Source organism: Lithobates pipiens, unplaced genomic scaffold (genome assembly GCF_037356315.1).
Source record: "Lithobates pipiens isolate NorthernLeopardFrog02 unplaced genomic scaffold, aLitPip1_a1.2 Scaffold_3, whole genome shotgun sequence".
Taxonomy (NCBI): Eukaryota; Metazoa; Chordata; class Amphibia; order Anura; family Ranidae; genus Lithobates; species Lithobates pipiens.
Genome location: NW_027507790.1, coordinates 141,565,377 through 141,637,465, shown reverse-complemented (window position 1 = coordinate 141,637,465; position 72,089 = coordinate 141,565,377).

The following is a 72,089-nucleotide window of genomic DNA, read 5'->3' as shown; positions in this document are numbered from 1 at the left end:
CAAGTAGTGACAATTCAGCTGCTGTTATATACATGTTAACTGCTAGCCAGTTGTAGTTGTAGTTGTAATTGTATTCCTTTTTTTTTTTGCAAACACTGAAGCTTTTTACTCCAAATACCTATCCTGCACCATACTTCAGATTTGAAAAAAGAGATCTATTTACACTACCTTAATTATAAAATTATGTAATTTTCCACATTGGTACTGTAGGGTTAATGTCAATAAGTGTTGTTTTCCTGGAACACCTTTCATATGCAGGTCAGCAAACACACTGATTTTCATTAAGTATTACGCATGACAATACAGAGGTTTGATCTGCTTTTTGTTGTGCTGTGTTTCTTTGGACACAGCATGTCTTATTAAGGTGCACTTAAACTGCAGGCAAAGCAGGTCAAGTACATCTTTTTCTTGTCAAGTGCTGCATTTTCGATTGCAAAGCAGCTGCACTCATTTGAATGACAGTGTGTAACTAGAATGTCTGTTGATATAAACCCTAAAAGTAGATGTAAATCCTAACTAAATAGTATTTAATTTGCTAAGCAGTGTGTGTTATAAACATTATTTTTTCACTAAAATATTGTTTGCCCATTTTTCTTCCATCTCTGAGCTGTGTATCTTCTGCAACTTCTTGAAGCCACTTGCTGTATACATGCACCCTGTCAGTAGTTTCATGGGGGTATCCCAATGGGGATATTGGTGGACAGTGCCTGCAAAATTTGTGTTGTCACTCATGGTTGCCATCTGAAGTCTATTTGACAGTGTGACAACACAGAACTACAAATGGGAGACAGGGACATGGCTAAATAAGGAATTTCATTGCAATTTCATGGCAAAATTCCTGGGTATTGTCTATGCTTACTAAATATGAGATTTGTAGATATTGGGTTTAATACTCATAATTAAAAAAAAGCTCTGGATCATATTTTCACCTATTTCCATTAAAGTGGTTGTAAAGTCAGAAGGTCTTTTATCTTAATGCATTTGATGCATTTAGATAAAAAGCCTTCTGTATGCAGCAGCCCCTCTCGGCCCCCCTAACACTTACCTGAGCCCCGTCTCTGTCTAGCAATGTCCACGAGGGTCTCAGCCATCCAGGACTCTCCCTCCTGATTGGCTGCAACACAGCAGTGGCATCATTGGCACCTGCTGCTGTCAATCAAAATCAGTTAGCCAATCAGGAGAGAGAGGGGCTGGGGCCGAACCGCAGCTCTGTGCCTGAATGGACACATGGAGCTGCAGCTCGGCTTGGGTGCCCCCTTTGCAAGCTGCTTGCTGTGGGGGTACTCAACAGGAGGGAGAGGCCAGGAGAACACAAGAGGGACCCAAGAAGATGAGGATCTGGGCTGCTCTGGCCAAGTCCACTGCAACAGAGCAGGTAAGTATGAGATGTTTGTTATTTTTATAGGAAACAAAAAAAAGACTTTACAATCACTTTAACATTTTTAACATCACAATACAAGTCTGCCATAAAGTTAGGGCAGCATGAATTTTAAATACTTATGACATTTTAGCTATACAGTGTAAGTGAGAGGAAAATGTTTGATTTGTGTACCTGCACAGCAGGGATCTTGTTAGATCCTGCATACTCTTTAGTAGACACACCTGGCAGACATACTAGAGGTAAAAGTCCTCACCTAGTCTCTGAGACATACAGTAAGCGTGTACAGTATTTTAATCTTCAAAATTCTGGAAAGTTAATAACCCATAACACCTATACTATACAGTGTAGCATTCTAAAACTTTCTCAAAAGCATGGTTACACAGAGAGAAGATGGTAGACTCCAAATGGGCCAGCTTTATTGTAAAATAAGTGTTAGCAATGAATATTTGGTGGTATTGGTTCTGGTAGACATAAAGCATCAGAGTTTGCCTGTCCTTTCAGACCCAAATCCAATCACTGTCCAAATCTTGTCACCTTCACCCCTGTAGCATTTCCAAAATATGCTTAGCCATTGGGTTGTTTGCCTATTACTAGGAGATACTAGGCATTAGTTGTAACACAACACTCAGAACTCTTAGATCCTCCCAGGGGGCAGTCCCTCGGGCAACAACCCTCCAGTCTGCCAAACAGACCTGTTTTATTTTGCCTAGTGAAGGAGAGGGACCTAGGAACCCTGTGGGCCCATCGGTCCATGCTTTTTTATGCAGAAGCGTGGCTTTTTGCGCAAGATGAATGATCCTGTGATCTGCTATCAATAGCCAGCTGGATGACAGGCTGGATACCCTTATCCTTGTAGTCTCCCCAGTCCAGCCATCGAGCGTGTGCAGACCAGAGCTCCGCGCTTGGTCAGCCACAATGAAAAACTCGATGAGCTTTTATGCTCCGGGGCACACATATGACCGGGCTACTAATGTCTGTGTCGCAGTGGGCCGAGGCCAGCAGCCGACCTCTGATCAGTGAGTGGGTCTGTAATGGAATGTCTCCCAGCTCTTTAGGACTGGTAAGTACAGCTCTCCCTGCCTCGGTGGGGCTGAGCAGCTGGGCATTCCCTGGGAGGTCGATTCGGGGGTCCCTCACCTCCCTCTCTTCTCTCCATGTCCCTATTTTCCCTTCCCCTCTCCCTGGGGGGATGCTACATGTGGCTGCTGAGCAGTGTGTGTGTGTGTGTGCCTATACAGGGGCTCTCTGGTGGGCTCTAACCTGGGATGGGGGGCTGTGCTGCCTAGCAGTGTCCTGGGCCCTGTGTTTCATGCCCTTGGAAGGTGCCTGTGAGGGTTTGCTGATGTCTTGTACGGCGCTGTGTTCTCTGCCATCGTTTTTCTTTCTGTACCTCATGGAGCTGCTGGCGGCCATTTTAGGTGTGGGCGAGGGCAGCATGCCTTCCTGGGCTTCCGCGGCCATTTTCCTAGTGATTTCCTATTCAGGACACTGGCGGTCATTTTCTGGAAGCCTGAACACATTTTTTTTCAGTGTTATCTAGCAGCAGCATGGCTAATGTGCTCTCACAGCCATGTTCCCTGTGTTTTATGTCTTTGTACTGGATGCTGGGTGGCCATTTTATTGAAGCCTGAGCACATTTCAGAGCGGTTTGGCGCTAATTACAGCGGCTGCCACTGACACAGCTTTTGTTTCCTCTGCACCTGGGAGCACACAGGGACTACAGGCAATACACAGGGACAGCACAGAACTCCTCAGGGTGGTGAGTCTGGCCTGAGAGCCCCTCAGCCAGCGACTGCAAGGAGGGTGGGGCTGTCACTGTCATAAGTCCCCTTTGGGTGGCAGAAATGGTAGGGTCAGCATGGCTTCAGAAACTGGTGTTTCTTCCCCCGAAATCCAGGCAGTTGCAACGGGGTCACCTGTAGACTGCACAGTGCCCATGGACACCCTGACGGCAGTCATCAATCAGTTTGTTGCCAAGATGGAGGCGGTGCATGGGAAGAAAGGTACACTAAAGTGGCCCCGGCCCCCCCATCCTCTGGGGAGAGCTCTGACACAGACTCAGTCCTGCTGAGGCTGTTGACTGGCTGGTGTTTTGCAGGCGGCTGTATAGTTGCAATTGAATATGCAATATATATTTCCTTTTTTCCTGTTTTTTCAATAAAAACACAGTACTGTTAAGTTAATGCGCCGTTGCATTACTTTCGCAGTTTTTTGTGTGCGGTTTTTGGGTAATCACTCCTGATGAGGGTACCCTGGTTTTTGTGGTGTTTTTTTCATGCACTGTTGTTTTTTGTGGGTAAAGTTCCACTAGTTCCCACTTGCCATGGTGCATGAAGTTGCTATGCTGTTTTTCCCATCCCTCGTTTGGCACTGCTTGGGGACATCCCAATGGCTAAGAGAGGAGCTGATCCTCCTTTTTTCTCTTTACGTTATACTGCTTGTTGACGTACTGAGGTCTGTTTGGCAGACTGGAGGGTTGTTGCCCAAGGGACCACCCCCTGGGCAGAACTAAGAGTTCTGAGTGTTGTGTTACAACTAATGCCTAGTAATAGGGCAAACAACCCAATGGCTAAGAGAGGAGCTGTGTCGGATTTTACAGTGAGTACAAAAAATCCTAGTTTTTCTAAACCAAATAAACCACCAAGCTACTATTTCACTGCCTTGTTCACTCCCACTCCTCTTTGTCAAACACTCCAGCAGCCCAACAAGTAAAGTTCAAAACACTAACAACTTAAAAAGTCATCCACAACTCTGCCCCTAGCTGCAGTACATCACCAACCTTGTCTCAAATTATCATCTAAACTATCGTCTGTTCTTCTCAAGGCCTCCTGCTTCTAGTCACATTCTTCAATGCTCAACTCCAGGCCTTTTCTAAAGCTGCTCCCATCTTCTGGAACTCTCTACACCAATATGCCTGACTATCTTCTACTCTGTAGGCGATTCCTGAAAACCTTTTTTTTTCTTCATGGAAGCATATGCTGCCTCTGTCTATCACATTCTTGTCTTCACTGAATTGTATTGTAACTGTAATGTCACCCTTAATAATTGAAAATGCTGCAAACTGTTACAGAAACAGTTGTGCAAACTGTATGCTATGTGCAATAACAATACCAGAGGGGTCCCATCTATAGTATCTCACAAAAGTGAGTACACCCCTCATGTTTTTGTAAATATTTTATTATATCTTTTCATGTGACAGCACTGAAGAAATGACAGTTTTCTACAATGTAAAGTAGTGAGTGTACAGCTTGTCAGCTTGCCAGCAACTCTACCATTTCAACTTAGTATCCAACAATCTGAGCTGCATCATTTAGCTGGAGATAACCTATTGTTCATTATATGAGTGGAATGGTCGTGTTTGAAGTTTCCCTGGAGAGTCCATTCTTGTGAATTTATGTAAACTACACAAGCCTTTGTGATCCTTCGAATATACATTCGTTTGGATCCAATACATCTGGTAAGCCCACATCGTGAACGGTGGTGGGAATGTCACGTGGTGTATGCATGTTTCTCATGTCTAAGGAAGGTGGAATGTGACTTTGACCACACACGTGGGATTGGATCGTCTTACATAAGAGACTTTGCTGATCTGTTTGTTTCTTTTTACTTTTAGGATTTCTGGATTTTTGAATCACTTTATTTTTGCTTACACAATTGTATATGCACGAATTTTTGTTATTTCATTTCATGATTCTAAATGATTGTTTAATATAATTTTTATTCCTGGTTCCTGGTGTTTATATTGATGGGTGGCACATAAGGTTATGTCACTTAGTTCAGGTCTTTAGCGCTACACTTTTGTATTGAATTTACATGTTTTCACCTTGAAATATCCTTTTTGCCGTGTTTAGTAGCTTCCTTTTCTTATTTTTTGGATAGCGCAGTGTTTACTGTTTTTTATTTTGTAAGCGTGGTTATAAATCTCTGCTAATCGGTGTAAGATTGCATCTGCTTGCTGCATGATTTCTATAATTGTAGTAGTTGGCTGACAACTAATGTGATGGCCAATCTGATTACATGCAGATTAGTATTAATGTGTTAGTAGAGATTGCGGGTGGGTGTACTAGCTTTTAATTATATTACTTGATGTTCTTGTGGAAAACTGGAATCACCAACCAGCCATATTGGTAAAAGCAAGCAGTCATTTTATTTTCAAAAAAAGGTAAACAGAAAAAGGCTTATCCACAGCATAAAAAAAAAAAATAGTCCATCAATTTGGTACATAAATAAGGGGTTGGCTCACCGTCACTCACACTCATCCCTTAACAGGGTTTTTGAAAGTTCTTTTTTGCCTTAGCTGTCCGAAAAAGGAGGTCTCCACAGTTCAGCAGCCATAAGCTAGCCCACACTTCTTGCTTGGCTGTGTCCTGCTGCATACTACTTCACAAACAAGTGCCCACTTTCTCTTCCTCTAATGGACTCCCTGTAATCAGGGTTTTGAGATTTTCTCCCGCCCAAAGGTCTCTCTGAAGCTTTGAATTCTGGGTCCCAAATGAGGACCTACCAATTCAGAGGGTACTGGAAATCAGTACTGTCCTCTCTGGTCGGGCTACGTTGAAACCCCTCAGCCTGCATAGGTGAGAGCCCCTGAGTACTAACAATATTTCTTAAGCTCTCCCTTAAAGGAACCGCAACCCAAATAGTAGGTAAATATCCTGTACAGAACCCATCCTTCGCAACCTGAACAGTGGTTTAAAGTGATACTAAAGTCTTGTTTTTTTTTGGGGGGGGGGGGGGGGTTAAAAATAACACACATGTCATACTTACCTGCTCTGTATAATGGTTTTGCACAGAGCAACCCAGATCCTCCTCTTCTCAGGTCCCTCGCCAGCACTCCTGGCCCCTCAATTTCTGCCAAGTGCCTCGACAGCAAGCAGCCTGCTATGAGGGCGCCCGAGCTGAGCTGAGGCTCTTTGTGTCCATTCAGACACAGAGCTGCAGCTTGGCCTTGCCCGCTCACTCTCCTCATTGGCTGACTGACTTTGACAGCAGCAGGAGCCAATGAAGCTCGCTGCTGTATCTCAGCAAATCAGGAGGGAGAGTTCCAGAGATCCTAGTCTCTCGTGCAACATTGCTACATTGCTGTATGGAGATGGGGCTCAGGTAAGTATGGGGGGGGGGGGGCTGCTGCACACAGAAGGTTTTTCAATACATAGAATGCATTAAAATAAAATAAAATAATAAAAATAACAAACCTTCTGCCTTTAGAACCACTTTAACTAATCTTTATCTGCTAGTGAGAGCAGTGTGTATGAATGGTGAAAGCCTGCATGCTAGACTGCTTAAGGGTCCTTTCACACAGGACGGATCCATGATGATCTGCCCCGTGAACATACGCTTGCTCAGCGGGGATCACTCCTTGGATCCCCGCTGAGCTGGCGGATGACAGGACGGTCCCTGCATACTGTGCAGGGACTGCCCTGTCAGATCTCTGCTCTCCCCTATGGGGGGATCGGATGAACACAGACCATCTGTCCGTGTTCATCCGATCCACTCTGCAGATGGATAGGATTTTCCTATGTCTGCAGAATCAGACATAGCAGGGACAGATGATATCGGGTGTCAGCGGATATTCATCCGCTGTCACCCACTATCCCATAGGGATGCATGTATGTCCGTGTTTCATCCGAAAACGGATGGATGAAATACGGACATACTGTCTGAATGTGTGAAAGGGGCCTAAATGTAGAGTGTACTGACTGGAGGTGTCAGGAGCAAGTTTCCTCATATGCCTGTAAGTTGTGAGTGGTGGCACCATTGATTAGTATGCGTGCGTGTGTTGTTTACAGTTGTTTCCTATGTCCGGATTGTGGTATTTTTGGTTCTCATATTAATTTGCAGTGAGCTGGTCAATTTCTGAGGCTGACCTTGCACATCATCAGGCTTCACTTGTCCCTGCACCCTATGTAACCACAATCCATGACAACAAACTGATATAAGAATAATAAATTACAAATGTTCACACTGTATACTATAAAAAAATTACAGGTTTTATTTAAGGTGAAGGGTAGCAGTTGCTTCACTCATTGTGTAGTGTGCATTTCAAATTTATATATTGCAACAAATACAGTACATGCTCTAGGAATACACCTTATTATAACTAAATTTTTATTTCAATAAATATACAAAACATTGAAAATATGACACAATGTAAATATAAAAATAATATACGTCCTATTTGTCTGTTATTTGGAAAGAGCTCATGAATTGAAAGACTTACAATTTTGCATGATGGTATCTTGTATTTTTTTCAGCTACAAAACGATGTCATTGTGAATTCCTTTAGTTGATTCAGTGCTCTGTGGAGCCAGACCAGACGGTACGAACATGATAAATGTGCAGCTGAATTCTGTGCCATTCGTTTGCTTGGCAGTCACTGTCAAGGAGGTGGATAGACTTTACTTATCAGTGTCAAATCTTAAATATCTAATGCCTTTTTGATGTGCATTGTGTGTCCCATTAGCTGGTGTGTGTAGCAGTGCGGAAGATGTTTATGTCTGAGTGACACTTTATGCCACAAGAGTAGAGGCTGAAAAAAATGAATTTAAAAAACGTTTGATCATTTAACATCCGCAACTTTAGGCATCAAGCAATACATTACCTTCAGCAATCTCTACTCAAGTGTTAATTCTGAAGGGTATTATGTAATGTGTAAAGGAATGGGAAAGGAAACCGATGTGGCTGTCCAAAGGACCTTATTTAATTCTTTGTGTAATGTTCAGAACCAAAAATAGAAATAGGAAACATATTATATGTACATAACCCTATCACTAAAGCTTTAACATGTTTACATAATTTGAAAAGTCATTTTCAGTATTTTAAAATCTGCAACTTTTCATAAAGTAATACCTGGTGATCCTGCCATGAAGGATCCTTATTCTCCTTGTCGTAAAAAAAAAAAGTGTATTCCCCCATGCCAAAATGGCAAGCAGTAGACCATAACCATATATGATAAAATATACATCAGTTTATTTCAGCATCTTAAAATTGTTTTAAAATGTAAAAAAAGAAAAGAAAACAAAGCTGCATAAACATGTACATAGTAAAAAACGGCTTAATATTCACACATCTCAATGCTAGTTCACAAACGTTTAACCACTTCAGCCCCGGACCAATTGTCAGCCTAAGGACCAGAGGTCTTTTTACAATTTCGCACTGCACTGCTTTAACTGGTAATTGCGCAGTCATGCAATGTTGTACCCAAACGAAATTTGCGTCCTTTTCTTCCCACAAATAGAGCTTTCTTTTGATGGTATTTGATTGCCTCTGCAATTTTTATTTTTTGCGATATAAATGGGAAAAGACCGAAAATTTAGAGAAAAAAAGATATTTTCTACTTTTTGTTATAAGAAAAATCGAATAAACTCAATTTTAGTCATACATTTAGGGAAAAATTTATTCTCTCCCTCTCCCCCCTCTCCCCCTCTCCCTCTCTCCCTCTCTCCCTCTCCCCCCTCTCCCCCTCTCCCTCCCTCTCCCTCCCTCTCTCTCCCTCTCCCTCCCTCTCTCTCCCCCTCTCCCTCTCTCTCCCCCTCTCCCTCTCTCTCCCCCTCTCCCCCTCTCCCTCTCTCTCCCCCTCTCCCCCTCTTTTGATGGTATTTGATTGCCTCTGCGATTTTTATTTTTTAACGATATAAATGGAAAAAGACCGAAAATTTTGAAAAAAATTATATTTTCTACTTTTTGTTATAAGAAAAATCAAATAAACTCAATTTTAGTCATACATTTAGGCCAAAGTGTATTCAGCCACATGTCTTTAGTAAAAAAAATGTCAATAAGCGTATATTTATTGGTTTGCGCAAAAGTTTTATAGCGTCTACAAACTAGAGTACATTTTCTGGAATTTACACAGATTTTAATTTATGACTGCCTATCTCATTTCTTGAGGTGCTAAAATGGCAGGGCAGTACAACCCCCCCAAATGACCCCATTTTGGAAAGTAGACACCCCAAGGAAATTGCTGAGGGGCATGTTAAGCCCATTGAATTTTTTTTTTTGTCCCAAGTGATTGAATAATGACACACAAAAAAAAAAAAGGTTAACAAAAAGTTGTCACTAAATGATATATTGCTCACACATGCCATAGTTATATGTGGAATTGCACCCCAAAATATATTCTGCTGCTTCTCCTGAGTACGGGGATACCACATATGTGGGACTTTTTGGGAGTCTAGCCGCGTACGGCACCCCGAAAACCAATCACTGTCTTCAGGATTTCTATGGGGGCAAATTTAGATTTCACTCCTCACTACCTATCACAGTTTCGAAGGCCATAAAATGCCAAAATAACAAAAAAAAAAACCAAATGACCCCATTTTGGAAAGTAGACACCCCAAGGAAATTGTTGAGGGGCATGTGGAGCCCATTGAATATTTTTTTTTTGTCCCAAGTGATTGAATAATGACACAAAAAAAAAAGTTTACAAAAAGTTGTCACTAAATGATATATTGCTCACACATGCCATAGTTTCATGTGGAATTGCACCCCCAAAATATATTCTTCTGCTTCTCCTGAGTACGAGGATACCACATATGTGGGACTTTTTGGGAGTCTAGCTGCGTACGGCACCCCGAAAACCAATCACTGCCTTCCGTATTTCTAAGGATGCAAATTTTTGATTTCACTCCTCACTACCTATCACAGTTTCGAAGGCCAAAAAATGCCAAAATAGCACAAACCCCCCCCCCCAAATGACCCCCTTTTGGAAAGTAGACACCCCAAGCTATTTACTGAGAGGCATGCTGAGTCCATGAAATTTTATATTTTGCCACAAGTTGCAGGAATATTAAAATTTTTTTGCACAAAGTTGTCACTAAATGATATATTGCTCACACATGCTATGGGCATAAGTGAAATTACACCCCAAAATAAATTCTGCTGCTTCTCCTGAGTACGGGGATACCACATGTGGGGGACTTTTTGGGAGCCTAGCCACGTACAGGACCCCGAAAACCAAGCACTGCCTTCCGGATTTAAATATAAAACGCTACAAAAAAAAACTGTTAGCGATTGCAGGGATCAGGCCTGACTCTGCGAACGCTGCAGTTATGTGTTTAGTGTTTTGTAAGTGACAGTGATCGATCGATACTGCACTTGGGTGGGCTGGGCGGAGGGGCAAAACGCAGGTGCTAGCAGGTATCTGTTCGGATTCTATACCACTATGGGAGGTTTATGAGTTGCCCGTGGGTGTTAGCAGTACTGTCACTAACCTAGCGCTGCCTGGGGCGACGCAGACCCTGACCCTAAAACCTAATTGATATCATCCGCCGGGTGATCACGGGGTTAAACCTTTATTGGGTAATAAATGGTGGGTGCCCTGATGCTATAAAAAGCAAACTAACTAACCAGAGTCACCCGTAACACTTATACGGTGATCACTGGTGAAAGGGTTAACTAGGGGCAATCAGGGAGTTCACATTTTTATTAGGTAGTATATGGGGGTCCCTGGTGCTATATAAAAACCTGACGGGGAACCTAAATAACTAACTGACTAACCAGCGTCACCAGTGGCACTTATACGGTGATCGCTGGTGAAAGGGTTAACTAGGGGCAATCAGGGGGTTAAAACCATTATTGGGTAGTATATGGGGGTACCTAGCGCTATAAAAACCTGGCGGTGAACCTAAAAAAATAACTAGCTACCTAGCGACACTAGTGACACTAATGCAGCGATCAGAAAAATGATCGCTTAGTGACACTGGCAAAAGGGGGTGAAAGGGTTAACTAGGGGCAATCAGGGGGTTAAAACCATTATTGGGTAGTATATCGGGGTACCTAGTGCTATAAAAACCTGGCAGTGATCCTAAAAAAATAACTAGCTACTTAGCGGCCCCAGTGACACCAATGCAGCGATCAGAAAAACGATTGCTTAGTGACACTGGCAAAAGGGGTTGAAAGGGTTAACTCTAGGGGCAATCAGGAGGTTAAACCTTTATTGGGGGGTAGGGGGCTACCCTGGATCTAACACTAATTGCCCTGACAGTTTTTACTGTCACAACTGACACTATCAGTAAATAAAGGATCACTGCAATCAGTGACACTGTGACTGGGAGGGGGAGGGGGGCGGGGGGCGATGGGGGGGGTGATCGGGGGGGTTTGTGTGCCTATGTGTACCTACATGTCAATGTAGTGTTGGTGCACACTTACTTTCAGTGTTCTCCTCGTAGTCCGGTCAAAAAGACCGCCCCGAGGAGAATTACATCACTTCCTCCCTGCCTGTGTTTACTATACACAGCGGGGGGAAGCTTCTCATTCGCCAGGAGCGATCGAGAGGGGATGGCCAGAAACCAACGGCCATCCCCTCATCCCGGATCACTCCTGCAGCAAAACGGACCGCCGCATCCAGCGGGAGGGGGTTCGATCGGACCGCCCACCCGCTGGAAGACGAGCACATACATGTACGTGCTTGTGCCGACGTACATTGCCATGCGGCGGTCCTTAAGTGGTTAAGGTTTGGTGTCTCCATTCCACCCAATGCGTTTCAGGTCTCGGACCCTCCCTCAGGGCTTTATATTAGGAAGGAGATGTTTGTATTCAACAGTATTCACCTCAAGCAGTCAAGGTAGGGTATAGCCATTTACTATTGTGTAGAGGGTAAAACATTGTATCTGTCTGGGTAGGATAGGTCGGTATCAGTGGCACCGCCTCAGAGCCCAAAATCACCCTCACGGAGGTCCCTTATGCCCCAGGTCCTCAGACGTGCAGACATCAGAAAGTGGGTAGATGCTGTTGTTAGCAACAATCGTGGTTGATTGCTGATAGCTAAAAGGATGATATACTATTATTTAGCTTGTCCCAGATATAAATAAATAAATTCCTTCTATTGTGGCCACTGTATTTGCCAGCATGTCCTCCCAGGCTCTGCACCAAGGCTCTGTATAAATACAGTGGAACCTTGGATTACGAGCATAATGCGTTCCAGGAGAATGCTTGCAATCCAAAGCACTTGCATAGCAAAGTGAGTTTCCCTATATCAGTCAAAGGAAACTAAGATAATTAGTTCCGCATTGACTTCTATTGCATGCAATACCGCATGTGGCCAGATGTGGGGGGGGGGCGCCGGAGAGTCTTGGAAATACTCGGGGACAGCTCTGCTGAACTCAGAAAGCCTCGGAAACACTTGGGAACTGAGTATTTTCAAGTGATTCTGAGTATTTACGAATGGTTCCGAACCCTTCCAAGTGTTACCGGTGCCCCTGCATCTCTGCCCAAATTCAGTACTGCACACCCCATTAGCTTGAATTCTGCTCGTTTTGCGAGACAACACTCACAAACTGAGTCAAAATTTTAAAAAAAGTTGCTCGTCTTTCAAAACGCTCTTTAACTGTGTTACTTGTTAACCAATATTCCACTGTAAATGTAAATGTAAGGCTCGGTTCACACAGGGGCGGAACGACTTGCAGCGCCGCGACCTGCACACGATCAGCAGCGACTTGCAAAATGACTTCTGTATAGAAGTCAATGCAAGTCACCTGAAGTCGCCCCAAAGTAGTACAGGAACCTTTTTTCTAAGTCGGAGCGACTTGAGTCGCTCCTATTAGAACAGTTCCATAGTACAGAACGGAGCGCAACTTGTCAGGCGGCGAAGTCATCTGGACAAGTCGCCCCTGTGTGAACCGAGCCTTAATAGTGCAACATTTTTTTATTTTTTTTAAAACTTGCCTTTTGTTTATGATATGCAGCAAACTAAATGTCATTAGATCAGGGTTTATTTGCAGTAAAACCCAATTCTAGCTGTTTTTTTAAATATTTAATACATTAAAATCACAATTTTTGTATTTTAGAAGCTTTTTCTAAGCCTACCGATATGTACAATGGGAGCTGTAAATTAGGACCTATGCCATTGACAACATCATCACTGTGCTGTGCTTTGTGAATGGAAAAGCAGATGGAGGAGATGGATGCACATCACTAGAGCCCATGTCTCTCATAGACAATGGCCTGAAGCTAGAAGGGCAGGAGTATCAGTAGCTCTCTCTGGAGCCTACAGAGGGCTACTGAAGTAGAAAAATGTTTCAATGTGAATATTAAAAATTTACAAAAATATAAAAATAGCTGTGCTTGGAATTGGGCTTTAAGACATTCTTCTCTATTTCCTCAATAACTTCAATAGAAAGCCCATCTACAGCTTGATGAATCGTGGACAGGATTTTCTTAGACATGAATATACAGGGGACATGGTTCAGTAAGAAGAATTTAAAGAGGAGCTGCACCTAAAAAAAAAATATTAAAAGCCAGCAGCTACTAATATTGCAGCTGCTGACTTTTAATAATATCACACTTACCTGTCCCAGGTTCCAGCGATGTCGGCAGCAGATGACGAGCGATCGCTCGTCTCGCTGCAGCCACCGCCGCCATCCTATGTCAGGGAATCGGGAAGTGAAGCATGAGGGCTTCACTGCCCGGTTCCCTACTGCGCATGCGCGAGTCGCGCTGCGCTGGTTCCCCGCTGTGTCTCTGGGAACTGTGTGTTTCCCAGAACACAACGGGGGGGGGGGGGCGGAGCGATGCGGGGGTCTGCGGCGGTCTGGCCGGAAGTGGGTGCAGTTACCTGGATTATCCAGGTAACTGCACCCCCCTCCCCCCGAAAGGTGCCGATTGTGGCACCGGAGGGGGGGAGGGATAATACTAGCGGAACTTCCCCTTTAGGGTGAAGAACCGCTTTAAAGAGTGGCTGTGCACTGTCAGGCAGGCTATAAAGAGTGAAGATTGCCCATGAGCTATTTTTGAAAACTCTTGTTACTTTCCCTGTAGCTTCCATTTAACCACTTAAGCCCCGGACCATTTTGCTGGCAGAAGACCAGAGCACTTTTTGCGATTTGGCACTGCGTCGCTTCAACTGACAATTGCGCGGTCGTGCGACGTGGTTCCCAAACAAAATTGACGTCCTTTTTTTTCCCACAAATAGAGCTTTCTTTTGGTGGTATTTGATCACCCCTGTATATTTTATTTTTTACGCTATAAACAAAAAAAGAGACAATTTTGAGAAAAAAACACATTCTTTTTTTCATTTTGCTATAATAAATATCTCCCAAAAATATATATATAAAAAAAAATTTCCCCTCAGTTTAGGCCGATACGTATTCTTCTACATATTTTTGGTAAAAAAAAATAGCAATAACCGTTTATTGATTGTTTTGCGCAAAAGTTATAGCGTTTACAAAACTGTTTTCTTGGCATTTTTATTTTTTTTACTAGTAATGGCGGCGATCAGCGATTTTTATCATGACTGCGACATTAAGGAAGGAAGGAGCAGGAAGAAGGACTCGACCAGACCACGGCGCCGGGGGTGTTCCGGCTGAAAAAAAAAACAGCCAGGGCTCTTGCCGCCGTGGGATGGTGTCACTGGTGTCATCTGGCGGGTGTCAACTGACCTGGGTGCAGCGCGCACCACCATCGTAATGCCACTGACAACCCCCGTGTTTTAGCACCCGGGGCAGACCGTCTCCCCCCGCTCCTACTTGGTATGCCCCTGAGAGGACCTGCCTCACATCCTGTCCTCACTCCTCCACAGGGAAGCCGAGCGTTGATATTCTGATGTGGCGGCAGTGACGGGGGCGGAGCCTGATCAGTATTCACTCCATAAGATGCAGGGACATTTTCCCCTATTTTTTGGGGGCGGGGAAAGTGTGTCTTATGGTGCGAAAAATACGGTAAACCCTGATGGGTTTACTTCCTCTTTGTTTTCCTGCAAAGGTAAAGCATAATGGGCTACTATGCATCGCATAGTAGCCCATTGTGTGTCACTTACCTGACACAGGAGCCAGCGATGTCACCGCTGTCCCCTGTAATCTGGAGCGTCCATCTTCTTATGGGTATCGCTGCTTCGGTCACTCACAGCGCCGGAGCAGCGATGACGTCACTTCCGCGCATGGGAGCCGCCACTAACGGCATATCGCCGTTAGCAGCGGCATGCCGCTAACGGCGATAGTGCACCTGTGCGCCACTGTCTACAGCACATGCGCTGTGACAGACTTTTAGTAAATATTTCTTGAACCTACAGATAAGCCTTAATCTAGGCTTACCTGTAGGTCAAAGTGGTTTGTAAGGGTTTACAACCACTTTAAGCCCCGGACCATTTTGCAGCTAAAGGACCAGGCCCTTTTTTGCGATTCGGCACTGTGTCGCTTTAACTGACAATTGCGCGGTCATGCAACGTGGCTCCCAAACAAAATTTGCTTCCTTTTTTTCCCACAAATAGAGCTTTCTTTTGGTGGTATTTGATCACCTCTGCGTTTTTTGTTTTTTTTGCGCTATAAACAAAAATAAAGCGTAAATTTTGAAAAAAACACAATATTTTTTACTTTTTGCTATAATAAATATCCCCAAAAAATATATAACATTTTTTTTTTTCCTCAGTTTAGGCCGATATGTATTCTTCTACATATTTTTGGTAAAAAAAATCACAATAAGCGTTTATTGACTGGTTTGCGCAAAAGTTATAGCGTCTACAAAATAGGGGATAGTTTTATGGCATTTTTATTAATATTTTTTTTTTACTAGTAATGGCGGCGAATAGTGATTTTTATTGTGACTGCAACATTATGGCGGAAATATTGGACAACTTTGACACATTTTTGGGACCATTGGCATTAATCCAGCAATCAGTGCAATTAAAAATGCATTGATTACTGTAAAAATGTCACTGGCAGTGAAGGGGTTAACACCAGGGGGCAGTGTAGGGGTTAAGTGTGACCTAATGTGTGTTTTTTTACTGTAGGGGGCGTGGTTTGGCATGTGACATCACTGATCGTCTTTCCCTATGACAGGGAACAGACGATCAGTGATAGCCTCACTAGGAAGCATGGGGAGAGGTTTGTTTACACTTACCTCTCCCCGTTCTTCAGCTCTGTGACCCAATCGTGGGACACCGGCGGCGATCGGGTCCGCGGGTCCTGTGGCTACGGTCACAGAACTCGGCGGTGCACGCGTGATCCACGGCTGGGCTCTTAAAGGACAACATACCTGTACGTGCCATTCTGCTGATGTATTTCGGTGTGAGGCGGTCCTTAAGTGGTTAATATAAAACACCAGTTGCCTTTCACTAGAAACATTTGTTAGTTCAGTCCTGGAAATCTGCATCTGCTTTACTATTAATTTACATCAAAATATGGATTCCTGTAGCTAAATGCACCATTTTGGAACTACATTTCCCATGATGCTCAAGCACTCTGCAGTGTAGCTGAGCATCATGGGAAATGTAGTTCCAAAACATCTGGGGTGCCAAGGTTCGCCATCACTGATCTAGATGCATGACTGCTGTCTATGCGAGTGCTGTGTGCGCGAAGGTATGTACCCGTAGCTGGTTCTGGAAGTGGTGGACAGCACACAGGAATGACCTCATGCCCTACAGGAAGTTCCTTCTTTTGCAAATTTGCTTATTTGCAAATTAAGAAAATTATACATTTTTTTAACATGGGGTGGTATTTGTGTGGGTCCCTAAGCCCTTGTACACACGGTTGGACATTCCGACGGAAAATGTCCGATCGGACCGTGTTGTCGGATAATCCGACCGTGTGTGGGCTTCATCTGACTTTTTCCATCGGAATGTCTGACCAACAAAGTTTGAGAGCTGGATATAAAATTTTCCGACAACATGATCCGATTGGACTTTGTCCGATCGTTTGTAGAGAATTCCGATCGGACAAAGTGCCACGCATGCTCAGATCAAATTCCTAGACCAAAGCTGTTGGCTACTAGCCTGAACGTAGTCCAGTCGTAACTAAAAACGTCATCACGTTACGAACGATCGGATTTTCCGACAACTTTGTCCGACCGTGTGTATGCAACACCAGTTTCGGACAAAATCCGTCGGATTTTGTTGTCGGAATGTCCGACCGTGTGTACAAGGGCTAACACACATTCATACATATTAGAGCCAATTTAGACAGAATCTGATTTACCTACTAGCATGTTTTTAAAGTGTGGGAGGAAACCCACACTGGTGCAGGGAGAACATGCAAACTCCAGGCAGATGGTGTCACAGGCAGGATTTGAACCAGTGACCCTGTTTACTGCTAGGTGAAAGTGTTAACTGCTAAGCTGCCAAAATATATATCTATAGATGTAGGTTCTTGTGTCCACCAGCAGAGAGAAGTTGGGTAGATACCACTCTCCCAATTCTGGAGGCATAATCATGGTCTAGCACAGGGGTCTTCAAACTATGGCCCCCCCAGTTGTTCGGGAACTACAATCAGGGCCGGACTGGCCTACCGGGATACCGGGAGATTTCCCGGTAGGCCGCCTGCCCTGGGGGCGTTTTTAGTTGCGGCTGCATTTCTCTCCTCTCTACTGCGGATCACAGCGCTGGCTGGCAGTTCGCTCTGTAACATGGCCCCACCCCCTCAGACCGGCTCGTGTGATAGTAGATAGAATCAACTTTCTGCCTATCACATGAGCCGGTCTGAGGGGGCGGGGCCATGTTACAGAGCGGCTGCCAAACACAGAGCCACTGACAGCCAGCTCTGTGATCCATAGGAGGAGATGCTGCAGGTACAGCCCGCCCTGTGTGCCACATTGCCTGGATAGGAGGATCGGCGGGGGGGGGGGGGGCTGCAGGGGGCCCCCCTGCCGATTCTCCTATCCAACTTATTTTACTGTCCCCAGTTCACCTTGTGCTTCCTGCCCCCCTGCTCTCCTCTCCCACCACACTCTCCTGCCCCCCCAGTGCTCTCCTCCCCCACCACACTCTCCTGCCCCCCACAGTTCTCTGCTCCCCTGTTCTTGCTGCCCCTCCCCAACTCTCCAGCTCTCCCCATCCTTCAATAGCCACCATCCCAGTGCTCTCCCTCTGTTCCCCCCAGTGCTCTCCCCTCCCCCAAATGCTCTCCCCCCCAGTGCTCTCCCCCCTGCCCCCCCCAGTGCTCTCCCCCATTGCTCTCCACTCCTCCCATTGCTCCCCCCCCCCAGTGCTCTCCCCCCGTTCTTCCCCCCAGTGATCTCCCCCGTTGCTCTCCACTCCTCCCAGTGCTCTCCCCCCTGTTCTCCCCCCGTGCTCTCCACTCCCGCCAGTGCTCTCCACTTCCCCCAGTGTACTTCCCCCCGCCCCCCCAGTGCTCTCCCCTCCCCCCAATGCTCTCCCCACAGTGCTCTCCCCCATTCTTCCCCCCCAGTGATCTCCTCCTATTCTCCCCCCAGTGCTCTCCCCCCTGTTCTACCTCCCAGTGCCCTCCCCCCTTTTCTCCCCCCCAGGGCTCTGCACTCCCCCCAGTGCTCTTCCCTCCCTGTTCTCCCCCCAGTGCTCTCCTACCTGTTGTTCTTTCCCCCCCAGTGCTCCCCACTCCCCCAGTGCTCCCCCCTGTTCTCCCTCCAGTGCTCTTTCCACCAGTGCTCTCCCCCCAAGTGCTCCACTCCCGCCAGTGCTCTCCCCCCCTGTTCTACCCCCCAGTGCCCCCCCTGTTCCCCCCCCAGCGCTCTGCACTCTCCCCCCTGTTCTTCCCCCCAGTTGTCTCCTCCTGTTCTCCCCCCCCAGTGCTCTCCACTGGCCCCAGTGCTCTCCCCCCCGTTCTCCCCCCGTTCTCCCCCCCCAGTGCTCTCCACTCCCCCAGTGCTCTCCCCCTGTTCTTTCCCCCCCAGTGCTCTCCTCCCGTTCTCCTCCCCAGTGCTCTCCCCCCCCCAATGCTCTCCCCCCTGTTCTTCCCCCCCCAGTGCTCTCCACTCCCCCCTAGTGCTCTCCTCTCCCCCCAGTGCTCTCCTCTCCCCCCAGTGCTCTCCACTCCCCCCAGTGCTCTCCACTCCCCCCAGTGCTCTCCCCCTGTTCTTCCCCCCAGTGCCCCCCCTGTTCCCCCCAGCGCTCTGCACTCTCCCTCCTGTTCTCCCCCCCCCCCAGTTGTCTCCCCCTGTTCTTTCCCCCCCAGGCTCTCCACTCGCCCCAGTGCTCTCCCCCCCTGTTCTTCCCCCCCAGTGCTCTCCACTCCCCCAGTGCTCTCCTCCCGTGCTCTCAGCCTACCATGCTCTCCACCCCTGTTTTTTTTGGCCCCCCAAGTGCTCTCAAGTTCCCCCCCCCAGCGCTCTCTGCTCCCCACCCCTGTGATCTCCACTCCCCCCTGCTCTTTGAGGACGGCTGAAGATGCAGGTGGCCAGGGACCACTCCATCTCACAGCAAACAGATCCTCTGGAAGGAGCACCGTCCCCATCCAAAACGAGAACAGACCCTGCCTGCTGCTGGCCATGATGGATATCCTGTTGGCATGCAAGGTACTGTACCGTGCATCAACAACACACCTTCCCAAAGACAGGGACTGCAGACTGGGGCATGGGGCACGGGGCACAGGAGGGGCTGCATTGGTGGGCACAGTGAGGCCGCATTGGTGGGCACAGTGAGGCCGCATTGGTGGGCACAGTGAGGCTGCATTTGATGGGCACTGCTGAGGCTGCATTGAGCTCTTGAATCATATCTGCAGTCTCTGACCATTTCCTGTATCATGTCTGCAGTCTGAGGGAGTCTGGAATTTGAATATATATATATATATATATATATATATATATATATATATATATATATATATATATATATAAAGCCCTATGTGATTTCATATCTATATGTAATACTCTTCCTCAAATGTGCTTTAAAATGTATGGTTTTCCCTTTCGTGAACAAGTAAATAATGACGTTATGCTGTTAGGCTGGTATAATAATGCTGTGGGGCTGGTATGAAATTTTTTCCAGGGCTGGTTTTTATTCCCAGTTCGGTCCTGACTACAATTCCCATCATGCCTAGTCATGTCTGTGAATGTTAGAGTTTTACAATGCTTCATGGGATGTGTAGTTCTGCAACAGCTGGAGAGCCGTAGTTTGAAGATTCCTGATCCCTCTAGCATGAAAAAAAGGTGTTTTTTTAATGTGCCTTGTATAATGCCCAAGAAATATCCTAAGTAAAATACAAGTGGGTCATGGCACATCTACATTCCAAATTTGGCACAGAAGATGGTTATGCAGTATGAAATCTGATTGGCCAATCTCTGTACAACTCACTATTATAGCAAAATAGGTAATAGGAAGACGCACTTGAATAATGCATTCAAATTATAGGAAATCAAACAGCCTCTTGCACTAAATCAATTTTTTTTAAGAGCTAACTGACTGCAGTGTGTGGTCTCCTTCAACCCCCCCTGGTGGTATTTCCGAGTCTGGCTCGGTGTGGAATTTCAGTACCATTAGCGGTAACCCCCGAGCCGGACTTGGGATCGTATTGCAAGATACAGGGAGAGGTACTTACCTTGTCCCCTGGATCCTGCGAGGTCCTCCCCGCTGTGTGTGTGAGCTGTCCTCCGCTCGATTCACACAGTGCCCGAGTGCTGCTGAGCTCCGTTCCCTGCGACGTTGAGACGCATGGGAGCGGAGATCGGTGCCAAATTTAAAAAAGTAAAAACATACAATACACATACAGTACTGTAATCTTACAGATTACAGTACTGTATAAAAAAAAAAATACACACCCCCTTTGTCCCTAGTGGTTTGTCCAGTGCCCTGCATGTAGTTTTATATTATAAATACAGCTTTTTCTGCCTGGAATTTGGAGATTGTCCATAACAACCAAAAATTGTCCCTTCATGTCAAAAGTGGTTATAGACCAGCTAGAAAACAGCGATAATAAATTATAATCATCAAACACTAAATCTAATGACAGAGACAATTCTGCAACTGAGCAGATTTCAGTGTTTTTGATTTGATTACATTATTGAATATTTATTATTATTATTATATTATTCATTGTTATAATTATTTATAGTTATTTATTATATTGTAATTTATGATTTTGTGTTTCAAACTACTATCATACCCGGGATGAGTTATTCCTAAAAATTGCAGGCCTACAATATAAAACACCAAATTTCCATGCAAAATAGTGGTACCGCTTTTAGCACCTAAAATCAGAAATAATCATACTGCCAGGGAGGTTAAAGATCAAGATCTCAAATAGTAATTTATTGGGTTTAGAAACACTTCTCTGTTGCTTGTAATGTATTGAAAGATTTGGGTAAAAATAGAAAAAAACACGTCAAAAGATATATTAGAAGTGATAGAAATGAGATTAGCATTAAAAGGGTTAATTAACTAAGAACACCTACTAATTACCTAACAAGACACATCCAATGAGATGAAATTAACCAATTGTTATTATCAATGAGAAAACCGTAGTTACCCTAGCGACAGTTGCAGTTTACATATTTATTACCGTTTTGCGTTTCAAAGTGCGCCGGTTCGTGCGTTTGGTTAATAACTTTTCCGGTTCACCAATTAAGTTCACAAACTGGCGCAACGCATTCGTCTTAGTAAATCACCCCCTAGAGCTGCTTCTTTCTGTACTCCTAGCTTTTTGGCACTTTGGATCCTCAAGAGAAAATCAGCTTCATTATCTGATCTCTTCTATTATTAATTCCTATTCTCTCATTTCATTCCTCCTCTATTACAGATCAAAGAGCAGAAAATGACATAAAGTCTAAATAAGACTATCACCGATATGTTTTTCAAACATAGCATTCAACAATATTGAATGCTATTCATCACATTTATTACAGAAGTAGTTCTATGCCTGACTTTCTGTTAGATGATTCTAAATATAACATGTTACCTTTATTGTTAAATTTTATTGAGCACCCAATAGTTTGGCTCACATTTGTCATCTTTCAAGTCTATATATAATGACCATGGCACATTTATAATTCTGAGAACGGAATTAGTAAAAGGAGAACTTTAATTTACAGCTTTATCGCTCACTTGAGTATGAAAGTGTAATACGGCAATAGATCAAGATATTTCTGGTTGCCTAGTCTTCGAGTCGAGAGCTTTTGAAACATATTAGACTGAGCAAAATTGCACACTGCCAAAATGGTACAGTTAATTAGTGTCCTTAATATATTAGCAGCTTAATTAAATGTGTAATCTGATTTCAATGAATCACACTGTCATATTTTATCAAGTTTAACTCAAATGCAGCCATTCATGGAATGTTTTATTGCTTTTTTGTCAAAGACGAGAATATGGCTATCATTGAAGGCTTTTCATCTTAAAGGGTAAATACACTTTTGTAACTCCTATCTGCCCTCTTTCGTGTTTTTTCTTGCTCTCATCAAATTATAAAATGTCAATACAGATCTATGACGCAGACAAACTTTACCTCTCATTGCCAGGGCATTAGCAAAATGATAACCACATAGCTTTTTGACAAAACACATATGCATTGGCCAGACATAGAGAATAATGAGCATCTACGGTGCATATAGCCACTATTTTCATAGGCATGTGTGATTAGTTACAAAGTCACTGGAATGCTGAAAAATATACAGTAAATATTGCTTGGACCAGCCAGACCATAGCAGTCAAAACTGTTAAAATATTACTAAACGCAGGACCCTGCATTCACTATATCTGGTCTTCCACAGTACACGGAACATAGAAATGCAATAGTTTTAGTAAATATAAACTGCTAAATACCTTTTTCTCATCAGCAGTATATAGCAGTCTTGTAACTTCTATCAGAGTCTGGTTAAACCTTGTAGGAGGAGTTTTCATTCTACTCTGGCTGTCCCATGAGGCTGCATGACCCCTGACCCTCTGACTGGACAGTGCTAATCACATGCACCTTCCCAAGAGAAAAACTCTCTAGCAATACACACCAAACGGAGCATGTGCAGCTTGTCCCCTAGCCTCTGTTCTATCAGCAGATAGATTGGGGACAGTAGAAGAGGAGGACCAGAGAAGCCAGGATCAAACAGCCTTTTTTTACACAATGTAGAGGAGTAACCCCTTAGATTTCAAAGTGAGTATAACCAGCATGCTTTACTGCATATACAGACTCGTTTACTGTCATGGGTTTAGTAACATTTTAATCTGCATTCAAGTTCTATACTGATATTTAACAATGAGATGAGTAAAGTTAGGGGGTGAGGTATGTCTTATTTAAACACTTTTAAAGTGTATTTCTCCTTTTTGCAATCAGATACACAGGGGGTTATTTACAAAAGGCAAATCCACTTTGTACTGCAAGTGCAAACTACAAGTGCTAAGTGCACTTGAAATTCCACTGAAAGTGCACTTGGAAGCAAAGTTGCTGTAGATCCGAGAGGGACATGCAAGGAAAATATAAAACAGTATTTTAGCTTGCACATGATTTCAGATCTATCCCTCAGATTTACAGCGACTGCACTTCCATGTGCACTTTCAATGCAATTTCAAGTGCACTTTGCACTTGTAGTTTGCACTTGTAGTGCAAAGGAGATTTGTCTTTAGTAAATAACCCCCAGAGTGTTCAAATCTAGTTCTACCTGGTAAGTAAGATCTGCCTGCACAGTACAGACAGGTTTAGGGCCCACCCCCTCATAAACAAAGAGAATTTTGCTACTTTCACACTGAAGCGATTTACAGGCATTTTTTCTCTAAAAATAGCACCTGAAAAGTGCCTGTAAACTGCTTCTTCTGCACCCCCAGTGTGAAAGCCAAGTGCTTTCACAGTAGGGCGATGTGCTTGCAGGACGGGAAAAAAAGGCCTGCAAGCAGCATCTTTGGGGCGATGCAGGAGCAGTGTATACACCACTCCTAAACGACCCCTGCCATTGAAATCAATGTGCAGTGCCGCCAAAGCACTTTGGCAGCGGTTCATTTTGGGCGCTTTTAACCCTTTCCTTGGCTGCTAGCGGCTGAAAAGTGCTGCAATATCAGTGGTAAAACTAGCAGCACTTTACCACTAACACCCCCCTACCCCAGTGTGAAAGTAGCCTTAGTAGGATTTTATGTTGCTGGAGTTTCCAGTAAAGAGCGTTTTAAAAAGGTAAACTGAAATTTTTTAAATATAAGTTATGCTATGTGAAACAGAACATGTACCAAATATAACAGGTGTTATGAGAATGAGAGGTTCAGCTGGTAGAATGTATCCAGTAATTCATCTTGTATGTCTGTGTAGAAGAAGTGAGGAATAACTTACCTGTATTATACACTTCTTTGCTTGTTAACAATTAAGGTAGAACCCCCCCTTTCACCTAGTATACAAGAAAAAGAACCGCTGCATAAAGATGAGGCTGATTGGAGTATCTTGCATAGTGCTAGCCCCAGCTCGTCTCCGGGGAAACCTGGAAAGAAGAAAGACATGGCTGCACATCCAGAACTTCTGATTGCCTTTTATTTTGCTTCACAAAGATAACACCAAAGACACCAAACTGTGGTCATGTAGACGCGTTTCACACATATATCTTGTGCTTAATCATTACCGTAAGCAAAAGATGTATGTGTGAAACGCGTTTACGTGACCACAGTTTGGTGTCTTTGGTGTTATCTGTGTGACGCAAAATAAAAGGCAATCGGAAGTTCTGGATGTGCAGCCATTTCTTTCTTCCTGCCCCCTTTAACCTATATTGTGAAAGAAAAGAAAGTAAAGGAGCGCCCGGTATCCAGTAAAGGTAAGTATATTTGTATTTTATCTGAAGTTTCAGCAGTAAAAATAGGCTGTGTTTCAAGGGACTAAGGACTCCCCCTTCATCAGGGCTGTTTAGAAAAGTGTGATAAAAAACAAGAATAAAAGCATATATATATATATATACTTGAAAATGGAGGGTCACAATCAGAGAGAATCGCTTCCTAAATGCTATGCACAGGTTATGTATAAAAAAGATATATGTACATGTACAGTGGGGCAAAAAAGTATTTAGTCAGCCACCAATTATGCAAGTTCTCCCACTTAAAAACATGACAGAGGCCTGTAATTGTCATCATGGGAATACCTCAACTACGAGAGACAAAATGTGGAAACAAATCCAGACAATCACATTGTCTGATTTTTGAAAGAATTTATTTGAAAATTATGGTGGAAAATAAGTATTTTGTCAATATCAAAAGTTCACCTCAATACTTTTTTATATGTCCTTTGTTGGCAATGGCAGAGGTCAAACGTTTTCTGTAAGTCTTCACAAGGTTGTCACACACTGTTGCTGGTATGTTGGCTCATTCCTCCATGCAGATCTCCTCTAGAGCAGTGATGTTTTGGGGTTGTCGCTGAGCAACACAGACTTTCAACTCCCTCCAAAGGTTTTCTATGGGGTTGAGATCTGGAGACTGGCTAGGACACTCCAGGACCTTGAAATGCTTCTTAAGAAGCCACTACTTTGTTGCCTGGGTGGTGTGTTTGGGATCATTGTCATGCTGAAAGACCCAGCCACATTTTATCTTCAATGCTCTTGCTGATGGGAGGAGGTTTGCACTCAAAATCTCACGATACATGGATATTATTCTGAGTTGATTCTTCACATCAAGCTGCTTGCCTATTGCAGATTCAGTCTTCCCAGCCTGGTGCAGGTCTACAAATTTGTTTCTGGTGTCCTTCAATAGCTCTTTGGCCTTCTCCATAGTGGAGTTTGGAGTGTGACTGAGGTTGTGGAGAACAGAGGAGCCTCTTAAAGAAGAAGATACAGGTCTGTGAGAGCCAGAAGTCTTGCTGTAAGGTGACCAAATACTTATTTTGCACCATAATTTACAAATAAATTCTTTAAAAAATCGGACAATGTGATTGTCTGGATTTGTTTCCACATTTTGTGTCTCATAGTTGAGGTATACCTATGATAACAATTACAGGCCTCTCTCATCTTTTTAAGTGGGAGAACTTGCACAGTTGGTGGCTGACTAAATACTTTTTTGCCCCACTGTATGTACATTATAAAGGTATTTATTACTTGTACTGAAGATATACTTACATGTACATTCTAAGTTTTTTTTTATAGTTTTCATATAAGTACGGTAAGGTCCACCCCAAACCAAGTGAACTTTAAGGAAACCTGGATGGGACATGGAAACTATCATTCCCGACATCTAAAAATATTAGGTACTTGGTTTATAATGACTTCAATACTTATGTGTCCCTAATCCACAACAGACATGTACATCATGTTCTGATTATGTGCCAACTTTACCTGCTATATGCTTATTTCAGGCATGTGACCAAAAGTGACCAAAATGATTGAAGTTAGAAGCAGCCAAGTGAGTAGCATTTTTCAGCAATGGCAGCCTACATATTTCTCCCAGTACAAGTGCACTTTAAAGGGATTTATTTAAAGCATAACTAAAGGCAAAACTTTTTTGTTTTGTTTTGGATTGGAGTGCAAAGGGATTAGAATGCTTGTCATTTTTCATTGATGTCTTTGCCCCTGTTAGGGCAATTCACCCTCTTTATTTGTCCTGTTTAGCATTATCATTGAAAGTAAAAGATAATCCCAAATTTTGGGTTGTCCCCAGAAAAGTAATAGAGAGGAAATCTTCTAAGGGCTAAGGGACAAGAAGTGAAAGGAAATCTCCAAAATGGGACACAAAAACTGTGAGACAATATTTGGCTATAGTTTTAGAAAATTCTCTTTGCCCTTCTTAAAAAAATTGGAAAGTTGTCATTGTGAATACTAGAAAAGTAGGTCACTTTTTTGGCTCTTGACACTTGCACTTGCTTATCTTTACGCCTTCATATAAGCAGGAATAATCACTGGAAGACAACCGCAGCAGTGCCCTCGTGGGGTCACTACGTGGTCTAGCCTCCACACATTTCACCCTGCTGGTCAGACATCCATTTTGGCACACTTTCCCAGACAATGAACAGTCTCTTGCTTGTTTTTGTTGCTTTTATTAGGGAATTAAACTTGGATGGGCAAAAAGGACATGGAATGCCCAGATAATTAATACTTATCAATGAAATCAATGTTGGTTGAGTCTAAATTTGACAGTCTCTTCCTCTGCACATCTCCTCCAGGCCACTACTTGAGATCACTTGCTTCACTTCACTGTCCAAATCTAGGTTCATGTCACCATTAGCATATGGCTAGGCCTCACTCTAAGACCCCTTTTATACTGAGGCACTTTACAGGCGTTGTAGAGCTAAAAATAGCATCTGCAAAGTGCCTGTAAAGCGCCTCTCCTTTCACTCCAATATGAAAGCCAGAGGCTTTCACACTGAAGCGGTGTGCTGACAAGACGCTCAAAAAAGTCCTGCTAGCAGCTTCTTTGAGGCACTGTAGGAGCGGTGTATACACCGCTCCTAAAGAACCCCTGACCATTGAAATCAATGGGCAGCGCCACTGAAGTGCTTTCAACCCTTTTTTGGCTGTTAGCGGGGGTTAAAAACACCCCACTAGCAGGTGAAAAGCGATGCAAAAACGATGGTAAAGTGCCGGTAAAAATAGCGATGCTTTACCGTCGACGCCTGCCGCTGCTAAGTGTGAAAGTGCCCTTAGTCCTGACATTTTCCTAATAGCCCTTTACAGGCAGGGGTTTGCAGTCCCCTTTGTGGTAACAACCATTCATGTTGAGAAGAATAAACGTGCTAACTGGCACTTGGTGGACTACTGATCCCAGCATGTACAATGCAAATCCTGCCAGCCCTTGTGGCTGCAATGACTTGACTCCAAAAAAAAACCCACAGTCTCTCCTTCTGGCTCCACATCCAAATCCTGGCATGTCTCTCCCAAAGCTTCACAATGTGCTGCTCAGTCACCAAACCTGGTATGGATCCCTCCTGAATGTTTTGCCTTGCAGTGCTCCCAACTGTCCTCTTCCTGCTCCTGTTCCAGGACACCTCTCAATGACCTTGTAGAGAGAGGCTCCCTCCCAGCTCCCCAGCTCCAGTCCCGCCCAAGTCCCGTCCAGCCCAAGAGCTGAAACACATGTCAGTCACCTGCTGCTACACTAAACCACTCCCCTGCCCCCAGATCAAAACAAACAGGCCTAGCTCATAGCATAGGCCTGACTAAATTTACCTGGCTGACAGTACAAAACAAACCCACTACTCTAGCACCTACCTACCTAGGGTAGAGGGTGCTACACAACATTATTTAATACAGTTTAAATCATTCTCTGCTTAGTCTTTTATACAACTAAGGCCGCGTACACACGGGCGGATTGTCTGGCCAACTAAGTTCGTCAGACAATCCGCCAGACAGTCCGTTCAAAATTTGCATGAACGGACTTGACCACACACGATGAGCAGACAGTCCGCTGAAAGCGTGCGCGATGACGTGTACAGCACGTACGACGGGACTAGAAAAACTACGTCCTATACACTGCAATGCAACCTTCGGCCGTGTAAATCCTTTCTGAGCATGCGCCATACTTAGTTCGTCTAACTTGCCTACACACGAGCGGACTGTCCGCTGAAACCAAGTTTGGACGGACAAAATTTCGGAAATTCCGTTAGACTTTGTTCGTCAGACAGTCCGCTGAAAAAGTCCGCTGAAGCCCACACACGAGTGGATTTTCCGCTGAAACACGGTTCAGCGGACTAAGTTGGACAGACAATCCGCCCATGTGTACGCGGTTGCAGCACCTCATTGAACAGTGCAACTTGTGCTAGACTAAATAATGATGAGCCTGCCAATAAATATGACTATTTGGTGAAAACATGTTGTTGTTATCTACTTTATCCTTTTTTGAAAGTCAGGGACAGTGCAAAACTTTTTATTTTTTTGTATCATGTAATTATCAAAAATAGGTGTGAAACATAGATAAGGCCCATTGGATGATCATTTCCTAATTATGCATAGTTGCCAACTGTCCCGAATTTCCCAGGACATTCCCGGGATTAGGACATTTGTCCCAAATTAATTTTGTCCTGGTTTGTCCCTGGAAATTGAATTTCCTGTTTTTTTGCCGCCGGCCGCTAGAGGTCCGCCATTTTTAAGAAGACCAGAAGTTGGTCTTCAATAGAGTACCTGTGGCGCCACCCACCCCCGCTGCCAGTGTGTGTGTGTGTAAAGTGCAGTGGGCGGTGCCACAGTTAAATGTCTCTGCGCGGCAACGGCGGCATGTCAGGGGCCAGTCTGTCACTGTGGATGTCAGGTGGGGGCCAGTCGGATGTCGGGGGCCAGTGGTATGATAATGTCAGGGGGCCAGTCTGTCACTGTGTGGATGTTGGGGGCCAGTCTGTGAATGTGGGGGCCAGTGGTATGTTGGGGGCCAGTCTGTGGATGCCGGGGGCCAGTCTTTGGATGTGGGGGCCAGTCTGTGGATGTCGGGGGCCAGTCTGTGGATGTGGGGGGCCAGTCTGTGGATGTGGGGGCTAGTCTGTGGATGTGGGGGCCAGTCTGTGGATGTCGGGGGCCAGTCTGTGGATGTGGGGGCCAGTCTGTGGATGTCGGGGGCCAGTCTGTGGATGTCGGGGGCCAGTCTGTGGATGTCGGGGGCCAGTCTGTGGATGTCGGGGGCCAGTCTGTGGATGTGGGGGCCAGTGGTATGTCGGGGGCCAGTCTGTGGATGTCGGGGGCCAGTCTGTGGATGTGGAAGCCAGTGGTGTGTCGGGGGCCAGTCTGTGGATGTCGGGGGCCAGTTTGTGAATGTGGGGGCCAGTCTTTGGATGTGGGGGCCAGTCTTTGGATGTCGTGGGCCACTCTGTGGATGTGGGGGGCCAGTCTGTGGATGTGGGAGCCAGTCTGTGGATGTCGGGGGCCAGTCTGTGGTATGTCGGGGGCCAGTCTGTGGGATGTCGGGAGCCAGTCTGGAGATGTGGGGGCCAGTCTGTGGAGTATGTGGGGGCCGGTCTGTGCAGGATGTGGGGGGGCGGTCTGTGGATGTGTTGGGGGGGCGGTCTGTGGATGTCAGAGGGGCACCAGATGTAAGGAGGGGCTCCGCTGATGTACACAGATGTGAGGAAGGTACCTCTGATGGGGCACCCGATGTAAGGACAGACTCCGCTTGGGACACCTGATGGCATCTAGTGGCAGGCAACGTGGCTAGTGACGCGCTCATGGCTCCCACTGATTCTGCATTATGGTGAGTTGAATGATTTCATTTCATATTACAATGTAACAATAGAAATAATGCGCTTCAATCATCCTGACACCATAACAATCATGGCACTGGGATGATTGAAGCGCCAACACCAGGTATTTGGAGTATCTTCATCGGCTGATTCTCAAACTCTGGAAAACACATATTGCTATTGTGGTGTAGGATCGGGGGGCTGCTCTCCCTCCTTTCCCTCTCCCCCCCCTCCTTTCCCTCTCCATCCCGCATTCATCTCAGACTCTAACCACACCCTTTGAGCCACGCCCCATGCAAGCCACGCCCACAGTTTAGCGTAAACCACGCCCATATTTTGTGCGCCACATTTTTACCTTTTCCTATGCCACACCTATAAACGCATGCCCCGCCCCCTAATTATACCACGACTCTGCCAAAAAAGTGTCCCAAATTTTTTTTTTACAATGTTGGCAACTATGATTATGCTCAACTAAATATGCACTTATCCTTAAAATGTAGACATGTGCAGAGTAAAATATTTCGTTTCGGAATTTCGTTTTTGTCCGACAAATTAATTTATTTTGTTACTCCCGAAATTCGTTTTTATTTATTTCGTTTTTCGTTCAAAAATTGCATTCGCCCGAAAATCCACATGAATTACGGTCGAATCTGTCTTTGAAGGCTTATGGTGTCTGTCAAATGTATAAAGAGGATTCGACGGAGCTAGTATATAGCATACTTCGTGTGAACTTTAGAACCCTATTAAAGTCTATGGGACTCCAACGTTCAAAATCTAAAGTACTAATTTTAAAGGCTAATATGCAAGTTACTGTCCTAAAAAGTGTTTGAGGACCTGGGTCCTGCCCCAGGGGACATGTATCAATGCAAAAAAAAGTTTTAAAAACTGACGTTTTTTCGGGAGCAGTGATTTTAATAATGATTAAAGTGAAACAATAAAAGTGTAATATTCCTTTAAATTTCGTGGGGGGGTGTCTATAGTATGCCTGCGAAGGGGCGCATGTTTCTGGTGCTTAGAACTGTCCCTGCACAAAGTGTCATTCATGCAGGAAAAAAAGTCCTTTAAAATCACTCGCAGCTATTATGAATTGTCGGCTCCGTAATACAGAGAACACTCATTGAAAGTCATTGATGAAAAAAAAAAAAATAATAATATTTAAAAAAAAGCGTGGGGGTCCCCCAAATTCAATTACCAGGCCCTTCAGGTCTGGTATGGATATTAAGGGGAACCCCGCGTCAAATTTAAATTTTTTTTTACATGGGGGTCCCCCTAAAAATCCACACCAGACCCTTTATCTGAGCACGCAACCTGGCAGGCCGCAGGAAAAGAGGGGGGACGAGAGAGCGGCCCCCCCTCCCTCCTGAACTGTACCAGGCCACATGCCCTCAACATTGGGAGGATGCTTTGGGGGTCTGTGACCCCTCAAAGCACCTTGTCCCCATGTTGAATGGAGAAGGACCTCATCCCCACAACCGTGGCCGGTGGTTGTGGGGGTCTGCGGGCGGGGGGCTTATCAGAATCTGGAAGCCCCCTTTAACAAGGGGACCGCCAGATCCTGCCCCCCCCCTGTTTGAAATGGTAAGGGGGTACAAAAGTACCCCTGCCATTTCACAAAGAAAGTGTAAAAAATAGTTAAATAAGACAAACACACTTTTGAAAAATTCCTTTATTAAAAAAATAAAAAATAAAAAAAAGATTCCAGCGGTGGTAATCCAGCGATGGACGATCATCTCTCCGGGGTCCAGCGATGGCTCATCTGAATGAGCGCAGCGAATCCATCCATCTTCTGTCTCCACTGAGGAGACACTGCGGGATCCCGGCGGCCTGACGTTTGTTATATGCGGAGGGCGGGGCCACCCGTCACTTGACCCCGCCCCCTCTGACGCAAGGGGAAACCCGGGTTTCCCCGTGACGTATGGGTGACGGAAACCTGCCTGTGTTACATCAGAGGGGTGCGGGGTCACCCATACGTCACGGGGAAACCCGGGTTTCCCCTTGCGTCAGAGGGGGCGGGGTCTGGTGACGGGTGGCCCCGCCCTCCGCATATAATAAACGTCAGGCCGCCGGAATCCCCGCAGTGTCTCCTCCGTGGAGACAGAAGATGGTAATTGAATTTGGAGGACCCCCACGCTTTTTTTTAAATGTATTTATTTATTTATTTATTTATTATCAATGACTTTCAATGAGTGTTCTCTGTATTACGGAGCCGACAATTCCTAATAGCTGCGAGTGATTTTAAAGGACTTTTTTCCTGCATAAATGACACTTTGTGCAGGGACAGTTCTAAGCACCAGAAACATGCGCCCTTTCACAGGCATACTATAGACACCCCCCCCCCCCCCCCCGTACGAAATTTAAAGGAATATTACACTTTTATTGTTTCACTTTAATCATTATTAACATCACTACTCCCGAAAAAACTTCAGTTTTTAAAACTTTTTTTGTATTGATCCATGTCCCCTGGGGCAGGACCCGGGTCCCCAAACACTTTTTAGGACAGTAACTTGCAGAATCTTTTCTCTCTGTCAAATCTTTTTTTCTCTGTCGAATATTTTCTCTATATAATCTTGGACTAATAGAGGTAAGGTTAGGCACATTCGACCACAGGTTCTATAGACACAGATTGTTATTGTCAGAGTCAAGTCGAATCTCCTATTCTATATCGAACTGTTGTAACAACTAAAACGAAAATAAAGCATTTATTTATGTCGGATCTTTAGTTTTTCAGATTCTGTGCTTTCGTTATCGTTTGTCAAAGCGAAAACGAAAATACCTGAAATTCAGACGAAAATGCATTCGGACGAAAACGAATGCACATGTCTATTAAAATGTTGTTGACTTTGAGCATACTAGGTACACTGAAAAAACCTTAAAGAAGTATGTAGCTTGCCCCATTTCTCTTTCCCTGTTTTCCCTCCCCACTGGCCCTCTTGCCAACAATTTGAGCCTGTCAAAATGACAGCTGGGACTTACATTAGACTGCAACAACAGCTGTAGCCGGTGCTACAGTATATAACATGGGGCTTTTAAAAGAAGCTCAACTGAGAAATGCTGTACAGTGTAAAATAATTGTTACTTTGTATTCGCTCTGTTTTAATCATATACAAATCAAAGAAACTACTTTTAGGCCCCTTTCACATGGGCTGTTTGATCACGTCCGCCTGTCAGTTTTTCATGTGGACCTGATTGGACCCTCCATTCACTCCTATAGTGCAGCCAATGTTGGCTGTGACAAGTCTGCTGACACCTGTCGCTATCCAAACTGATCCTGTCCACAAAATTCAGATGGATGGCGGTCCTATTTTCCATCTGTCTGGCGGAACAGAAAGGCGGTCCATTTTCACCCGATCTCCCCATCTCTAAAGGAGAGTGGGACTTTGTCCATCTCTGCTCTGAACAGTGAGCAAAGATGGACCTGTCATCTGCCTGCTCGGCCGGGATCAGCAGAGCGATCCCCCACAGAGCAAGCGGAGTTTGTCCAACAGGGGGGCGCCCATGTGAAAGGAACTTTACCTGTACCTTTTTTAACCCTCAGTTAACCCTAATCAGTCCTATTAACTCCTTCCTCTCCTCCTCTCCTTAGCAATTATTTTCTGTGGTATGTTTTATTTTTATTTTTTTATTCATTAGGCTACATGCCCACGGATGTTTTAAAAAACGAGCTGCAAAGCTAGCATTGACGCCAAGAATAAAGCTGTGATTTTATGTTGCGTTTTACAATGCCCATTTAGCCACGCTAGCTTTCAGCTGCGTTTCTCTGTCTCTATTCAAAATCAATGGTTCCCTATGGGAGCCCATTGATTTGAATAGAAGTCGCACCAGAAGTCAGATCAAGATGACCTGACTTGCGGTGCTGAGAATCTTGAAGGGGAACCCCCGACAAAATTGCATGAGGTTCCCCCCAAGATACATACCAGACCCTTATCTGAGCACGCAGGCTGGCATGTCAGGAAAGGGGGGGAGAGCAAGCGCCCCCCAACTCCTGGACCATACCAGGCCAAACGCTCTCAACATGGGGGGATGGTGCTTTGGGGCGGAGGGGTCCCCTGCTCCCCCCACCCCAAAGCATCTTGTCCCCATGTTGATGCTCGGATAAGGGTATGGTATGGATCTGGAAGGTCCCCCAATTCTCAGCACACAAGTCGCACCGCAAGTTGGATCATCTTGATCTGACTTTTGGTGCGACTTCTATTCAAATCAATGGGCTCCCATAGGGAACCATTGTTTTTGAATAGAGACAGAGAAACGCTGGATGAGGCATAAGGCTGTTTATACAGCGTAAAGCCTTGTTAAATCACGTTTAACACCTTTTACAGGCGTCTGGCGTTTTTACAGCTCTAGTGCTGGAGCCTCAGTGCGCACTGGTCCTGGGTTTTTTTTTGGAGCTTAAAAACGCCTATGCCACTTGCAGCTCAAAAACACCATGGTGGGCATGAGGTCATAGGCTAACATGGAGAGGCGTTTTTAAGCTGCAAAAAACGTTCAAAAAAGTGACTGTAAAAACATCCGTGGGCACGAGGCCTTAATATTTACACTTTCTTTAGCTTTCATTCATTTTGCTCATGTTGTTAGTGCTGCATAAACAAGGTGTCTCTGCTTTCTAAGGAGAAGTAATGGAAATAGCAGCATTTTAGCACAGTAGATTTAAATGGACTACTAGATAATGCATGTTTTCAATGTGTTTTTAAATTTTTAAATTCAGAATTTGGAGTGGATAGGCTTAAAGTGTTTATTACCCCACTGTCTGTGAGCCGAAAATAGCGAGCGGCGCCGAAAAATAGTGAGCGCCGACGAAAAAGACTGAGCGCCCAGACTGGGCGGGACTGCAAGCGGAGCTGAGCCGAGTACACAGTACAGTCGGCTCGATCTTTTTCGGCAGCGCTCGCTCCGGAAACAGCAGGGAGGCGGGACGGAGTCGGCTCTGTCTTTTTCGTCGGTGCTTGGTATTTTTTGGCGGCGCTCGCTGGGACTGTCACGGCGGCAGGAAATTTAAACGTGGGCAAGGCTGCAAATGGCGCTGGGCAAGCTGCAAATGGTGCTGGGCAAGCTGCAAATGGCGCTGGGCAAGCTGCAAATGACACTGGCAAGCTGCAAATGACAGTGGGTAAGGCTGCAAACGGCGCTGGGCAAGCTGCAAATGATGCTGGGCAAGCTGCAAATGACACTGATCATTCTGCAATGATGGACAAGCCTGCAGATGCACACTGATAAGGCTGCATTTAAATGTAAGTTTTTTTTTCCTTAAACTTCCCTCCTAAAACTTTTTTCCTGAAAATGCCCTCCTAAACTTGGGGTGCGTGTTATACGCCGATAAATATGGTATTTATCATTTTTTTTATATCTTTAAAAAAATGTTTTGCATTTTATTTCTATTTTAAACTGGATGAGTTGTTTTACAAGGTGATCTTTTACAACCACTTCAACAGTCAATGTCCGACCTCACGGATTCCATGCAAAATTTGTTCAAGAATTTAAGATCCAAAATGGGGCAAATGTCCGCATTCTGTTTTGAGACCGTGAATAGTAAAAGCCTTTCAACTTTTCTTCTGCAGGGATTGGAATTACCACTCCCTGTGCCTGAAGTTATTTTAGGGAAGCCAACAAGTCTCCCTGACTTTAAAGTGAAGCTGGCAGATGGGAGGTTAGGAATTAAGGAAGGGGAAGGGATAGAAATCCTATTTTGTAGCCCCTGAGGTTTGGGATGTCTCTGTTTTAGACTGACGCAAATGCCTCCTGAGAGTGGGGGTGTCCCATTTCAAAGGCTTTTGGGTCGGCTTGGACAATAATGGGCTGCAAGGCTTGCAACAAAAGGATGGACTGTTCTTAGACTTAAGAGGATTTTCACCACAGGCACATGCGCGGTAGCTCCCAAGATGGACGCGCAAGCTAGGAACTCCGCACTGCCCCTACCATCCGACCATCCCAGCACTGAATTGCGAACCACATGATGCCCGCCATCAGCAGCATCTAGAGGGGGGGGGTCCCCCAGGCACAATTACATGCCTGGAGGTTTGGTTTACCGCAACCTGGGACCCCAATTCTCCTCAGCGAAGGACCGAGCAAATCCCAAGATGGCAGCCGCAGCCCAGACATGAGATTCCAGCATTGATGTATTTACAGAACACTCTCCTACTCCCCCCTGACTTCAAAAAGTCCCCCCCTGACCAAACACCATCTTCTGCATCTACAGAATCACCAGCTTCTCTCTCTACCCCTGGGGACATAGGCCCAGACTACCCCTTCGATGCTGGGGGCCTGTTCCTGAAGCTTTCAGAGCTCCTAGACAGGGGTCTGGCACAAGCAGCCAACAAAATTACCAGTGACATTCATGCTGACTTCTAGAATCTGGGCTCTAGAATTAAAACAATCAAACACAAATTGGACAGTCTCCAGAGCCAACTAAACTACCGCCAGGGGAGGGCTGGGCCAGGGGGCAGGGATGCAATTGCCCCCTGGGCTGCTCTGATATGTGGTGGCAAAGGCTGCTGTGTCGTCAGCTCAAAGCCCAGCCCCTCCCTACTCCACACCATTGGCTGGCAGAGACTGGACCTGCTCTCTGCTCAATCTGAGCAGTTGGCTGGAATCCAGTGAGGCTCCTGGGAGGCTGGGACCATCCAATTAAGTGAGCTCCTCCTCTCTCCTCCTCTCTGCAGGCAAAGAGTTTTTTTCTAGCAGCCTGTGCCAGTACCTTGCCCTCCTAGGGCTAGGTGGTATGATGAGGGCTCTCACTGACATGCTGCAGTTTGGCTGCAGTGCTGGTGTACTGGCAGTCATCCTGCATGTTGCCCCTGGGACATAGAGGATGCACATTTTTACTGCATGTTCTGAAAGTGCACAAAACGTCCTGCATGCTGCATGTTTGGTGCACTTTCAGAACATGCAGCAACAATGAGTAACCTAAAAGAAGTCTGAGGGGGTGTGACACCCGCCAGTACACCCGCACTGCAGCCAAACCGCAGCACACCAGTGTGAGCCTACATGCTTGTATTCACTTGCAGCAGCCACTGCCACTCCTCTGAAAAGTGATCCATGCTCAGGTCACTTTTCAGAGGCATTTGACAGGCAGTGAATAGTTGATATCACATTTCATCCCTGCCTGCTTTAACCCCCCCTAAATGCCAATCCCTGCAGGTAATGACACAGTTCACTTTGAACTCCACCTTATTTCCATTACTCTCTGTAGGTATTAGATGTGGTCTCACCTTTTTGTTTGCACATCTAATACCAAAGGGTACTTTCAGACTGGGGCGATGTGGGCGGTAGTGTTACAGCGCTGCTCGTTTTAGTGGCGCTTTATCATTGTTTTAGTGGCGCCAGCGGGGCACTTTTAACCCCCACTAGTGGCCAAAGAAAGTGTTAAAAAGGGCCGTGTTGCATTCATTTCAATAGGCTGGGCACCTCTCCCAAACCACCCCAATAATGCTGCTTGCTGGACTTTTCAGAATGTCCTTCAAGCGCACCACCCCAGTGGGAAACCTGGGGTGGCATAAGAAGCGCTTTACAGGTGCTATTTTTTTAGCACTAAAACGCCTGTACAGCGCCTTCAGTGTTAAAGGACCCTAAAGAGAGTTCTGGAAATAAGGTGGAGTTCAAAAAGAATTTCTACACCTAAGTGGAGCCCCCCTTTCAGAATATTTGAGGATATTATTAAACCCAGAGACTGGTAGACTTAGGCCACAATAGACAGATTGAAATTCTGCCGGTTCAGCAGACATTTCAATCTATCTCTGTGCAGACTGGTTGTACAGAATTTGACTCCATCAACTGACAGTACAACCAGCGTGTCTTTATGTTTTTTAGCGATCAGTGCTGGCTGCTATAGCTGCCAGCAGTGATCACTGTATTCTGATGGCTTGGAAACTTTCACCTCAGAGCACACACCGACACACGGCTCTTACGGAAGCTTGGTAATTCAAGTTCTGGGCTTCCCTAACATTACAGCCCTGTGGGGCTGTGACCAAGTCTGGGCAAGAGCTGGGATATGACATTACTTACCTCATATCCCTGCCACTCCTAAACCTGCTCCACTGCAGCACCAGGACCACAATGCCCTTAATCTGGCCTGTGCTCTGGCATGCGCCTGCATGTGCATTTCTTACTATCTGCAATTGAGACAGGATGAACCTGCACCCTGGTGAATCTGGTGTTCATGCCGGGGAGACAGCAGGACTTGCGTGTTTAGCCCGCTGCGCTCACTGTGACTCTCAGCTACTCTGCTTGCTTGGCTTGCCCAGTGGTGTGGTGCTCACTCACCAGAGAAGCTCCGGACTCCACAGGTAATGCTTAGTGTGGTCGCAGTGACAGCACAGTCTTTAGTCTTCATCTTCCTGCAGCCTCATTGGTCTGTGTACTGGGTGTGGGGAAGGGGCCAGCTCTTTTTCTCAGTCTCTCTGGGGGCAATCATGCAGTCTCTTTCTAAGAGACTGCTCCATTCTCTCAAAGACTGCTCCACTTCACACTGCCTGTACAGAGACTGACTGCTTCACAGTGCCTGCACAGAAAGTGCTCTCTCTGTGCAGGCAGTGTGAAGCGAGGTCTGTGCAGGCAGTGTGAAGCGGGGTCTCTCTCTGTGGAGGCAGTGTGAAGCGGGGTCTCTCTCTGTGGAGGCAGTGTGAAGCAGGGTCTCTCTCTGTGCAGGCAGTGTGAAGCAGTCTCTCTCTGTGCAGGCAGTGTCAAGCAGTCTCTCTCTCTTTGGGGCAATGTGGAGCAGTCTCCCTCTCTCTCTGTACAGGGAATGTGGTGTAGATGGGTGGTGAGCTGATTCAGTGGTTCAATGGGCCACTTGACTGGACTTGCCCCCCAGGCCTAAGGCTGCCAGCCCTCCCCTGACTACCGCGCACCTTCAAGTTGTACAAGAGCAGCTGGAAGCTGCCCTGTCCAGGATCAATGACTTTGAAAACTGATCGAGGAGGGATAACTTTAGGATCAGAAGCCTATTACAGATATACTTGAGATGGTACAGGACCTCATCAAAATTCTGATCTCCTCTATTCCCCCTCACAAATTAGAGTTGGATTAAGCTCACAGATTTCTAGATCCCCTCAGGAAAGATGGTTCCCCGAGAGATGTGGTTGTTAAACCCCACTTTTATGGGGTCAATAAAGAAATCATGAAAAATCACGCCAACAAGCGCGACTGGAGTTCAGAGGTCATGCAATACAGACCTTTGCCGACATCTCCCCAACTACAAGTCAACAGCGCAGAGCCTTGAAACCTCTTCTGATGATCCTCACCCAAAAGGACGTGGAAGTTTACCCTTAGGGCCGGTTCACACAGGGGGCGATGCGAGGCGACACCGACTTGACTCGCCGCCACCGGCCGCGACCTCAGCGGCGACTTGCAAATTACTTCTGTATAGAAGTCAATGCAAGTCGCCCCGAGGTCGCCCAAAAGTAGTACAGGAACCTTTTTTCTGAGTCGGAACGACTCGAGTCGCTCCTCTCAGAATGGTTCCATTGTACAGAACGGGGGCGACTTGTCAGATCGCGGCGAGGCAAGTCGTGTCGCCTCGCATCGCCCCCAGTGTGAACCGGCCCTTAAGGGAAAAGCCCACTCATTCTCTAGCTTCCAAAAGAGGGAACCGATTATACTAAACCTGAAACTCATAACTCAGGACTCTTCAAACTTGCAATCAGGGACTTCCAAGAGGCCTACCCCTATGAGCCCCATCTCTCCAATGTGGAAGACAGCCAAAACCTAGCATGTGAAGGACAACGTACCCCCTTGAGCCCGACAATGTGATCTTCTTGTTTCTCATCCGCTCCCTTGTTTCCCCAGGGCACTGGGAGGGGGGCACTGTCCCCTTTGGACATGACTCTTAGGTCGTTCTCATGGATCCCACCATCCCCCCCTTGGGGAGGTATCCGATACCCCTGCTAACTTTGTTAGACCTCACCGTTGGAAGGTTTATAGGCTACCCATTACCTACCTTTAGTCTGATTACAGTATTTTAGGGTTGACGTCTACTGTTTATGGTTTGAAATGTATGTTCCATCTTTGGCTGAGGGGCCCTTCAAGCAATCCCCTACCTTACATCGGATCAAACACTTCAGTTAGCTTCGTGGTGTTTCCCCCAACCCTAGTTCTCATGAAGTATCTTAAATGGTACCCCATGTTATCCCATACCATCCTCTCCACTTCCCTACTCCCCTTCTCATTCCCTCCCTGCCATGGTCCATTCCCCCCATCCTTAGGATTTATCCCTGAGAGACAGGGCCCAGACCAGGTGAGAAGAGCAATTGACTTAATATCAATTCTACAGTCAGGGTGGTATGATGACCCCTGCCAAGAAGATCTGCCCCTCTCACTTTACCTGCAGAAGGCCTTTGACTCATTCTCTTGGCCTTACCTGTTTGTAGTGCTGCAACGCTGGGGGATTGGTAGGAACTTCATGGGGCTCTTGGAGACCCTTTACTCAAGCCCAGAAGCCAGGATCAGACTGCAAAGCTATTACTCGGATCCCATCAAGATCACCAGCGGCACTCGCCAAAGCTGCCCCCTTTCACTATTGATATTTGTGATAGGGTTCGAAACATTGGCGATAGCCATCCAAGCCTATCCAGATAGCAGGGGTGTTCACTGTGGTCAAACAGTACATAAATGTGTGCTATTCACGGACGACCTTCTACTCTTTATCACTTCCCCAATAATGTCACTCGCCAATGTGTGCAAACTCCTAGACAACTTTGCAAAAGCATCAGGCCTACACGTCAACCTCTTGAAGTCCCAAGCGTTGAATGTCTCCCTACAACCCTTGGCACAGTTAAAACACTCCTTTAGGTTTGAATGGAGTGACTCAACTATTTGTTAACTATGGATAAACCTTTCCCCCAAGATTTAATGCCTATACCAGGCCAACTACCTGCCCATGTACCGCAAAGTGGAGTCAGACCTCCAGACCTGGGCGCAGTACAAGTTATCCTGGGTGGGTAAAATTAACTCAGTCAGGATGATTTTGCTCCCCAGATTGCTATACCTTTTTCGATCTCTCCCGATTCCGATCAGAAGAGATCATATCAAATCTTTTCAGGGGAAAATAACCAAATTCATTTGGGGTAAGGCAGGTTATAGATTCTCCCAACGCATCCTCTCCAGTCCCAAATTTCAGGGCGGCATGGGTCTCCCCAACCTCACTTGGTATTACTAAGCTGCTAGGCTGGCTCAACTTTCCACAATCTATTCTAGACTAGAGAAACCAGACTGGACTCACAGGAGATACAGGCAGTCCAGACATACACTCTGGACTTCCTTCTCTGGTGCCCCCCTAAAAATAGACCCTCTGTTATGTCCCCTACCTTGTCCCACTCAATATCCCTATGGGATACTAGGAGAAATCTGCCTTCCTTGGTCTCAGAAATTCATCCTTTGGCTCACATCTTCCATAACCCACAATTCAGCCCAGGCATGGACATTAAAGCTTTTCAATGGTGTTTCGATAAGAGAATGTACCGTATTGGACAGTACTTCTCCTGCACAGGCCCACTCTCCTTTCAGCATTGCAAGAACAGATTGGATCTTCTGGATTCCAAAAAATTCGGATATCACCAAATTTTCTATTTTTTATCCTCACTTTGAAAAAATAAGCCTAATCCCCCAAACTTTGCGGATTATGAGCGTTTGGTTTGGTTTGGCCAGGGGACTGGGCAAAGAGGTGACATATCTCTGATCTACTCACTTGCTAGGCACACCACTAAGTTCCCATACATGGAAACACAGGAAAAAGATTTACCAGACAGTTGGGATTTAGATGCATGGCATAAATTCTTATCTCTTCAAAGGTATAGTTAATACCACACTGATAAAAGCCAACATAAAGGTTATCACCAGTTGATACCTGGTCCCTACCAGGATAGCTGTCATCTTCCCTTCCTCCTCACCCTTATGCTTTAGGGACTGTCACATGATAGGCACGATGGCTCACGTATGGTGGGAATGAATGAAAATCAGGGGCTACTGGAATAAATTGTTCAACATCATTTGCAAAGTAACTGGTTTCTCAGTCCCACAATCCCCATCTATAGCTCTACTAAATGTCCCCCTACCGAAAATCCCCAAACATTCCCAAAAATGTATACTCTTTATCCTACTGGAAGCAAAGATCACTATAGCTAAAGCTTGGAAGCAACCTAGGTCTCCATTGTCGCAACCAAAAAAAAGATATCTTGGAAAAAATAGTCAGCTCTAGCCTAGAAACAACTAAACAATTTAAATGGACATGGTAACCGTGGACCCAATATGTAGTGATTTCCCTAATTCTGGCATCCAACTCTTTGTAAGCTGGAGGAGACGTCCTGAACTCTGTAATTCATAGATCTAGTGCATCTTTCTTCTTCCTTCTTCTCTTCTCTTTTGCATCCCTTTCTTTCTTCTTTTCTCTGTTACTTTCCTACTCACAATACTACTGTAGCACTTACCCCCGAAGGAGCGGCTGAATTTTTCTGGCCTTACCGATTACCTCCACCAGCTCGTACTCGTTGTCCTTGTCTAGGGGTTCCCAGGTTTGATAACCCAGTAATTGTAGAGGCCAACACTTGAATTCCTTGTTAGGATTTTTTTTGCATAAAACAGTTGAACAAACTCAGTCTCTAAGTTGGGAATGGAGGGTATCAGGATAAAGTTTAGCTCAGGTGCTCGGAACTGCTGACTTCAATAAAAGTCTCTCTCCGTACATAATCCAGGGAATAGCCACTCGCAACTGGACTCTTTAACTGTTGGATAAATCCTTGAGCTTGGATTTAGCAACCAACAGGTAATTCTAGCTTTGCAAAGTCTCTCACACAGACTTGGTTGAAGAATTTAGTTGTAACCAGAAAGATAGAAGTAGGAACTTCTCTTACTGTACCAGAATCTTTCATCTGGTCCGGCGATACCATAAGAAATGTGGATTCAATCAATGTCCATGGCAGCTCAGCTTCCAGGTTCTTACTGAGCAGCCACCTCGGACTAGCCAGTTCCGAGGATCAGAAATGGATGGATCCGCACCCCAGGCCATGAGGGCCCCCGGGGTCTGGTCAGGAAGACCAGGACCACGGAGTCAGCAACAACTTCTGGACCGGAACCCAGAACCACGTGACTTCAGCACCTTAAGTACCCTCTCTCAGAATACAAAGCGAGACAAACTCCCACTGATTGGCTCTGAGAGAGAGATTGGTACCTAATGCATCCAACCAGACTGTGTTCTAAGGCCTCTCACAGGTGCTAACCCCACCCATGATCAGGCAGAACCGTAATACAGCCCAGCCAAACTGATGCCAAGCACAATTTAGCACGATTAACCCCAAAACTCAACTACAGTTTTGGGCAAAAACTAAATTTGCAAACATAGCGCGTACTCATTAGGATTACCGGCGCTAGACTACCATACAGTATTGAGGTTATTTTGATAGTGGGGAGCCTTCATCAATCAGACTCCTCCAGTCTCCACTGAACTCGAGCAGTTCTAAGCTTGAGGTCATGACACGCAGGCTTCTGTTGCCCATCTACAGACTACAGTGAAGTATTAAGTAGTAGATCTGGGGTACTGTTGACAGTGGCTGCTGGAGAAATTATCTCTTATATTTTTGATCAATGGAAATGGTGAGTGTTTTACCCCTACATTGGTGGTCAGCGGTGAAGTGCCCCTTTACAATGGCAGTAAGTTGAGAAGTGCCCATTACATTGGTGGTCAGTGCTGACGTTCTCTTACATTGATGCTTAGCAGGTAAGTGCCATCTTATAGAGAAGCCGGATAATGCAGATACCTGTAAATCACTTCCCCCAGCACCGCCTGCAAGTAGCCCGAGTGTCCCTTGATCTGGGTTATTGAGCAGGAGATGGTAGCCATCATTTCTGACTGCAAAAAAAGCTGCAGAGAAAGAAATACATGATATTTTGAACTTGATTTTCAATATTATGTAGCTCTTTCCTATAAACCGATTCTGCATATTCAGTGAATTCGTCAGTACAATTGAGGTCATATGAGTTGAGTTATATGGACAGGCTCACTCATTTCAGAAAACTGTATAGGATTTATATAACCATAATAGATTATAATGTTCTTTTCTATGTAGAAAAGTTTAATTAGCAGTGGCAAAGGAACAGGAGCCATAGGAAACCCAGCTACAACTGGGCCTCTGCCCCACTTTTTACAAGTAACATGGTTGGAAGTCAGATTTCTCTAATTAGTGATGACATCCTGAGTACCCACACAGCAGATTAATTTATTGCATATGCACATTTGCAGCTGTCGAGTCGATGTTGGAGCGGGCACATCTTGGCAGCCATCATACTGCAATAGGCCAGATCTGTTTCCTAGAGTATTCGCCAGCATGACTGTTGCCAAAATATCTTGCTGTAAACTCACTGTTTTATCAATTGCAGAATGTGATCTGGGGATTGAGGCTGTATGTAAAAGTGGGTTGTATGGTTGCTGTGTGTGGGGGATTATGTAGAGGTGGGGGGGTGGTAGAATATGGGTGTTGAGTGTGTGACCATTGGTACTTATAGGTTGTGAGTGTTGAGCTGCCGGGGATTATGGGGTATCCAGAGAGGGGTATATGAAACTTCTGGCTCATTTTTTTTACTGGGGTCCTCTGTCTAGGAATCTCTAATTACTTTGATGATGTTATATCCTGCACCTCACAAAAAATTATTTGCAGTAACAGCTGTGAAGGTTACTGCTTAAGCCATATTTTATTTCTGCAGCACACATCAGATGGCACAGTTCTACACAGTAATAACAAATTAACGTAAATCACATAATGGAAATATTATTGCAATGAAAGCCTGATTAAAAGTCATGACCCAAATCTACTCAGACAATTATCCTTCTAAAACTGTAATTTTATGTGAGTCAAACTTACATCTGCTGATTTAGCTTTAAATAATGAAGCCATTGCATACTGCTAGTCTACACATACTGAACATTTTATATATAACTGACAGTAGTGGAAAAATTATGGGAAAGGAAATGAATTCTCATTCTAACAGAGAAAAAATATGATAGTATATATACACTATATTACCAAAAGTATTAGGGCACCCAAGACACACACGAACATTAATGGCATCCCAGTCTTAAGCCTCATACACACAATCAGATTTTCTAACAGGAAATGTTGGATGTCAGGCTGTTGGTGGAAAATCTGACCGTTTCTATGCTCCATCTGACTTTTTTTGTCTGACTTTCCACCAACAAATGTTGGCTAGCATTTCTTCAAATTTTCCACCAACAAATGTGTGTTGTCGGATTTTCCGATCGTGTGTTGTGTACAATAGTCCAAAGTACAAACATGTGGTGGTGATACTGATGGAGTTATTGGATAACACATTTAATAACACATTTTCAAAGGCTTTTTTTTTTCTAGTGATATCAAGAATAATATTATTATTTTTTTTGTTTTTTATGTTGTGCAAGTTACCACAACACCATTATCCCCTAGTGTATAAGATCAAAGATACAACTATGTTGGTGTCCCTTGTCAATTTTACATTGTATTTTTTAAAATGTAACTGCCTACTCCCAAACTGTCATTTGACTAAAACACATTGCCAAGTATTATTCTCCACAATTTTTTTATTGTGCATAAAAAAATAAAAAAATAAAATTTAGACATGCTATTTGCCACTAGAACTTAACCAAAAAGTGCATTCTATGCATCCAAAAATATAGAAAATATACCAAATCAAATCATTATTCAACCAAACAAAAAAATGGCAAAGCAATAACTCCAAGGACAATAATAAATAACACGTTATCTCCTCTGATTCCACAACATGTCTGGTTGATTAACGGCCGTTCAGAAATGAACTGAAAAGCACGAAATGAAAAGTGCGAAAAGAAAAGCACAAATCAACACTCACCAAACTTCTACTAACATGAAATTAGCAGAAGGAGCCCAAAGGGTGGCGCTACAGAGCTGAAAAACCACATAGTACGTCTAGTGCATCACTGCGTTCGTAATTGTTGGCCAGCATTTGTGTAACCGTGTGTATGCAAGACAAGTTTAAGACAACGCCCTTCGGACAAAATTCCAGTTTTGTTGGCCGAAAGTCCCATTGTGTGTATGAGGCATAAGTCTGTAGGACTTCAGTATTGAGCTGGCCCACCCTTTGCAGCTATAATGGTTTCAACTCTCTGGGAAGGCTATCCACAAGGTTTAGGAGTGTGTCTATGGGAATGTTTGACCATTCTTTCAGAAGTGTATTTGTGAGGTCAGGTGTTCTATCTGGTTGAGGTAATGACTCTGGGCAGACCAGTCAAGTTCCTCCACCCCAAACTCACTCATCCATGTCTTTATGGATCTTGCTTTGTACACTGGTGCACAGTTATGTTGGAACAGGAAGAGGCCATCCCCAAACTGTTCCCACACAGTTGGGAGCATGAAATTGTCCAAAATGTCTTAGTACGCCTTAAGAGTTCCCTTCACTGCAAACAAGGGGCCAAGTCCAACCCCAGAAAAACAACCCCACACCATAATCCCCCTTCACAAAATTATTTGGACCCATGTACAAAGTCCTGACCTCAACCTGATAGAACACCTTTGGGATGAATTAGAGCGGAGACTGCGAGCCAGGCATTCTTGTCCACATCAGTGCCTGACCTCACAAATACACTTCTGGAAGAGTGGTCAAGCATTCCATAGACACACTCCTAAACCTTGTGGACAGCCTTCCCAGAAGAATTGAAGCCAGTGCTGGTTGGTGCTCAAAATTTTTGGGGGAGGCGCAAACAAACTGAAGTTGGTTTAAAAAATGTGTCCGATGTGTCTGTCATAATGTCGCAGTCCCGATAAAAATCACCACCATTACTAGTAAAAAAATAAATAAAAATAAAAATGTCATAAATCTATCCCCTATTTTGAAGCTATAACTTTTGCGCAGTATCAATATATTTTAATAACCAAAAATATCGGCCTAAAATGAGGAAAAAATTTACTTTTTAAAAAATAAATAAATGGGGATATTTATTATAGCAAAAAGTCCAAAATATTGTGGGTTTTTTTTTCAAAATTGTTGCTCTTTTTTGTTTATAGCACAAAAAATAAAAACCGCAGAGATGATAAAATACCACCAAAAGAAATCTCTATTTGTGGGGAAAAAAAGGACGTCAATTTTATTTGTGTACTGCGTCACACGACCACTCAATTGTCAGTTAAAGCGACGCAGTGCCGTATTGCAAAAAATGGCCTTGTATAAAATATCCAGTTCTTTTTTTCTCTAGTAAATTTGGGCCGCACCTTGCTATTTAATATTTGCTTGCTACTGGACAATTTTGCACTGTTGTATCACCTATAGTCTATTCATTTTTAGTGAATGTTTGGTTAAAATTGGTCAGTGGCAGGACAGCGAGAATAGGAAAAGCTGCAGCAATCTACTGGCCTATCTTGATTATTGCCTGTTGCTAAAATTACCCGAAAAAAATCCCTTTTGCCGCCAAGCTAGTTGTAAAACCAAAAATAAAAAATTCTACAGCCAAACGTGCTGTCGGTTGTGAGTGTGAAAATCATACTGTTCCCTCACACCATGAACAATTTTAAGGCATCCTCTCTAAAGGATTTGCATATTTCTAATGTTGTTCATAATCCGCATCAAAAGACCTTCTCCCAACTATGTTTTTTTTTTCTTTAATGGTACATGTCTTCCATGGCAGTAACCCGCTCCTCATACCTTCTCATTGACAGGAATTTTCCAATTAGCCATAATGTCCAGAACCTACTAACAGAAATTGTTCCCATGGACTTGAAAGAGATTCACCAGTAAGTTCAAGGTCGACAATTTTGAAACAGGATTCACTGAACCCTTGGTGAATCGTACCTGAGCAGAAATGCTCATTCCTGCTCTGTTTAATATATTTTGTAAAGAATTATTGGTATACAATACAATACAATAATCTCAAACATTTTATAAAATAATATGAAACTTTAATGTTAGATGCTAAAATGTTTTATCCATGAGAATTTGCACACTTTGAATTATCCGTAAAAGCCACAATTAGTTCAAATATCGATTTTTTTGTACATATAGTCTTGTATAACAACCAAGAACTTTGGTAAGATTCTTAAGTATAACTTTGGTTAAAAGGAACACATGACCACAAGAGCAAACATTATATCTGTAAAGTAAAAGGAATAGGATTGACTAGGACTTCAAATGTTTGGTAAGTACAGTCCATTTAATTAAAGTTGTATGCAGTAATGCAGGTAGCAATGGTTGTCTCACAAGCAATGCAGCTGTTCCATAGAACTTGGCATATTTTTACATTTTCATTTCTACTGTTGACTATTACTTGACAATTTTTGTGGGTTTTTTTCATCAACACAAACATGGCCTCAGTCAAATGAGCACAGTGGGAAAAGTAGTGGGATGTTAGTGACTGGGCGAGCATAAGCACATATTTCCATGGTGAATTAAAAGTTTGGTTCATTAATATATGTCATTCCTATTTAGGGTGTAACATGAAACATCTTGACATAACCAAACCCTCCATCTTCACACTACCGTCGCCACTTACTTGAATCATGGTGTGCTACTCCCTGGAGTGTCCTGTTGCTTTTTCAGTTGAGCTCAGCTGTTCATGGTTCCACCCACACTGTAGTGTCATCCATCCACAGATCCATCCACAGATCCAATCACAGGGATCTGTGAATGGGAAGAATACAAGCCCCATCTGTCATTGCATAGTTCATTGTATGGACCTGGAGCTGGGATGTAAGTAATGCAGGGGTCTGTGCAAGAAAAAGGTCTGTGCCTATTAATCAATATTGTAACCAGCATATGCAGATATCCCTAGTCTCCCGCAAGTCGCGGGAGTCCCCCTGCATTTGACTGCGGGCTCCTGGACACCTGCGAGCACTGAGCGCTCTCCCATGCTGGGCCTGTCCCTCAGCCACAGACAGAAGACAGAGCAGCCCGAGTGGCCAAATGGAGTTCTGTCTGTGGCTGTGTGACAGGCGGATGCAGGGCCAATCTTGAGTGAGTGCACCAAGCCCAGGGACTCTGAGCTGAGGCAGAGGGGGGGACAGCCCATATGGTTGTCCCCAGCCTGCTTTGGCTGCTGTATGGGGCTACTTTCTAGGTGGGTCCGGCCAATTCAGCAGGGAAGGAAGGGGTGTGGGCGGAGGCAGAGAGAAGACTGGGTGCCGCGATCTCCAGGCTGTAGCAATTAAAAAAAAAACGTTCCCCAGTCAAGTGTACTCTTTCTCCACTTTTGGGTGCCACGCAGTAATCATCTGTGTGACAAGTACATAAGTAAATGTACTTGTCGCACAGGTGATTACTGTGTGGCAGCACCCAAAAGTGGAGAAAGAGTCCGCTTGACTGGGGAAAGTTTTTTTCTTAATTGCTACAGCCTGCAGATCACAGCGCCAGTCTTCTCTCTGCCTCCACCCAGGACCCAAGACCCAGCAGCCAGACCGTTGGCCATAGCAGCCAGACCGTTGGCTCCAGCAGCCAGGCCCCAGACCCTAGCAGCCAGGCCCCAGGCCTATCAGCCAGGCCCCAGCAGGCAGACCCCAGGGCCCAGCAGCCAGATCAGAGGACCAGCTACCCAGCCCCAGCAGCCAGACCCCAGGGCCCAGCAGCCAGGCCCCAGAAGCCAGGACCCAGCCCCAAAAGCCAGGCCCCAGGACCAGCAGCCCAGCTCCGGCAGCCAAATCCTTGGCCCCAGCAGCCAGGCCCTAGCAGCCAGACCCCAGGTTCCAGCAACCAGACCTCAGGAACTAGCAGCCAGGCCCCAGCAGCCAGACCTCAGGCCCCAGCAGCAAGATCCCAGAACCAGCAGCCCAGTGCCAGCAGCCAGATCTCAGGGCCCAGCCCCAAAGCCAGGCCCCAGGACCCGCAGCCAAGAATCAGGACCAGCAGCCAGCCCCAGTACCCATTATTTTAGGTAAGTGAAGTCTTCTAGGGCTGGGCCTGGGCATCAAAGAGTTATTAATATTTCTCCTTAAGCAACATAAGATCTCACCTACAATCTCACCCCAGTGCTGGTGTTGTAATGAAGAGATGCAATCGATTTTGCGCATCTGGTGGTCCTGCCCTCAAATACAACCGTTCTGGACAGAAGTTCATCGTCTCACAAATCAAATCACCACTTTTGCTTTAGAGTACTCACCGGAACAATTCCTACTACTCCACAATGCCAAAAAACAGCAGACAGGTTATGCACCCCAGCTCAATAGCGATCATTGGATTTCCCAACCATTGCAGATTGGTTTAACCACTTAAGGACCGAGCCTCTTTCGAAGATTTGTTGTTAACAAGTTAAAAACATTTTTTTGGCTAGTATTACTTAGAAACCCCAAACATTATATATTTCTAACAAACTAGAGAATAAAATGGCAGATGTTGAAATACATTCTGTCACACTGTGTTTGCGCAGTGGTTTTACACTTTTTTGGAAAAATAATTTTTTTTAATTAAAAAATAAGACAGATAATGACACGATTGCCTTCACCACTACCGACGGCTCCGGTAAGTGGCGGAGGGCACCGGAGCGCCGCTGGGGGGGCACCCCTCTCCCGCCGCCAATAAAAGTGATCCCGCAGCAAACCCCACACAGAGACCACTTTTATCCGAAACTGGACCACCCGCTGAAGAAGAGGATACCGGGGTTATGGCAGCTAGCTGCTGCCATAACAACGATAATCCTCTTCAAAGTACCGATGTAAAACTGCGGCAGGAGCTCCGTAAGTGGTTAAACGAATAAAAATCGCAGTGATGGAGGGTTTTGTACATCAAGCGAAAGATATCCCCTCTAAATTCTTGGACACGTGGTCCTGCTGGTTGCATTTCATCATGACAGATGAATACAAGAGGCACCTAGCATAGCTGTCCACTCACACCTCGGGCGATAGAGAAGACAGGAATTAGTGTCCCCCTTTCTCTCCCTCGCCCTTACCTTCAAAGGCCACTTATGGCACCCACACATCCTTCTTACCCCCTATTACTTCGCTAGTACCTCCTTCCTTTTTTATCCGTACATCTTCCCTCTTACATGTTCAATCCAAACCTACAAAGGAGCCATGATTGTCTTTCCTTAGGTCCAAATTTCCCCAATTACAAAAAGTTTGAGATATATATATATATATATATATATATATATATATATATATATATATATATACACAGCTTGAACAATGCCTTGTAACATGATTACCAGATGTAACACTAGTACCAATGTGTGTGTCATACTATACTTTACGACTACTTTAATGGTATACCTTCCACTGTTCATTGTTATCACAGCAGCTGCATCCGCAAATATGTTTATTGCTGTATACTTTCTCTTAAAACTCAATAAAAATTGAGTGAAATGTAGCACTACCCCGAATGAGCTGCTAATGAATGTTTGATTCTGCACCCTGCCTCTCAACCCCAAGAATGGTCTCAACCTCTCTGGCACACCTGCTTGGTAATATTAGTGTGGGACCCAGCAAGAGAGAAACACAATAATGATAAACCATAAAGGATATTTACCATAGCCCTGGATCCCATCACTTTACCAGCTGTAGTAGTAAATAGAGACTCACACAGAATAGCAATTAACCACTCAGAAAGTTTACCAAAGTGGATATTCAGCACAATGAACAATATGACAAATCAGAAACAATAAATGACAGGTGGTTAACAGTTAGTGTATATGTGAAACGGTGAGTTCAATAATCACAGTAGGGAGTATATACATACAGGTGTATAATGGGACAGGTGTTAAATATGCTTCAATTCCTATATTAAACACCTTCCCACTGAAAACCCCAATATATACACACCAAGCTGTTATAATATAATGTTACTTACATCGAACAGTACAATGCAATATTTAACTTGCACTCGATGGGTCCCCCTAGGTGGTAATTCAATGTTCAAATTATAAAGTACAGTTGTGATGCTTTGCAGAAGATGATGAAAGTTCCTTTTCTCCAAGTATCTTCAGCTAGCCTGTATTTTAAACTGCAGTATTTGTAATCCAAGGGAAAAAAGAGAAAGCAAACTGTGGAATAAATAATGTGCTGATAACTGTTTGACTGAAGAAATTCGGCAACTTATAACACTTCCTCCACAAGGAATAACTCCAGATTTCAGCTGCATGCAGCCTGTGAATAGGTAGGATCACTTCTGTGGGACTACAAGTCTCACCAGCAGTCTGTAAATAACTCACTCAGCAATTAGTGCACTTTACTGAAATGGGCAGGTGCCCTCTCACCACAATAGACCCAGAGGCTGCGCTGTACCACTCCTCTGGATGGCTGGGATGCAGGAAACTTCCAGATGTCCTGGCACTATACACCGATCCGCTTGCTAAGCTGGCCGGGCTATATCCAAAAGTCCCTCAGAGGCTGGCAATCTCACTCCATGCCATGGAGGCCGCAGTCCCTTGGTCATACACATACAGACCCCCCTGCTGGTTGTTGAATGGCATCTGGAGAGAGGCCGAAAGCTGGCCATGCCTTTCCTTTTATCTGTTTACCCAGCAGGCTGTTCTGTGACTTGGCATTGTGGGTCTGTGACTTGGCATTGTGGGTCAGTAGTTTCCAGACTGATTTAACAACACAAGTCAATTCCTCATCAAACTACATTCCCCAAAATGCATAGTTATTTGCTTCTTAAAAAGAAAGATCCTGGTAAGGTTTCAGCAGTCACTAGAGGGAGCCAAACCCTTACTTAAGAAACAACACATTACTTAACATGATAACTTTTGGTAGCAAACCCCTGTGCTAAAGAAAAAAGAGAGCTTTTAATATAATATAATATTGTTTATTTTTACTGTTGTTCAGCGACACTCTAAAGTAGTCTCTCATGGGGCCTAGATCCACCTCCAGGTCCCATTAGACTCTGTTGTAGTCTCCAATGGGGCCTGGTGGGGGCTCTTTCTATCATAGACTCTCAAATGTACACAGAGAGGACCTCTGTTAGAAAGACCCCCTTCCAGTATCAATTAGACCCCAATGTAATCTCTAATGGGGCCTGGTGGGGGCTGTAACAGACTCTAATGGACACCAATAGAGGGCCTCTGTTCGAGAGCCTGTATACCATGGGCACTGGTAAGGCTGTATTCCATGGGCACTGGTAAGACTGTATTCCAATGGGCTCTGGTAAGACTGTATTCCAATGGGCACTAATAAGGCTGCATTTCATGGGCACTGGTAAGGCTGCATTTCATAGGCACTGGTAAGGCTGTATTCCATGGGCACTGTTAAGGCTGCATTTCATGGGCACTGGTAAGGCTGTATTTCATGGGCACTGGTATAGCTGCATTTAATTGGCACTGATCAGGCTGCATTTAATTGGCACTGATTAGGCTGAATTTAATTGGCACTGATCAGGCTGCATTTAATTGCGCCAGATGAAGTGTCACCTCCCAGAAATTAGTTTGCCACCTCCCTGAAATTTGTTTTTGCAGGTTGGGATGTCTGCATATGATTACAGATTATTGTACAGAACAAGGTTAGTGCCAAGCATCCCTCAATGCTTTCCTTTTGATGCTTTTTGAGGAAATGTGTTGCTGCTTTTCTTCTGACAAGTGAATACATTTTATCAAGAGATTTTATATTCCACAGGGAGATATTACCTAATCAAGGACAGATGTGATTGTTACAAAATGATGTGGTGTATTATTTGAGGTTCCTGTGCGGTACCCTATCATTTATAGTAGAATGCAAACAATTTGAGAGTGAGTACGTCAACATAAACACCTAAACAATGAGAAAGGAAGCACTGTGAATATATTCCTTGCCCAAAATAGGGTAAAGACAAATTTAAATTATTCAGGAATAGTGATGGACGAACTTCCGACGGGACGTTTCGCGAACGCGGACCGCGAACGGGGGCGACCGTTCGCGAAACCGAACGTTCACGGCGGGCCCCATTGACTTCAATGGGAGGCGAACGTTTTAAACCTTTAGGTCGAATTTGCTGCCACAGGATAATTATTAGGTGGGCAAACATAGTCCCACCACATGGCCAATGACATAACACATGTATGGGGTGAATTTGGGATCGATAACTACAAGCATTCTTTTTTTATATGGAAAATTGTTCTGACAATTCAGGACTGTGGCGCGCATGAAGGCAATGGAGGAGAGGGAAGGTCAGGGACCAGGGTAGGCAGAGAAGAGGGTGCAGGAGATGATCACCAGCAGCGTGACATACAGCAATGACACATGCACCGTGATAGAGGCATCTGACAACAGCACAGTGATAGAGGGCACTGACATCAGCAGCGTGACATAAAGCATTAACACCAGTACCGTGACATACAGCATTGACAGCAACACCGTGATAGAGAGCACTGACATCAGAAGCGTGACATACAGCACTGACATCAGCACCGTGATATACAGCACTGACAGCAGCACCGTGACATACAGCACTGACATCAGAAGCGTGACATACAGCACTGACATCAGCACCGTGATATACAGCACTGACAGCAGCACCGTGACAGAGAGCACTGACATCAGAAGCGTGACATTAAGCACTCACACCAGCACCGTGATATTCAGCACTGACAGCAGCACCGTAAGCAGCCCCAGTAGGAAGTCAGCACAGCACAGGGATGGTGTGATCCCCTCATAATAAGAACCCCCAGGAGGAAGTCAGCACAGCACAGGGATGGTGTGATCCCCTCATAAGCAGCCCCAGTAGAAATATGACACCGCTCAACCTCTTCAAAGAGGAGGGTAGGGGCATATAGTACGGTGTGCTTTTTTGGGACAAGGAAGTGAGCCAAATGAAGAAAGAAGGTCTGTGTGCTTGATTAAAAAAAATAGTTTATAGACATATACATGGTCTACTGGTCACATGTGTTGAATTCCTCCGAGATCCATGCCTCATTCATTTTTAGAAATGTGAGGTAGTTAACACTGTCGTGAGCTAGGCGAGTACGCTTATCGGTCACGATCCCCCCTGCTGCGCCGAACGTCCTTTCGGACAGGACACTGGATGAGGGGCAAGCCAACAGTTCGATTGCAAATTGGGCAAGCTCTGGCCAGAGGTCAAGCCTGCCCACCCAGTAGTCCAGGGGTTCATCACTCCTCAGAGCTTCCACATCGGCCGTTAACCCAATGTAGTCGGACACCTGACGGTCTAGGCGTTCCCTGATGCTGGATCCGGATGACACCTGTCGATGGGTCGGCTGAAAGAATGACCTCATATCCGAAGTCACCAACACATCTTCAAACCGGCCTCTTCTTGCAGGCGCTGTTGGATTGGTACCCGCAACTCCTTCTCTGGGAGTGGGAATTGCTCCTCTGCCAGCGCACGCAAAAGCAGAATGCAGCATTTCTCGAAGCAAGGCCTGGAAGGGCTGCATTCTGACAGCCCTCTGCGACGGCGGTAACATTTCCGCCATTTTGTGTTTGTACCGGGGGTCTAAGTACGTTGCCACCCAGTACTGGTCCTTGACCCTTATGCTTTTTATACGGGGGTCCCTATTAAAACACTGGAGCATGAAGGCCCCCATTTGCACTAAAGTGGAAGCGGTGTGGTGGCCTGGCTCCTGCTCATCATCCAGGATAATGTCGTCCTCTACATTCTCCTCTCCCCATCCACGCACAACAGGGATCCCAGAAAGGTTTAAAGCACGCTCTTCTTGCTCCTCCTCATCCGCCCCGGCACCATCCTCCTCTGACTCCTCTTCAGACTCCTGTTGTTGACTTGTCTCAGATAGAGTAGCCCCCCCTGGGAATTCATCCAGCATTGCGACTTCCTCATCTTCCCGCTCCTGCTCCTCCACAGCTTGATCAATGACACGACGCAATGCACACTCCATAAAGAAGGCATAAGGTACCATGTCACTGATGGCGCCATGGCTGCGACTGACCAGTTTGGTGATCTCCTCAAATGGCCGCAGAAGTCTGCATGCATCGCGCATGAGCAGCCACTGGCGCGGTGAAAAAAAAACCAGCTCCCCAGAGCCGTTTCTTTCGCAGAGTTCATACAGGTAGACGTTAACTGAATGTTTCTGCTGGAGCAGCCTATCAAGCATATAGAAGGTTGAGTTCCATCGCGTCGGGCAATCGCAAATAAGACGTCTGACCGGCAGATGGTGTCGCCGCTGAATGTCAGCAAGGCGAGCCATGGCCGTGTAAGATCTTCTGAAATGGGCCGAGATTTTCCTTGCCTGCCGCAAGATGTCCTGGACCCCAGGTTATTTGACAAGGAATCGCTGCACGACCAAGTTTAAGACGTGTGCCATGCATGGCACGTGCGTGATTTTGCCCTGATCCAATGCGCTAAGCAGATTGGCACCGTTGTCACACACCACTTTACCAACTGTCAAATTGAGCGGTGTTAGCCACTGATCTGCCTGTGAACGCAAAGCTGAAAGGAGTGCCGGGCCAGTGTGGCTCTTGGCTTCCAGGCACAACAGACGCAGCACGGCATGGCAACGTCTCACCTGGCATGTGGAATAGGTTCTGGGGAGCTTGGGCAGTGCAGCGGAAGAGACGCTAGCAGCGGAAAAGGAGGAGCCAGCTGAGGAGGAGAGGGAGGAGGATGGAGTAGGAGGAGAAGGAGAAGAAGAGTCAGGCCTGCATGCAATCCGTGGCGGTAAAACCAAATCTACACGGGTGCCACGGGTTACATGCTTGACGGCCGTCAGAAGGTTCACCCAGTGGGCAGTAAAACTGATATACCTTCCCTGCCCGTGTTTGCTAGACCACGTTTCTGTGGTCAGATGTATCTTGGCACCGACACTGTGTGCCAGAGATACATTCACTTGCCGCTGAACATGGCCATATAGCTCTGGGATGCCCTTCTCCGAGAAATACTTCCTTCCTGGGACCTTCCATTGTGGTGTTCCAATGGCCACAAATTTGCGAAAGGCCTCCGAGTCCACCAGTTTATATGGCAGTAGTTGGCGGGCTATCAGTTCTGACAAGCCAGCCGTCAACCGTTGGGCAAGAGGGTTATCCGGCGTCATCATTTTTTTACGCTCGAACATTAGGCCCACGGAAGCCTGCCTTTTTGCAGAAAAACGTGAGCTTGGCGTGATGGAAGGTGGAGTGGAGGACAATTGTGAGGAGAGAGGAGAAGTAGAAGACGAGGCTGGACGGTGAGAGCCTGCAGTGTGGCTTTAAGTGTTCCGTTGCTCCCACTCGGCTCGGTGATGGCTGCTCATGTGCCTTCTTAAGGCGGTCGTCCCTAGGTGAGTGTTGGGCTTACCGCGACTAATGCGTTGACTGCAAAGATTGCAGATGGCAACGCTATTGTCAGCAGCGGACACGTTAAAAAAAGCCCACACTGCGGAGCCATGTGCCGGTGTCCTGGGAGCGCCAGATATGACCGTACATGGTCGATGACTCGCTCCTTATACATTTGCAGTCTGCTTTGTCCCTCCTGTGCAATGTAAGTTAGTCCTGCTTCTCCTCCCTATCTGCTGGTCCATATCTCCCTCTGAACTCCCCTCCTCTTCCTCTCTTGTGGGCACCCACGTGACATCACTAGACACGTCATCATCAACGTCACCTTCCCCACCGCTATAAGTAGAGATCTCGGAGTAGGCAGCAACACCGGGGACCAACCTCCTCCTTGGGCTGATCTGGGTACTGTCGTCAGACTGCTGAGTAGCGGTTGTTGCTACCTCCTCTTCCTAATCCAATACCAAGAGTGGCTGCGCATCAGAAATGTCCTCTTGATATGGATCGGAAAATAATTCCTGTGACTCAAGCGGAAGGTATGTGGTGGTGGTGGTGGTGGTGTTGTTGGTGGTAGTGTCTTTGGGGGTGCACATAGCAGAGAGTGAAGAAGAGGGTGCAGATCGAGAGGATGAGGAGGGTGCAGAAGAGTAAGGCTGAGTGAGCCACTCAACCAAGTCTGGTGCGTCCTTTAAAGTAATTGAACGCACCTTCTGCAACTTCCCACTTTGGCTCAAGGCTGTTGCTCCTGCCCTACCCCTACCACCCCTGCGGAAGGGCCTGCCTCTTCCTCTGCCTGTCATTTTTTAAATGACCCTGTGACAAAACTCTTAGTCCCTATACCGATGAAGGACTGCTGCAGTATAGGGCAGCGGTCAGCAGTGGTGCACCTCAACCCTATCTATTGTGGACCGATACCGGTCCTTACAGAACAGCAGACTGTACCTCACTCAACCCTATGTACTGTAGCACCCTTCACCAAGTTACCAGTCCTTATAAGGACCTTTGTGGACCAAGTAGGTTGTGTGTGACTGATTAGCAGACTGTACGTCAGTCCCTATACCGATGAAGGACTGCTGCAGTATAGGGCAGCGGTCAGCAGTGGTGCACCTCAACCCTATGTATTGTGGACCGATAACAGTCCTTATAGAATAGCAGACTGTACCTCACTCAACCCTATGTACTGTAGCACCCTAGACCAAGTTACCAGTCCTTATAAGAACTTTTGTGGACCAAGCAGGTTGTGTGTTAGTGATTAGCAGACTGTACTTCAGTCCCAATACCAATGAAGGACTGCTGCAGTATAGGGCAGCAGTCAGCAGTGGTGCACCTCAACTCTATCTATTGTGGACCGATAGCGGTCCTTACAGAACAGCAGACTGTACCTCACTCAACCCTATGTACTGTAGCACCCTAGACCAAGTTACCAGTCCTTATAAGAACTTTTGTGGACCAAGCAGGTTGTGTGTTAGTGATTAGCAGACTGTACGTCAGTCCCTATACCAATGAAGGACTGCTGCAGTATAGGGCAGCGGTTAGCAGTGGTGCACCTCAACCCTATCTATTGTGGACCGATAGCGGTCCTTACAGAACAGCAGACTGTACCGCACTCAACCCTATGTACTGTAGCACCCTAGACCAAGTTACCAGTCCTTATAAGAACTTTTGTGGACCAAGCAGGTTGTGTGTTAGTGATTAGCAGACTGTACTTCAGTCCCAATACCAATGAAGGACTGCTGCAGTATAGGGCAGCGGTCAGCAGTGGTGCACCTCAACTCTATCTATTGTGGACCGATAGCGGTCCTTACAGAACAGCAGACTGTACCTCACTCAACCCTATGTACTGTAGCACCCTACACAGACCAAGTTACCAGTCCTGATAAAGAGCTTTGTGGAACAAGTGAGTTGTGAATGTTTAGCAGACTGCAGCAGAAGGGCAGCAGTCAAGTATAATATTCTTTCTATATTTGGAAGAAAGAATATTATACGTGTACAAGCCTATTACCGTACCACTGATACCAGTCCTGAAAAGAACCTTTGTGGAACTAATAGTAACAGCAAGTCTTTAAACTGACCCTCACTGCCTGACAACACTGCTTCCTTCCTGTCCCTATACAAAGTGGCAAAAAAGAGTAGACTGGAACGATTACTGGTTACTGGAACAGCTCTTTTGTGGACCTGATAGTAACAGCTAATGATGATGATGATGATGATGATGATGATGACTAATCTGGCTGTCCCTAAAATAGCAGCACACAGCGCCCTGTCCCTTTCTCTAAACTGACAAAAGACACTCAGGCTGCTGCAAGAATCAGTAGCACAGCAAACCTATATACACCTAACACCTATACCAGTCCTGAAAAGAACTTTTGTGTACCAAATAGCTAGCGTTTTATCTGTCCCTACTCCACACAGCAACCTTTCCCTATAGTGACAGAAGAAAGAATGTAAAATGGCCACCGGATCGGGTGTATTTATAGGTTAGGGGGAATGTCCAAGTGTCCATGTGCTGTCATGTCTCAATTGGCTGTCCTGTACCCCATGATAGACGTGTCATCATAGGTCAAAGTTCTTTTACACATTAAACACGTAAGTCCGCCGGGGCGAACGACGGGAAAAGGCGAGCGAACGAGCGGACCGCGAACGACCGAAATTCGCCGCGAAACGACCGCCGGGCGAACCGTTCGGCCATCACTATTCAGGAACAGTGCATTGCATTAACCGCAGATTTTTGCTATGTATTATGCCAAATATGTTGCCACAGACAGCAAACACACAAGGAAGCCTGGAATGTTTATTTTCCAGACTTACCTTTATGCATAGCGTTGTATTCTTTAACACATGATAAATGTTTTTTTTAAATATAAGTAGTGTAAGTATCTGTATTTGACCTGGTATCAGCCACTTGCAATGCCCGTACACCAAAGCTAATACTTTCAAAGGGAAAATAACCAGATAGTTGTTCTACAATGCTTATGCAGTAACAAGGTGTGTGCTCATAAAAAGAGAGTGCAGAGCAGGGGTAGGCAACCTTTGAGAGATGGAGATCTACTTGAACAACACTAATGAAGCCAGAGATCAATGCCCCCCCCCCCCCCAAAAAAAAACAACAACCTAAGACCGACCTTTTTTTTTATATAAAATATTTTCACTCAGAACAAAAATAAAATAAAAATAAATAAAGTATTACAAGAGAATGCAGGGTTTAGGTCTGTGTTATGCAGAGAATGCAGGGTTCACCAGAGCATTATGCTCAGAATGCAGGAATCAGGCATGCACTGTGCTCAGAATGCAGGGTTAAGGAGTATATTACACTCAGAATGCAGGGTTAAGTAGTGTTTTAAGCTCAGAATGCAGGGTTAAGTAGTGTTTTAAGCACAGAATGCAGGGTTAAGGAGTGCATTACACTCAGAATGCAGGGTTAAGGAGTGAGTTGCGCTAAGAATGCTGGGATCAGGAGTGCGCTGTGCTCAGAATGCTGGGATCAGGAGTGCGCTGTGCTCAGAATGCAGAGTTAAGTAGTGTATTATGCTTCAAATGCAGGGTTAAAGGGGTTGTAAAGGTAAATGTTTTTTCACCTTAAAGAGGAAGTAAACCCTGATGAGTTTACTTCCTCTTTCATTCCCTGCAAAGGCAATGCATAATGGACTACTATGCATCGCACTTACCTGACACAGGAGCCAGCGATGTCACCGCTGTCCCCTGTAGTCCGGCACATCCATCTTTTCGGTGGGGTCTCACAGCTCCGCCGCTGTCATTCGACGGAGCCGCGATGACGTCACTCCCGCGAATGCGCACGGGAGCCGACACGCGCGGCAGCTCCGTTGCTGGAAATGCCGCGCTCAGTGCGCCTGCGCGCCGCTGTCTATGGTTTAGGAAATATTTCTTGGACCTAGAGGTAAGCCTTAATCTAGGCTTACCTGTAGGTCAAAGTGGTTTGTAAGGGTTTACAACCACTTTAATGCATTCTATGCATTAAGGTGAAAAAACATCTGACAGTGCTGGCGCCCCCAGCCCCCCCCCGCCCCGTTTTACTTACCTTACCCCTCCAAAGTCCCGCGCTCGTCCCCCGACGTCCTTTCCACCGTTCAGCCTGGCCACTGATTGGCTGGAGTGGATGGATGGAAAGCAGCGCAGCCATTGGCTCGCGCTGCTGTCAATCACATCCACTGATGCGGAGCGCCGGGGGGCGGGGCCGTGTAATACAGCGAGCGGCTATAGCCGCCGGCTGTATCACGGGAGCGCGCCTGCAGATGCTTCTCACCATGCGAGGGAGCACCATGAACGTGAGAAGCACCTGCGGGAGGAAGCCGAGACAGCTGCCGAGGGACCCCAGAAGAGCAGGTTCGGGGCCACTCTGTGCAAAATGAGCTGCACAGTGGAGGTAAGTATAACATGTTTGTTATTTAAAAAAAAAATCACTTTACAATCCCTTTAAAGAGTGTGTTGTGCTCAGAATGCAGGGTTAAGGAGTGTGTTGTGCTCAAAATGCAGGGTTCAGGAGTGCGTTACGATCACAATGCAGGGTTCAGGAGTGCGTTGGGCTCAGAATGTAGGGTTCAGGAGTGTATTGCACCCAGAATTCAGAGTTAAGGAGCGTTTTAGGCTCAGAATGCAGGGTTGGGGGGGTGAAGGGTGGTAAGGGACACTGCTATGGGGGTGACCCTGCACATAACAGCGTTCTCTACCTCCTTCACATCAACCCCCTCCTTACACACACACAATGGTGTCTTCTGCCCCCCCCCTTTCCTCTATAGCAGTAACCTGTGGCCTCCTTTCCCTCCTATAGCGGTGTCCTACCTGTTTCCACAGTGGAGACCGGGAGGCAGCACAGTTCTGGACAGAGGAGACTGGGACATAAAAAGCATGGGGCACGTGGAGGAGGCTGGAGGCTGGGAAGAAAGACAAGGTGGGTGTCAGCAGCGTAAGCACTTGTTTGCGGTCTACCTGTCACTTGTAGGCGGTCAACAGGTGGACCAAGATCGATGGGCTGCCGACCCCTGTGTAGAGTGTCTTGCTTCTCCTTGTCATCTACCTCAACATGTTGTAGGAAGTACAAGAACTGTATTTAACTGAGGTAGAGATAATTCATATCTCCTGCTCTGACAGGTGGGGCTGTGTTTATACAATCTAATGAAAGCACCAAACAAATATCCAAGAGTTTTTAATTAAGAAAATACAGTAGATTAGTAGCAGAAATAATTAAATGGCGGTTATTTACTAAAGGAAAATCCACTTTGCACTGCAAGTGCACTTGGAAGTAAAGTTGCTGTAGATCCGAAGGGGACATGCAAGGAAAATAAAAAACAGCATTTTAGCTTGCACATGATTGGATGATAAAATCAGCAGAGCTTCCACTCATTTCAGATCTACCCCTTAGATTTAGAGTGACTACACTTTCAAGTGCACTTGCAGTGCAAAGTGGATTTGCCTTTCGTAAAAATAACCCCCAGTGTGTTTCGAGAATAAAACACATTTCCCCCTTCATCAAGGCCCATTGACTGTGTCTAGATCAACTCAATGGGGTTGATTTACTATAACTGGAGAGAGCAAAATCTGGTCTAGCTGAGCATAGAGACCAATCAGCTTCTAGGTTTTCTTTGTCAAAGCTTAATTAAAAAAAAAAAAAAAAAGTGAAAATTTGTGACATTAGAAGCGGATTGGCTACCATGCACAGCTGCATCAGATTTAGCATTTTCCAGTTTTAGTAAATCAACCTGAATTAATAAAATATCAGTGAATGCCGCAGAAAACTGGATTCACTAACACTGGCTTAACCTGCCATCTTTAAACTGTTTCAAGCAGTAAATCACAGTACAGATCTATTTGGTATCTTCTTACTTGTGTCCACTTAAACCTCACATATACCCAGTGAAGTGAACAGCTTCAGATGATACACAGGGATAAAAAAATATCTCCCTACGCAAGTTTTACATGTATATCTGCTGTCTTTCCCTTATATATATTCTTTAGAATTCTTATATCAGGTTAGAATTTTCACTTCCTCATTCAGCTGTAGGAGTGTAGTCTTGGCTTACACTGAGAAACAGCTGATCGGAGGAAAGCCCCCCCCCCCCCCCCCCCACATAGGCAGAGACTTGTAGAGCTGTGCTGTGACAAGATAAGCTCTCTGCTAATCTATTTATCGCAACCTCCCTCAACACACATTTTTAGCTGCTTTTATCTCTCGTCACTGAGAACAGAAGTTATCATGCTGATAACAGAGGAATGAAAAAGCAGAAACACGCCGGACTTAGTGCTTTTGGAGAGAGATAAGAAAACACTACATTTATATGTGCCCAGGTCAAATTTCATGAATCGGGTTTACATCCACTTTAAAGAGGGATTCCACCTACAAAAAAAATATTAAAAGCCAGCAGCTATAAATACTACAGCTGCTGCCTTTTAATAAATAGACACTTACCTGTCCCAGGATCCAGCAATGTCGGCAACCGAGACCGATCGATCGATCGGGTCTCAGCTGCCGCCGCCGCCGCCATTCTAGGTGTGGGAATCAGGAAGTGAAGCGTTGCAGCTTCACTTCCCGGTTCCCTACTGCGCATGCGTGAGTCACGCAGCGCACTAGGAATGGTATCTGCGACCCCCTCCCCCCTGAAAGGTGCCAAATGGGACACCGGAGGGAGGGGGAGGGTTCCGATGAGTGGAAGTTCCACTTTAGGGTGGAACCCCGCTTTAAGCAGAATCAAAATTCCTAATTCCTGGAAGAGCTGAATGAAGGCTGTGCTTTGACAGGGCTGTGTGGCACAGCAGTGTAAATCTCAAGACTAGATGGACAGAAATACAAATTCTTTGGCAGGCAAACTTGTCTTCTATATGTATATAATTTGTGGATTCAGCTGTTTGCCTGCAGTTCAGCTTTAAAACTATTCCTTAGCCAAAACTACCTTCACTCCTCAGCAGGAGCATAGAAAAGGGAACCAATGTTCTCCTCTTGAGATCCAAGCTGCAGTGCAGCTATAGATAACACCCACATAGCATTTTAGTATAGAGAAGTAAACATCTCTATGTGCATGTAAGAATTAAAAACAACCTATTGCGGTTCAATGATTTTATTTTGCTTCCAACTTTGAAGACATATACATGCAGAGTTACAAAAGTATTTCTAAAGTACCAGTATAATGTAATACAGGCACTCCTGGATGGAAGCAGGTCAAATAAAAACAAGGGTACTTAACATTTGGGCAGAGAGAAATACAGCGAAGTTGAATGCAGTAGATTGTGTTGGCTGGTCAGCCTAGCAGCCACCCAGGGGTTATCAATAAGTGCAAGGGAAAGGTTGGGAAATCACATTAGCTGCAAAAAAAAAAGCGCTGAAAAAGGGAAGGGGGAAGAGGAGCCTAAATTTTCAGAAGGGTCACATCAAACCATAAAGGAAATGTGTTAACCAGCAGTACCAAATGACCGAATTTGAATTTTGCCATTGTAAAAAAGAAGAAAAATACCACGCTGATACCTTAAATATAAAGACAAAAATGTATAGTAAATTTTTCCAAATATTTCTCCATTGTGTCAGACAACCTGGCTTCCATTTTCTTGTGGATTACTATATGTGTAATTCTAGATCTGATTGTAGCTATAGAGAGTATTGATGTTTTACAGGCTTTGCAGAAAGTCTGCTTAGTGGCAGTAAGAATGTGGACCATTCATTTGAGTTTAATGATGAATACTGTAGATCAAACCTCTTGACACAGTGGTGGGCATACTTGCTTGGCCATGCACCCTATGTCTGATCATCAGCATAGAGAAGTGGAAGAATTTCTTCTCAGTTTTGCTGAGTCACTGGACATTTCTGCCAAATGTAATAAAACATTCCCAACATCTTCGTAACCACGTACATAATAAGCAATTTTAAAAGGTACCATGTACAAGCATGCCAAAACCTAATATTTGGTTTCCACAGCCAACACATTACATGATATTGATTTTACAGTGGCCCAGATCCAAGGCCAGTCTTTCTTATCTAAGTCTATCCCCAGGTCGACAGCCCACTGTCGTTATATGCCAGAATCTGGTATGCAGAGGGGGTTGATGATGGGGTGTATGTTACTAATATCAGTGCAGATCATGACCCTTCTGTTCAAACTGCATCGAGAATAGGAAACCATCTGGAAACTTTACATTGCTCACTAAAAAGTGCTTAAAGGGCAGTTCTACCCACTTTTTAGAGGTGGTCTTAAACGAAAGACCACCTCTCCAACCCACGTTTTGGATATTACAATTTTTTTTCCATTAACAGTGATCAGTTTAAAAGCCTGTGTTGCGTGCACTTTGATCCATGCAGGAAAATCTAGCAGGAATTAAATAGCCGGAGGGAAAGCTGGGTTTTTGGTAAAACGCGTAAGGGGTTTGCTTATGTATCTAGGTGCTGGGCTACAGCAATATGGAGAAAGAGACATTGCCTTTTATTCTTGTCTCCAGCTACTGAGATACTGATGTTATGCTGACCCATTCTCCTCCAGCAAGCAGTTGGCTAAAGCCAAGCAAGCCCATAGACTACTATGCAGAGCACTGAGAATCCTGGGAGTTGTAGTTTGAGATATCAGCCATGTAATTGGATGAATAGACTCTTTATACTATAGATCCCAATAGGCACTGTTTAGTAGGAGGAATGGAGAAATTATTTTTATTAAACTGCCCAGGAAAGTTCTTCCTCTTGGCACTGAGAAAGTGAGAGTAAGAGAGCACCTGTCTGGATATTCGCCTGCCAGGACACCGTGGAGGTCATGTCAGCAGAGTTCTGAACCTGAGGGGCAGCACAGCACCACCCACATTACAGCACCTGCAATGCTGCCACATGGAGACTAGAGCGTCCACTTACCCTCTGCTTCCCACTGATGATCAATGAAGGCTTTTGGTTAGAGACCAGGCCCCCCCCCCCCCCACACACACACACAATGAGAGGTCACCGCAGCATCTTGTCCTGAAGACTGGTGATAGGGCTATTTGCCCATTGCTGCTACTGCTAGCAGAGACTGAGCCACTCAGAACAGGACAACCAAGTGTACCCAATCCATACAATACCCATATTGCACTCTATACTGCACTTATTTTAAACCTAGACTGCACCTATACCAACTGTATAGAACATTAAAATGGACCTAAATTTTCTGCCCTAGGCATTTCGCCAACTGTCGCACATTTGGGGTAATTTATTTACTCCTTTGTGAATGCAAGTGTTTTTACATTGGTAAAACAAAAGTAGAATTTTGGAAAAGGGCTTGCAGACACATTACGCGTATGCAATCTTGCGACCCAGACTTACCTTTGGGTCGCCACACAACATTAGTCCACAACAGCAAGTTTCCAATGGTCAAATTTTTAATCTTAGACCACATCCACCCAGATCCAAGGGGGACTGGAACAAGTCCCTCCTCCAATTGGAATCTCGGTGGATACAAAAATTAAAAGACACCCCACCCCCAGGCCTTAATGACAGCATCTGGTTCAAGCCGTTCCTTGAAGGGTTTACATCAGGGGGTATGGAAAAATAATTTCCCCCATCATTCCTTTATTGCTGTATTCAATTTTTTTTTTTCAATATCCTAAAATGTACGCTCTGTAGCTGTAGCTCTCAATTTTCTGTATTTCTTTGCCAATTGTTTGTGATAGTGATCTCTTGTTTTTGTATTTATTGTTTGCTTACTTTGTACAATTTTCCTGTTGCTCCTGTTTTATGATGTTTTGGTATAGGCATCTGTGGCTCCCAGTCTCCCGGGCCCCCTTTTTTTATATAAGGCCCCTTTCACACATGCGGATGATATGTCCGTATTTCATCCATCCGTTTGCGGATGAAATACGGGCATACATTCATCCCTATGGGATAGCGGGTGTCTGCGGATGAACATCGGACAACGGAGCGATCCCCGCTGAGCGAGCAGATCATCACGGAACGGATCATTACTGATCCTCCCCGTGTGAAAGAGGCCTAAAAATGTTCTGCTGCTATGTAAAATCCTTTTTAGGCTTTAATACTTTGTTTTGGTTTAGATCTAGATGGTTTCTCTTTGGGTTCTTTTATTCGGCTGCCTATTATCCTCATTTCTTTGGTGCTTCTTTACATCGGTCTCAGCACCTGGTCCTGATTGGTTCCACCTCCTCCCCTCTGCTCATTGTTCTCAGAGGGATCGCCCGACACACTAAGCCGCTCGGGCTATTATCCCGCGGCGGCGCATTAGGAGTCTTTAGCTGGCATTTACATCGCCGGCTATCCTCCATCTTGATACCCCAGTGGACATGCGCTGTCCTCTGGGGATGCTTGTCTGAGTCGGCGGGTGGAGTGGGCGGGGCCTCGTTCCGGCGTCTCTGTCTTTGACATGCACGCTCGGGACAGGGCCGCCAGCTGATTGGAGGGGTACCTGTACTTTAGTATCGGTCTTCATGTCCGCTGGCATCCCACATGTGGGACGCCGAGTGGACGGTCTGATGGTCTCCCTTCACTCTGTAATATACAGGTAAATAATTCCTTTATGCGTTGCTTTTTGCATCCTCGCTCACACGTCCACATTGGTGGTTACGTGTGAGCTTAACTGCAGAATATTTTATTCATTTTTTTCACTCTCTTCTCCTTCTTTTTTTTTTTTTGCTGCTGTCGAGCCCTTTGGGGTCACCAATTACAAGCTTCGACAATTGTTATTATTTTTTTTATTTTACTACACAAAATATATTCATAAATTACATTTTCTTAAAAATTCCTTCTTTATTTTACAATATTTCTTACAGCTCCTATCATTCCCTGTGGGTCTGGAGTATTTTGCCCATTCTCACCAACGCCACTATTGCAGGTACATACCTATTATTACTATCAACACTTTAGCTACTATTTCATTTTTGTTTCAATATATACCTACTACCCTGTTTCCCCGATAGTAAGACACCCCCGATTGTAAGACGTATCGGGAGTTTCAGAGGGGTCGGCTAATATAAGCCATACCCCGAAAGTAAGACATATGTCTTACTTTCGGGGAAACACGGGGGTATTGCCGCCTCCCTCTCATCTAGCTGCGCGCCGCCTCCTGCCCACGTCCGCACCGTCCCCCTCTCCATACGTCGCCGCGTCTGCCATTTCCCTCTGATCTTAATGAGCGCCGCCTCCTACCCACGCCTGAGCCGTCCCCCTCTCCATACGTCACCGCGCCGTCCCCTGCACTTGTCACTGCCGCCTCCTGCTTAAAATACGGTAATGCACACAGTATTAATCATACATCAGTAAAACATACACACTGGCATACTTCGGTATCATCTGCTGTATGTAACCCAGTGGGTATCAGCAGGTGTCACACTGGATTAAATACAGCAGGTGGTACTGTATCACACATAAATCTGTTTTATCTTCCAGTATTCCACTGTTCGTTCTTACCATTTTTCATTGTTTTACATGTTATGCAATGTTGTAACAAGACATTCTTGGCACTTCCTTTTATAAAACTGTTTTGTGGTGAATACAATACTGTTCAGGTTGTTAATAAATGTTAATTTTATGGTTAAAACAAAAAATTCGACAATTTTTTTTCCAATATAAGACATACCCCGAAAGTAAGACATAGTGGGGCTTTTGGGGATAAAAAGAAAGTAAGACACTGTCTTACTTTCGGGGAAACATGGTATCATACCAACCCTTTGTCCTATACATCATTATTGCATTTCTTATCTACATCTTTCTAGGACCTGGTGCCCTTGCCCGCCCCAGTGTATTCTCCAGTCGCACCCAGCGAAAAAAACAAAAAACCCTGCTTCTTATAGGGGGTAATCAAGGGGGGGGAGGGGGGGTCCTCCAGAATCCCTTTACCTTCAGGCAGCAACAATATATATACTCCAATACCACATGAATTATCCCTTCTTTATGGGAGCCTTGGATACTGGGAAAACACACACTCTCTTTGACCAGTCCTGTTGCTTTTAAATTAATATTCTGTTATAATTATAGGACACCTTATCTGGATATGTAAGTACAAAGAGAAAACAGTACACTATTTTGTCCCTGTTCTAATACTCTGTCATTTGTATTCTCCATTAGAATTATACTCCATGCTTTACTTCCACCCCTGAAGAAAGAGATCATATTGGCTCCGAAACGCGTAGGGTGATATATTCTCTAGCTGTCACAGATCAGCTGCGGAGATGATCTGTGTCTCACCTTTACTGCAGTGGGTCGGCTGGCATCTGTTGTTCCACTGTCAGGTGTTCAGCTCTGTGCATTCTGCAGCTATGGGTGTCGCCGCCCTTTACCTGTTGCCTAATATATGTTTCCTTCCTGATACTACCTGTCCAGCCCCTCATGTACTTCTCTATTTAAATCCCTTCCTAACTAGCTACCATTGCTTGAGCAACGTTTGTTTCTGAAGCTCCCCTGTGTAACCTGTTTTCCCTGACTTCTCGTGAACTGATCTTTTGTGTACCGACCCGGCTTGTTCTGATTACGTAGTCTGCAGCCCTCCCTGACCTTGGCTTACTATCTGGCTTTCCTTGCTTCATCCATCCATCCTTGTCTACAGTGTCTTCTGGTACTTCCCTAGCGAGCAGGGTGAACCCGGGGGTCGTGACCTGGGGTCAGCACGCAGCTAAGCCCAAACCTTCGTGAGAGGGTCCCTGGCGGAACACCGGCTGGCTCTTAGATTCCATGCCCTGGGGGATCCCATGTCACCTGCTCGCCTGTGGGTTCGCTGTAAGTAGTACCGTGACAGTTTGCTCAAGCCATGAGCGTCTCTGAAAATCGGCCATTGCCCGAGGATCAAATGCAACATCTAGTTCAGAGACTTAACTCCCAGCAAGCTAATCAAGGGCAAATAATGCTGGTTCTCCAGGATCTTGCCTCTCGTCTGGATCGTCTGCAACTCGCTGCAACTTCAGCTCCTCCCGTTCTGGCTCCTGCTTCAGTTGCTCCGGTCTTACCTGCTGCACCTGGCAATCGCTGCCTGCATCTGCCGTCGCCACCTCGGTTCTCCGGTGATCCTAAGGCTTGTCGGGGCTTCATTAATCAGTGTTCCATCCACTTCAAACTTTCTAGCCACCATTTTCCAACTGATCGCACCAAAGTCGCATATATCATCTCTCTCCTCTCTGATGATGCTTTAGCTTGGGCCTCTCCACTCTGGGAATCACACGCTCGTATCACCTCTGACCTCCAGCTCTTTTTGGATGCATTTCAGAAAACATTTTATGAGCCCAGCAGAGTGTCTTCATCTGCTGGGGCCCTCCTTCGTCTTCGTCAGCAAGAAATGACAGTCGGCCAATACGCAGTTGGATTCCGTACGCTGGCCGCTGAACTCAAATGGAATAATGATGAGGCCCTTACTGCTACCTTCTGGCAAGGCCTATCTGACCGTGTCAAGGATGAATTCGCTGGACGCACCATTCCCACCACATTGGATGACTTAATCGCATTGAGCATTCAAATTGACATTCGCTTCCAGGAGTGGGCTCTGGAGAAATCCAGATCCAGTCACTCCCCTGCTGGCCGTCCAGCACAGGTAGTCCAAAGTTCAGTGCAATCCTCTCTGTCTTCGACCTCTCATGTGTTGGAAGAACCTATGCAGCTTGGAACCCGCCTCACTCCCGAGGAACGTGGCCGAAGCATGGGACTGGGTTTGTGCCTTTACTGTGGCGATAAAGGACATCTTTTGAACTCCTGTCCAGTCTGTCCGGGAAACTGCAGGGTCTAGGTCACTCAGAGGGAGATGATCTAGACCGATCCGTTAATTTTCCTAGCTTCCCTCGTTTCACCCTTCGCATGGCTATCCACTGGGCTCAGAATGCATATCAACTCTCTGCATACGTGGATTCTGGTACTGCTGGGAATTTCATTGAACAATCTTTAGCTTCTGAGTTGGGCATCGCCTTTGTTGTCTTGGCTATACTCCTCTCCGTGACCGCAGTAGACGGCTCCTTCTTGCCTATGAGTCCAATCCAGTTTAAAACCTCTCCTATAGAATTACGCATTGGGGCTTTGCATAGTGAGGAGATCTCTTTCCTAATATTGCCTAAATCCTCCAGTCCCATCATCCTGGGCCTTCCATGGTTGCAGAAACACTCCCCGCATCTTGACTGTAATTCTGGACAAGTATTGGCTTGGAGTTCTCCATGCCAGCAACAATGTATTTCCAAGGTGCTACCTCCTCCATCCATTCCTCTTGCTGAGACCTCCACAACTCCCATGTTGCCTGCCCAATATCAGTCCTTCCGAGATGTTTTCTGCAAAAAGGCCGCCGATCACCTTCCTCCTCATAGAGACTTTGACTGCTCCAATGAGCTTTTACCTGGGACCTCTCCTCCCCGTGGCCGAGTCTACCCTTTATCTATCCCGGAGACACAAGCCATGTCTGAATACATTCAGGAAAACCCGCAAAAGGGTTTCATCAGGAAATCTAACTCACCTGCCAGAGCCGGGTTCTTCTTTGTAGCGAAAAAAGATGGTCCACTCCGTCCATGCATCGACTACAGGGGTCTTAATGCCATCACTGTGAAGAACCGTTACCCTCTTCCTTTAATTTCCGAACTCTTTGACAGACTGCAAGGTTCTCATGTCTTTACTAAATTGGATCTTAGAGGGGCCTACAATTTATTAAGAATCCGGGAAGGAGACGAATGGATGACCGTCTTTAACACCAAGGATGGACATTATGAGTATCTTGTGATGCCCTTCAGCTTATGCAATGCCCCAGCTGTCTTCAAAAATTTTGTTAACAAGATCTTTCACGGAATTAATGAGGGGACGGTCTTACCTATCGGGGATGGGAGGAGCCGTGGACACGTAGCGGCCGTCGGCTCGCATCCTTTCCCCCCGCCGCCCCCGCCCATGCCTCCTGATCCACCCGCCCCGCCCACCCGCCGTCAGCTGTTCGCTTCTACGAGGCGAGC